General features: G+C 36.8%; 1 protein-coding gene and 1 long non-coding RNA gene across 7 annotated transcripts; both read right to left on the bottom strand.

Annotated features, from left to right (window-relative positions):
- Nucleotides 1-41,773: 41,773 nt before the first annotated feature.
- On the bottom strand, nt 41,774-51,299 carry LOC104903054 (tetraspanin-19). 6 transcript variants are annotated; one of them, XR_002040894.3, is made up of 7 exons: nt 50,982-51,299; nt 48,998-49,097; nt 48,487-48,567; nt 48,296-48,400; nt 43,437-43,624; nt 42,638-42,753; nt 41,774-42,309 (listed from the first exon to the last, which is right to left on the bottom strand). XR_002040894.3 is itself a non-coding variant. In XM_057391745.1 (6 exons), exons 1-5 carry the CDS (start codon nt 51,146-51,148, stop codon nt 43,460-43,462), a joined length of 618 nt encoding a protein of 205 aa, XP_057247728.1. In that variant the 5' UTR covers nt 51,149-51,299; the 3' UTR covers nt 41,774-42,296; nt 43,439-43,459. The 6 variants fall into 6 exon arrangements, 5 of the variants coding, with proteins under 5 accessions (XP_057247728.1, XP_010689328.1, XP_057247729.1 ...); XM_057391745.1 differs by lacking the exon at nt 42,638-42,753 and having other exon boundaries at nt 41,774-42,296; nt 43,439-43,624; XM_010691026.4 differs by lacking the exon at nt 42,638-42,753 and having other exon boundaries at nt 50,982-51,298.
- A 16,460-nt stretch (nt 51,300-67,759) lies between these two features.
- On the bottom strand, nt 67,760-68,745 carry LOC125493361 (uncharacterized). Its single transcript, XR_007269915.2, has 3 exons — nt 68,299-68,745; nt 67,976-68,020; nt 67,760-67,864 (listed from the first exon to the last, which is right to left on the bottom strand). It is a non-coding gene; the product is annotated as an uncharacterized LOC125493361 (long non-coding RNA).
- Between the last annotated feature and the right edge of the window lie 3,344 nt (nt 68,746-72,089).

The raw sequence follows: 72,089 nt of genomic DNA, 5'->3' as shown, positions 1-72,089 counted from the left end.
CTCCTTCTTGGAGATTCTAATTTTTGCTCATCAATGGGTGTTTCTTGATTTTATTTGATTTCTAGCGTTTTGGTAGGAGAAGGGGAGTTTTCCATTTTAGAGGAGTTGGGAGTTTTTGAGGTTGGAAAAGGTGAATTTCGTGAGGTTTTTTCCATGATGTGAAGTAGGATTGGGGTTTTATGGTTTGTGAAGAGGTGTGAGGAGTTTCGTTAATGGCGAAGATGAAGAGTCTAAGGAACACGGTTTCTAGAAAGATGAATTAAAGAGGGAAGGGGATGCATGTAACAGTGATATTGTACACGCGAAAATAAATAAATAAAACAATAAAAAGAAAAAAACGAAAAGAAGATAAATGAGAATCAAGATTTAATTAAATCTGATTCCTATATTTTTGGGATTTTTCGGATTTTTGGAATTTTTATGAGTTTTTAATTTTTGAAAAGAAAATAAATGCTTAGGAACTTGTGCTATAGTAACAACTAATGCTACATATCAATGTTCTTCATATCATGCATGTTTCTTTACCTTAGGAACAGTAAGGGGAGTATTATGTGACATTTGTGAGTTGTTTAATTCTTTGAATTCATGTTTATGTTTTAACATTCCAATTTGCAATGGTCTTAGGCAATTAAACACAATTATTTTTAGCACACAAAGTCACTCAAATTATTCAACATGGGGGAATGAATAGGAACAATCACTTAATTTTTATTAACCTAACTCAAGCCTTAATTTTTCATATCTATCTCTTTGCAAAGGCTTAGTTAGTATATCAGCAATCTGATTCTCAGTTTGACAAAACTCAAGTTTAATCAAACCTTTTTCAACATTTTCTCTTAAAAAGTGATGTCTGATATGTATATGTTTAACTCTAGAATGATGCACTGGATCTTTAGAAATACTAATGCACTGTATTATCACAATAAATAGGAACACAATCAAAGTTTATTCCATAGTCACTAAGTTGTTGTTTTATCCAAAGCATTTGAGAGCAACATGGCAGCTGCTACATATTCTGCTTCAGCAGTGGATAAAGCAACTGTGTTTTGTTTCTTGGTACTCCAAGAAACTAAACTATGACATAAGGAATTGTGCCATACCTGAGGTGCTTTTCCTATTTACAAGGTCTCCAGCATAATCTGCATCTGCATATCCTTTTAGCTCCAATGTATCACTTCTTGGATAGTAGAGTCCAAGATCATCTGTTCCTTTAAGATATCTAAGAATTCTCTTCACAGCAGTAGGTGAGACTCTTTGGATTTGCTTGAAATCTAGCACACAAACCAACACTGAAAGCTATGTCTGGACGACTAGCAGTTAGATACAAAAGTGAACCAATCATTCCTCTATATTTTGTTTGATCAACACTTGTTCCTATGGAGTCTTCATCTAATCTAGTTGAAGTTCCCATAGGAGTGTGATTTATCTTTGAGTTTTCGAGGCCATATTTCTTTAATAGTTCCTTTATGTATTTTTGTTGGTGAACAATTATTCCCTTTTCAGTTTGTTTGATTTGTAGTCCAAGAAAGAAATTTAACTCACCCATCATACTCATTTCAAATTCATTACTCATGAGATTGAGAATTCTTTGCACAATGTTTCATTGTAGCTCCGAATATGATGTCATCAACATATATTTGAACAAGCAAAATGTCAGTTCCTTTAGATTTTAGGAACAAGGTTTTATCAACCTTTCCTCTTTTAAAATTGTTTTCTAAAAGGAACTTTGATAATCTCTCATACCATGATCTAGGTGCTTGTTTTAACCCATAAAGAGCTTTATCAAGCTTGTAGACATGATTTGGGAGATTATTTTTTTCAAAGCCTGGGGGTTGTTCAACATATACATCTTCATTTAGATAGCCATTTAAAAATGCACACTTAACATCCATTTGATATAATTTAAATCCCATGTAAGCAGCAAATGCAATTAAAATTCTAATGGCTTCTAATCTAGCTACAGGAGCAAAGGTTTCTTCATAATCTATTCCTTCTTGTTGATTATAACCTTTTACTACAAGTCTAGCTTTGTTCTACAATGGTTCCATATTCATCTAGTTTGTTTCTAAACACCCATTTTAAGCCAATTACTTTTTGTTGTTTAGATGAGGGAACTAGATGCCATACCTTGTTTCTTTCAAACTCATTTAATTCAGCTTGCATGCAGTAATCCAATCAGAGTCAGTTAAGGCTTCTTCATGATTTCTTGGTTCCATCATTGATAGGAACGCATGAAATGCACAAAATTCCTTAACTGAGATCTAGTTTGCGTACCTTTGGATATGTCGCTGATTATGAGTTCCATGGATGTGACTTTTGTTGTTCCAAGGTTTTGGTTGAAACTCTCTTATAGGAACATGTTGTTCCTCATGAGTTCCTTGAGTAGATGAGGAACTCTGATCAGTTGTTCCTCTGTTAGCCTCGGTGGACTCGTTCCTTCATTTGAGGAACAAGAATCTTTCCTCCTTGAGGAACAGGAACATCATGATGTATTATTCAATTCCTCGTTCCTTTCCTCTTTACTTCTTCTTCTTCTTGAATCTGCATTTTTCTCACTTGGTTGTACCAACCCAATCTCATAGTCATCAACCTGTATGCTTGGATTGTATTTGTCAGATTCATCAAAGATTACGTGAATCTTTCTTCAACACACATAGTTTCTTGTTATATACTCTATAAGCTTTACTATGTGAGAGTATCCTAAAATATTGCTTCATCACTCCTTGCATCAAATTTTCCAAGATTATCTTTTCCATTATTATGCACATAACATTGCACCAAATGTTCTAAAATAGTGATATTTGGTTTCTTTCCAAAATAAAGTTCATAAGGAGTTTTTTAATGATAGGTCTCATCATGGCACGATTAATTATGTGACAAGCAGTATTAACAGCTTCAGCCCAAAAGTTCCTTGGAAGCTCACTAGCAATTAACATGGTTCTAGACATTTCCTCCAAAGTTCTATTTTTCCTTTCTACAACACCATTTTGTTGTGGTGTTCTAGGGGAAGAAAAATTATGATCTAGGCCATTATCTCTGCTTAAGTCATCAAATTTATAATTCTCGAATTCTTTGCCATGATCTGATCTAATGTGCATTATTTTATGACCACTTCAAGTGTTTGAACTCTTTTAGCAAAGACAAGGAACTCATCATAAGTTTCATCTTTACTAGGAGAAAAATAACCCAAGTATACCTAGAGTAGTCATCTACAATAACAATACATACCTCTTTCCACTTCTGCTTTGAATTCTCATGGTCCACATAAGTCCATATGAATTAATTCTAATGGTTTAGTGGTACTTACAATCGTTTTAGATTTGAAAGAGGATCTTACTTGCTTACCTCGTGCACATGCATCACAAACTTGATCAATATGAAATTTTATGGATGGTAATCCTAAAACAAGATCTTTTGATCTAAGTTTCTCAAGTAATGAAAAGCTAGCATGTCCTAGACGCTTGTGCCAAAGAAGTGAATCATCTTCAATAACACTAAGACAAGTTAAATTGATTTGAGGAACAAGGTCAAATCCACAATGTATGTGTTCCCTTTCCTTGTTCCTTCCAAGATAACCTTCTTAGTTTTAATGTTGATGATCAAGCATTTTTTTTAATCAAATTTTACAGTATTTTCCTTGTCACAGAATTGAGAAATACTCAATAGATTATGTTTTAGACCTTCAACTAAAAATACATTTTCAATGGAGTGTAGTGGTGACTTACCAACCTTCCCATGGCAACTATGTTACCTTTCTTATTTCACCAAATGTTACACTTCCACCTTCATAGGTTGTGAGTGAGAGAAACTTAGTTTTGTCTCCTGTCATGTGCTTGGAACAACCACTATCGAGATACCATGTGTTGTTCCCCCTCACTCCAACCTGCAAAAATCAACTAGTGTTAGTTGTAGGAACCCCTTTTCGTGGGTTCCTGTTCTTGACTAGGATTTGTTTTACAACCCATTTTTTTTACTTATTCACATTTTTCCAATCATCTCAGATTTTAGTTGACATTGATTTATGTAATGACCTACCTTTCCACAATACATACAAAATTTTCACTAGGTAGATCAACATATTTCTTTGTCTTGTTCCTTTTCTTGTAGTTTTCAAAACCAAGACCTTCTTTCTTTGGTCTGTGGTTTCTCAATCCACTTAGGAACCCATATTTTGCCTCTGTTCCTTGCGCAACACGTTCCTTTTTAAGATTCAGATCTGTTCCTTTAAAAATTTTTTCTTTATTCAAATTTTCAATCTCAGATCTGTATCCTTTCAAAGGGTTGATCTTATATCAAAGGAACTCAGAACAGGGACAAATTCCTTCAAGTGTGAAATCTCTAAATTAATTAGATAATTTTCATTTTTCACACTTTTATAATATTCTTTGATTTTTAGGTTTTTATCAAATAAATCAAAGAATCTTGTTTCTCATCTGTTCTCATTTTCTTAAGCCATTCTATGTGTTCTTGCAACCTTTAAGGCTTGTTCTTGTGTTCACATTTTTCACGTTCATCTCTACATTCAAGAATTGCATCATAAAGAAGATCATATATTTCAGGCCTAGTTTTACAATCTAAGTCTGACTCAAGACCATGTTGACTTACCTCAACTTTTCTTCATCTTCTTTTTCGTCATGTTTGCCATGAGGCAAAGGTTTGCTGTTTCTTCAGTTGTTGTTCCTCTTCTTCTTCCGTCTCTGAATCTCCCCAAGCAGCTATCATAGCTTTGCGCACTTTGCCTTAGAGAAAGGTGCTTTGATTCTTTGTTCCTTTCAGCAAAGCGTTCCTTGTTCCTTTCTTTGGTTTTGTCATTTTCCCAAAGAGGACATTCCTTGATGAAGTGATCTGTACTACCACATTTATGACAAGCAGCTTTGTTAGAAAATTTCTTAGTTTTACCTTTGAAGTTTCCATTCTTCATGTTCCTATACATCTTTCGAAATTTTCGAACCATGAGGGCTGCTTCTTCTTCTTCTGATCCGAATCATCTTCATCATCTGCTTTGAGAGCAATTGATTTTGATTTGGAGCTTTCACCATATTAGTATCAAGGTGAAGCTCATGAGTCATAAGTGACCCTGCCAGCTGTTCTAAGTTGAACTTAGTGAAGTCTTTTGTTTCTTGAGAGCAGTGACTTTAGCCATCCATCTGTCCTTAGGAAGACTCCTAAGAACCTTTCGAACCTGTTCCTCAGATGAAATAAACTTTCCAAGAGAAGCCAACTCATTAATAATGTTAGTAAAACGAGTAAACATGTCTCGATGCTTTCCTTAGTTTCATGCAGAACAGTTCATATTGATTCATAAGTAAATCAATTTTGATCTTTTAACTTCATTAGTTCCTTCATGGGTTACTTCTAGTAAATCCCATATTTGCTTTGCGGATTTGCATCCCATGATCCTATTATGTTCATGGGGTCCAAGTCCACAATGCAACAGTTTAATAGCCATGGCATTTACTTCCATTTTTTCAAAATCAGATTTGTCATAATCAGATTTGTAGTTGTGACTTCGAAATCACCAACTTCAATGACTCTCCATACCTGATAGTTTTCAGCTTTGATGAATATCTCCATGCGGTTCTTCCAGTAGTTGTAGTACTTCCCATTGAACATAGGAGGCCTTTGAGTGGAATAACCTTCTTCAAGTTTCTCGGTGGTATTCATTGTTCCTTGGATCTTTTTCTCAATAGGGTTTCCTATCTTCGTGAGTTCTAGCTCTGATACCAATTGTTATTTCTCTAGGAACACTACAAGAGGGGGGGTAATTGTATGTGTAGAAATAAATGTAACTTTTTGCGGAAATTTAAAATTAAACGAATAAACAAGCTAGAGGAACACAAGGGATTTTTACGAGGAAAAACTTCTTGGGCCCAACAAGAAGAAACAACCTCGACCACTAGGGATTTTAAACTCAACTCTTTCACTAATTAGGCCAAACAACTTTGTTACAACCTAATTCTAACTCGAGCCACACCTTGAGTTCCTAAACTCAAGTTCCTAGCCACTGTTCCCTTAACAGTAGTTCCTCTCAACTTCACTCGAAGTTTTCTCACTCACTATAAGCTTACTCAAAGCTTTCTCTTACAGAACTTCACTCAAAGTTCCCTTACCCCAAAAACCAAAATACAATTGATCGAAATAAGCTTAGTGGAATTAGAGTAAGAAGCAAAGAACAAATGGCTATTATGAGAGAATGAAGGCACTGACACTTAATTAGTTAAACTCACTTAATTACTTAGTCAGACACACTTTGGAACTTATTTAGACTTCAAATTTATAGTGAAACATAAGAACGTGGGATTAAAATCTGATTCATGTTAATCCATTAACCCATGATGTTCCCTCCCTAAGGAACACGTTCTTACATATCCCATGATCCCATGATCTCTTTTGAACGTGGATATTTTAGCCACTCTCCTAAAGATTAGGAGTTTCTTGAGCTTTATCCGAAAATCAGTTAATTTAAAACGATTTTAAAAATGAATTTTAATCTTTAAGAAAATATTATCTTTTAAATAAAATCTTTCTAAAAACGGATAATTATTTTCTTTCTTTTTCGAAAAACAAAATCTTTTCTTAAAAGATTTTCTATTAAAACTGATTTTCACTTTGATAAAAATGTTCCTATTATTTAGGCATGACTTACTCAATTCATAATGAACCGTTATACTGCTTAAGCCTAAGTCTAGTTCCTTTTATTCAAGTTCCTTTAACAGATTCGTTTAGTGCCACTTAGTTTGTTCCTTAGAAAGGAACAAACTCTCATTCTCAAATAAACTGCCAATGTTCCTTACCATCCTTACTTTTGTTCCTTTACAATGGAACTAGAAAATAAAACGCCTTGCTTTTATTCTTCTTGATCCAATGCTGCTCCAGTATCAACTTTAGAAACTCTTTATTAGCCTTTGAAATCCTCTCTTGACTTCTTCCTTGACTTAGTATTCTCCTAGTTCCTTTCACTGATACCTTAAAAATCATACACTTAAATAACTCATTAGTTCACTACTTAGTTTGCATCTTTGTTTCTTTGTCATCATCGAAACTAGGGTTCAACACTCCACCAAGCGTAGGTAGCGTGCGTAGGCCACACTGTCACGGAGCGCACACTCTGTGTGCTAAGCACACCCCTCTTGTTTTATCTCTCCTGCGATTTTATGAATTGTTTTCCTATAAATAGTCTGATGTTCATGTCGGTTTTTCACACTTTGGTACGCGCTCTCACTCACATATTCTCACATACTCTTAGCAAATACACTCTCAGACACTTTAAGTACTTCATATAAACTTTCAATCTTGCTTATTCTGCGGACTATTACATAAGACCCAAGCGATTAACGTATCATTGTAATCCCCCACAATTTTAAAGAATTTTTATAAATATATTCAAGTATTTATGTAGTTATATTTAAATCCAAATGAGTTTGGAAAATGATTTGACTATTTAAAAAGGGTTGACTATTTTAAAAGTCAAATGAAATTATTTTTCATAGCTTAATAAAATTAGAAATATTTTAATTAAGCATGTTTTAATAAAAGTTTTAAATATAAAAAGTATGTTAAAGAGGAAGTTTAATGGAATCGAAAGTCCAAAAATGGATAAAAAGGGAAAGAGTCATTTGATGACTAAAGTCTTAAATAGCCCATCTTATTAGTCATCAAGTTTCATTAATTATAATCTCTTTTCCCAAAGCCCATAAAGGGAAGCCTTTATATAAATATCCTAAAAACCCAAATTATTTCACCCTACACATTATCTTTCTCTCAATCTCACGTCATTCTCTCTCCTCACTCCTTCGACCTTTCTCTCTCCTCTTTGTTCGTGCGTGATTCTTGAATCCTCTCTCAAAATTCGTTTCTTCTTCTTCAAGTAATGTTTATTGTTCAACAAGAAACGTCACAAATCCCTCTCAAGAACCGAAACAGCTGCCGCCGGTCCCTTGCTGCCGGCACCACTTTCCCTCCATTGTTGTCGGTTGTTTTCTTTCTTCCTTCCTAAGATTCCATTAAAAGACTAGTTTTTATTTTATTTTATTATTATTTATCATATTTGCGAATTAAATTACTGTTTTATTTATGTAAATAATTTAGGCTATCATAGTTTATTATTATAATAAATTCCAGATTTATTATGTTGAGTTTATTTTTAGTTTTAATAATAGAAATAAGAGTTTTTAGGGTTTTTAATTTCTAAAAACTAAAGTTATATATTATAAAGTATGAGATTTATTTAGTACGTAATTTTAAATACGTTTTATATGTTTTGAGGATGGTTATTAAATTTTATAGGTGTTGTAATTTCAAAAAAGATTGATTTATGGAGTTTTTAAGGATTTTTAATTGCTAGAATAGTAATACTATACTAGGAATTAAAAATAACTTAAGTTTGGAACTTAAAAACGATTTTTAAAACGTGTTTTAAGGGGTTTTGATCGTTTTAAAGCTGCTGTAATTTTTGGTTCAAGTTATTAATGTTCGTCATTTTATTTTCTAGGTGGAGATTACATTGTAGGAGACTTTTAACGACTTAAAAGTGGCCTACAGGATAGTGTATACAAGGTACGTACATTATTTACGTGCTATGTGGTTTAGAAACATGTTCTAAGAGTATTTTAATATTAGTATCATGTATAGGAACCTATTTGTTCATATATGTGAATGCTGGAATTTATTTTACATGTTATAGGCCTGTGTGCAACATGTGAACTAGAAGTGATTATGTTATCATATTATAATGTTTGTATGGAATGATTGATGCAAGCATGATAAGTTAGTTTATTTATTAATTCGTGTACGAATTAATATAAGTTAAAGTGAATCATGTATTACATGTATTCTTTGAGTATCATTTATTATCTTATAAGGACTGTGGACCTTATTTGGTAAGTTACAAGTTATACCTATATAAAGGTAAATTTTATTGTTGGCTAGGTTCAACAAGTAAGTTAGTAAAGAATAAACAGGATTAACGGAGTCCTGGATTGTAAGTTGTGATCACTTGTTAATCCAAAGAGAAAAGAAATTCTGTGATGACTGTTTGATTATTAGTTATGTGTTACTTGTCTATTTATGTCAACACAAGTAATAAGATGTAATTAATGTAAAGTGCAACAAGAATAAGTTATAGACTTTAGACTAGTGCACGTCTAGAGTTGGACATTAAGGGTTGGAGTACATGGTGAGCGTGCCATGGGCTCTTCTAGGAATTGATTGATCACCATCCCTCTTTCAGTTCAAAGGTTCCTCGATATCGCAGGTCATTTTTGGAATATGTGGTAGCTCTCGTATTTCATATTTTTAGATAAGTCAACTCGTCCAATAACTATTCCATTTAAAGAAAGAAATAATGTTTGGAGTCTAGTTCAGTAATAGTTGTCTGCAGATTATTATATGCTTATATTATTATTTATCCATGCATGTTATTTTTATAGTATCATGTTTAGGATTATTTATGTCTGATATGTAGTACTCAGCTTTGCTGATTACGTGCTTGTTTGTGTGTGTGATCATGGCTTTGCCTATTGATCCTGTGATGATCCTTCTAGTGAGCAGAGTCAGTATTGCATTGATATTACAGGTTAACAGATGCATCTCATTGGGAATCTGGAATGGAGAGACTATTTATATACCTAGCGTAGTTAAGTTGTTTTCGTAGGAACATGTTATTTCAGATATTAGTTTATTTGAGTTGGTGTGTTTTAGTTTCAGACATTTGTCATTTATTTAATAAGTTTTAATAAAGTTGGTTTTTAGTAAATTATTTTCCGCTGCAAAATTCTGAGTAAGCCGATACGTTATCACACGGGCGATAATGCCTGGGTAATTCTCTAAGGTTTATTATAAAAGTATTTTCTAGAAAGAGAGAATTATCGGGGTGTTACAATCATTTCTTAGGGTCAATTCCAATTTATTTCTTATTATATTAACAATCTACTTTTCATGATGTAAATCTTATAGGAGTTCGTGCTCTTGTATATTCATCTTTATACTTCTCTTTTCTATTCTTATATTTGTATACATTATATTATTCAATCATGCCAATATATTATTCAATCATGCCAATATGTTTGATACTTTTACCACCGCACATGTTTGTTTTGGCTAAAAAAGACCTATGTAAATCTTGAAATTCCTAATCGGACAATACAAACAATCTATTTTGAATCCATGTAATTTTATTGCATAGATAGCATACCACAAAAATATTATTCTTTTGTGATTAATGAACTGAGATAGATTAAGTTTTCGAATGCTACAACATATTGTGTGATAATTTATTTGCGTAAAACTCGAGAACTAATCTTATTAAGTAGAGGCCAACAATGAGATAAACAGATGATCATATTCGCACCCTGACCAAAGAATTCTATCTTTGGTTAATTGCTCAATCATGAAGTCATAACAGAAAAATCAAAATTGGATAAGTTCCTAAATTGTCCCTATGATTTTCCTCTATCCAATTAGGTTTATGAGTTTTCTTTTAAAGACTTGATGGCGACTTCTTTTTCGAAACGTTTTCAAAACTAAAATTCTTTACAATGAGATAGTCAAATCCATGTTCATCCCGCATAGCCAATAAAAATATGCTACACTTCCATCTCCATCAACATAAAAAGATTAGGTCTTTGACCCTAATAAACTTTATCAACATCTAGGTCTCCGACGGTAAAACTATTTTTGACAAATAATATCATCTTAAGTTTTGGTCCAATAAGTAGACTTAGGAGGTTGGCCAGAGAAAATTAGATGGGTGAGTCATGTTGAATGACGGATATCAAGTTGTGGTACTATATAGAGTAGGTATTAGTAACCAAAAACAACTAGGTTTCTAAATGTTATGTTATTGAAAAGATTTTAGTAAAAGGTATCTGAAAATACTTTGGATAAAGGTGAATTTTCACAAAAGATATTTGGATAATTAATAGAATATTATTAATTAAATTGGACTAGAAAATGGATTTTCAAAAATAGCTTTAATGAAACGTTTTAGAAAGTAGGCTTAGAAAAACTATCTATAAGACGGTTTTTGGAATGGGTTATTAAACGGGTGACATATGGATTGGGCTTACAATATTTAATTTTAGATTCATTCTTTATTCTTTCTTCATGTCGGGCCAATTAGACTGAGATATTAATCATGATGTGGTACTCAAATGGGGAGACATGATTATGTGTCTACAAGGACCATTTGGAAAAGAAATTTATTAGACCCTCTAAGATTATAACCAAATCGAGCACTATTTGGAAATTAGTAGAGGTATACACATTTCCTTTCACCTTCTACAACGAATTGGTGTTTTTATGATTTTGAAAATTGTATGATTTTTACAATAAGAGATATATTTTCTATTGAGCTACTTTCACAACTACTATACAAGTTCATAAATTTATTTAAAATTCTTGGATGTTTACAAGTTGGGTTAAATTTATTATTTTGATTGGTTATAAATAATGAGTACAATTAGTTCTTAATTATTATCTCGGGTAAAAACTTGTAAAGTGGAGAACCTAGACAAAGGTGTGAGTGTTGTGAGATTTGGGGAGAATGCTAAGTTTTCAAAGGATGCCATGAGACCTGCAAAACAAGGATTAGACTAACTCGGGAGTGATTTCGGGATCACCTCTCTAATGCTTAAGTCAATCACTCCCAATTACCCATGTTGTGCGGGAGGTGTTTAGGGGATAATAATCCCCATGTACCTCGGGAGGTGTTTGGAGCCTTCTCAAGGTGCTAAGGGGTGATAAGCCCCATGTACCTCTGAGGTGTTTGGACCCTGCTCGAGGTCTTCGGTGGCTAATAATCTCCATGTACCTCGGGAGGTGCTTGGACCCTACTCGAGGTGTTTAGCGGCTAATAAGTACCATGTACTTCGAGAGGTATTTTGGACCCTGATCGAGGTGTTCAGGGAGTGATAAGCCCATGTACCTTGTACTTCAAAAGGTGTTTGGACCTTGCTCGAGATGTTAAGGGGTTAAAATCCCCATGTACCTCGAGAGGAGTTTGGATCCTGCTTTAGGTGTTCAGGGGCTAATAAGCCCAATATACCTCGAGAGGTGTTTGGACACTTCTCGAGGTGTTCAAGGGCTAATAAGCCCCATGTACCTCAAGAGGTATGAATGGCCATGATGAACTTGAGGTGCATTGAGGTGGTAAGAGTACTCGAAATATTATAATCCCCAATAATTTTAAAGGATTTCATAAATATATTTTAGTATATATATATATTTATATTTAAACATAATCTAGTTTTAAAATGATTTGACTATTTAAAAAGGTTGACTATTTTAAAAGTCAAATGAAATTATTTTAAGGATTTAAGAAAGTTAAAAGTATAATTAAGCATGCTTTGATAAAAGTTTTAAATACTAATTTCTATTGGAAAAGAAGTCTAATGGACTTGAGGAACCCAACAAGGAAAAGGAGTCATATTGATAATAAACGTTCTAGTTTGTTTATCTTATTCATCATCAATTTTTATTAAGCCCAATCTCCTTTTCCTAAGCCCAAAAAGGGAAGCCTTTATAAATATCCTAACACCTAATATTTTACCCCACACAAGAATTATTTTCTCTCTCCTCATACCCAATCTCACGACATTCCTCTCTCTTCCTCTCTCTCGGTTTTTATCTCTCTTTCTCTCTTTCAAGTTCTTTCTTTCTTTCTTCTTCATCAAGTAACATTTCTTCTTCAACAAGAAATGTCACAAGCCTTCCAAAACCACCGTAATATGCGTCGCTGTGCTGCTGTCGTGGTCCTCCACTTCCGGCGCCTTCTTGTTCTTCTTCTTAGCTTGTTGGTTGTTTTTTTTCTTCTTCCTCAAGATTCCATTAAAGACTATGTTTTTATGCTTTCTTTTAATGTTAATCATGATTATTGGGTTTAATTTATTGTTTTAATAAATAATCTTGATTCATATATATATTACATTATGAGAATAAAAATTCAGATGTGTTTATTATGGTTAGATTGAAGTTTTAATCATTAAAGCATGGATTTTTTAGGGTTCTAATTACTAGAAAACCATAGTAGCATGCATGTTAGATACTATGAGATGATTTATATTATGATTTTAAACATGTTTATATATGTTTAAAGATGGTTTTATGATTTTTAAAGTTGTTGGAATTTCAGAAAGGATTTTATTTATTTATGGAGTTTTAAGAATTTTGATTACTAGTATGGTAGTACTATGCTAGGAATTAAAAGTAATTGAAGTTTTTATATTAAAATCAGCTTTTGAGTATATTTAAAGGGGGTTTTAAATATTTAGAGTTGCTGTATTTTTATTTAAGAGTATTGATTTTAGTTTATATTGATTTTTAGGCGGAGAATATTTTGTAGGAGACTTTTAAGGAGTTAAAAGTGCCCTGCCGACTAGTTTACACAAGGTACATACATACCTGTGTGCTATGTGATTAGTATCATGATTTAAGGAGAAAAAAATTTTAGTATCATGTATAGGAACTTATTATGTTCATATATGATTTCTAGTATTTGATTGTTACATGTTTTATGCTTGTGTGCAAGCATGTGATTTGAGATTCATTATGAATACTAGATTGTATGTTTGTATGGATTATTTGATGCAAGCATGAAAAGGGAGTTATTATTTATTAATTCGCATGAGGGATTAATATATGTTATTGTTGTATAATATGAGCACTATAAGAGGGGGGGTGAATTATAGTGAGAGAATAAGCACTACTTTTTGCGGAAATTAACAATGGGAACACGAGAGATTTTACGAGGAAAAACTTCCTAGGCCTAGTAGGAAGAAACAACCTCGACCACAAGGGATTTTAAACAACTTTCCACTATAATAGGCCAAAACAACTCTGATTACAACCTATTACTTTTCTCTCGATTCTCAACTTAAGTCACTCAACTCAAGTTCCCAACGACAGTTCCCAACAACTGACGTTTTCTCTCAAACTTCACTCGAAGTTCCTTTCTCTTTCTCTTTCTCTTGCTTCACTCAAAGCTTTCTCACACTTACAAGAGTTCACTCAAACCCTTTTTCTCAAAAATACACTTTGTAAAACAATGGAAGAGTAATAAAACTCGATTAATGTAAGTATGAATTCTCTTAAGGAAAGGCACTGACACTTTAGATAACTTAAGACAAATTAACTAAGTCAGACACAATTTTTCTCAAGTGAATTAGGCGCCTATTTATAGACTTTTAAGACAAGACATGATTTCCACTAACTTAGACCATTATCACATGTTCTCCATGATTTCTAATTAATTAATTAAATTAAATTATTTATTCTAAGTCATGTGCATCATCCACTAACCATTACTTCACTTCATAGAAGCAGTAACAAATACGTGGTTTTGCAAACTTGGAGAATAATTAATCTTATTTAATTTAATTAAATACTTGGAGGATAATTAACTTACCACTAAATCCACTAACTCCATAAACATGAAGCAGTAAATCATTTAGGCGTGTAAGCTAGAATTTAGGAAATAAATAAATAAAAATCCTTTAGCTAGTTTTTAGGAAAAAATCTTTTTCAAAATCTTTTACAAAAACCGGAAAACAGATTTTTATTTCGAAAAATCCGAAACTTTAAAAACCGGAAATAATATTTTTCGAAAACTAAATCTTTTAAATAAAATATAAAAGATAAAATATATATTTTAAAAAGATAAGATTTGAAAATCAGAATTTTAAAATCAGAAAATCTATTTAAAATCTTTTCCTAACAAACTTAAACTAACTTCCTAAAATTATGGATCTTAGTCAAATTATCCCTAAAAACTCTAACAACTATATTGGGCACACAAATACTTAGGCGCACAATATTAGTCACTTAGAGTTCCTAAATTAGTTTTAAAGTCTTGTTCCCTAATTATTAAGTCTTGTTCCTAAGCCTTGTTCCTATAGTGCCAGGTCTGTTCCTTTCATGGGAACAGAACCAAGTTCCTTTGAGAATTCACCACGAACTTAATAAAGCTATTACTCAACCTTAACAAGAAGATTAATAAATACCCTAATGTATTCTAATCTTCATTCCATGCTTGATTCTTCATTTCTCGAACATCTTTACTTCGATCTTGATTAATTCTCCGCTTTAATCTTCAATCAAGTATTCTCTTAGCTCGAGCATGAATTACCTTGCAACAACATAAATAAAATATACTATGTCTTTTGTGGTTAGGTCATCTTCAAAACTCAAGGGTCAACAATTTCCCCCTTTTTGAAGATGGCAACAAAAGGCATATACTAAAATAATATATATAAGTCATATAAAAATAATTTTAACAAAGTATGTAACCAAGTTAAATTAAATATTATAGACTCGTTATTTTATTTTGTAAAGTCGAAATATGAGAACATAATTCATGACAAAAAAAATTTACTCTGATTTGCCTTATCTTTCCCCCTTTGGCATCTTCAAAAACATAGTCCACGATTTCAAAAGATGAATATTATTCACTAAACACATCACACCACCAAACTTGTAAGAAATAAGTTGGTTAGTATAAGCAAATAAAGCATTCAACTCTCAAAAACCGCAATCCAAGAATATTAGCCATTCATTTAGACGCACACATGCAAAAAGATCAAACTTAGAATTAAGCAAACCAAGAAGTTCCATTGTAGCATGATTAAAGGAGAAGGATAGAAAAGACAAAATTAAACAAAGTTCATGTTCCCACACAAAATAAAACAAGCTAAATGAGAAAAGTTTATGGTTTAGGAGAGGGAGGTTGTTCTACTTCTTCCACCACATCATGAAGCTTTGCCATCACTTCTTGATGATTTTCGGCCATTGATCATTTCCCTTGAGCACAATTTCTTCCAACTTCAACAATCTGAGTTCATAGCTTGAATCGAGGAAGAAAGTTCACCAAGCCGAGCCATTATTTCTTGTTGTCCATCCAAGGCTTTGTCAACTTTGCTCATAACCCCTTTTACCAACCCATTTAAATCCTTAGCTTCCGTAGCAAACTCCATCATTGCTTCCGAATGACCCATAACCAAGGAAAACAAAGAATCCAACCTTCTAGCATGAGCTAGAGTATATGTAGAACCAATGGTAGGATTTTGAGAAGTGAGGGAGCTTGAGAAGGCTTGGGTTTGCGGTTTGTTCCTTAGGTTTGGGAACAGCAGGTTGTTCCTCTAGAATGGGAACACCAACTGTTTCCTTAGCTTTAGGAACAGAACAGGAGGGTTTTGAGGTAGAGGGAGGGATAGTATCATCTTGTGGTGCTAGGGTAGAGGGTGAGGCAGATTTTTGTGGAGATGGAGGAAAAGGAGGATTGGTTTCCATGGGAACAGGAGTCGGTTCCCTAGAAGGAGGTAGGTTAGATTCATAATCTTCCCTATCAATCACCTTTACTTCATCTTCCTCACAACTTTCTTCGCATCAAGAAAGGAAAATTAAGCACTTTCATATTTTGAACCCTTTGACTAGCTCTAGTGCTCTTCATAACCGGTTTCACCACCTCATCAACCACCTTCTTCCCTTTCTTTTAGTTTCTTCTTTTTTCTTTTTCAATTTTCTTTTCTTTTTGATTTTTCTTTTCTTTTTCTTTTTCGATTTTCTTCTCTTCAACTTCTTTTTCTTCTCTTCTTCTTCCACTTCATCATCCACATCATCATCATCCTCATCATCATCAAGATTAGCACGGCCCTTAATAACTTCTCCATTCACAACACAAACATTTAAGTTATTCAAGGCACGCACATTCAACATATTTCCCGTGGACACACTTATGGACTGAGTTCCCGAAATTTTCACTTTAAACTTAAGTAGAATTTCGGTTACTAAGGCTCCATAGCCAACAACAAATCCATTTTCAATGCAATGACTCAAATGTTGAATCATTAAGAAGGAAAGTTTATGTGTTTGTGAGAAGCAAGACAATGAATGTAAATTAAATCCAACATGCTAACTTGAGCACGTTTGGAAAGGCGAGGCAATAAAGCTTTCTTGAGGATGTGAAACAAAATTTTGTGATAAGGGGAAAGAAGATTATGGTCAAGAAATGTTTTTTTCCTTTTTGACCTCCATCTTAACAATCAATTGATCAAAGGAAATGTCCGAAAATGGATAGGAACCACGTTGTTTCTTGAAATAACATCTGTTCCTCTCACGGGAACACCAAGCAGTTTACCCAAACTTTTAGCATTAAAATCAATTTGAGTTCCTTTCACCAAGTGGAACAATTTCCTTCTTCATCCATGGAAAAGTTTTCACAAAATTCGTCCATCAATTTAGGAATCAAACTATTTCCATAACATTTCACAAAAAGATTTTCCCAACCTTGAAACTTAATCATATTAAGTAATTGACGAAAGTTTACTCTTTGCACCAAGAAACATCAATAAAAAGTCCATGCACATACCTAGTTGCCGTGGAATTTTTTCGAACAACCCGAGTTGTTCCTCTCTCGGGAACATCTGATTCCCCCTCACTTGTTGCATGAGCTTCTTCAACCTCCATTTCAACCGATTCTTCTTGTTTCTTCCTTTTCCTTAGAATTCTTGATGAAGAATTTGGAGAAATATCCATGGGTGTTGGTGATTCAATTTTAGAGGATGAAGGAGAGGGTTTTTCGGCTTTGTGGGAGGAGAGAGAGTGATGAGTGTTTTTGGTAGTCATATTTTGTGGAGTAATTTTCGGTTTTATGAGAAGGAAGGAAAAAAAATTTGTTTTGATTTAAGGAAAGAATAACATAAAACCGTGTATTTACACGTGTTTAAGAAAAAAAATCTTAAAAAAATATCTTCAACTAACTTGAGAGATATAAGGAAAAATCAGATTTTTTAGGAAATAAAATCTGAACAAATATTTTTGGTTTTTCGAATTTTGAAAAGAAAAAAAATCTAACTCTAATACGCTGGGAATTGGGAACAGCGTTTGGGAACAGTGAATGGGAACAATGAAATTTTGCTACTTTGGAACTCCATTAATTCTTTTAATCCTTTGTTATCACTTAAGGCATAGAATTGTCCTATGAACAATAAGGGGAATATTATTGGACATTGGTGAGCAGTTTTCAGACATTTTTACTTATACATATGAAATAATCATATAAGAATTGTGATGTATTTAAGCAAATAAAACATCAAAAATGCACATCAAGACATAATGCCAAAGAATTAACACAAAGGGGAATAATGTAGCAATCATTTCAATTTGATTAAGCCAAGTTCAAGTCTCAATTTCTCAAACCTATCTCTATTTAAGGGTTTTGTCAAGATATCTGCAATTTGACGTTCAGTCTCACAGAATTCCATTTTAATAAGACCCTTTTCACATTATCTTTCAGAAAGTGATGCCTAATATGGATGTGTTTGACTCTTGAATGGTGTACGGGATCTTTAGAAATACTAATAGCACTAGTATTATCACAATAGATGGGAACACATTCAAAGTAGATTCCATAGTCACGTAGTTGTTGTTTTATCCATAGCATTTGGGAACAACATGCTGCTGCTGCAACATATTCAGCCTCTGCTGTAGATAAAGCAACTGTGTTTTGCTTCTTGGTGCTCCAAGAAACTAAACTATGACTAAGGAACTGAACCATACCTGATGTACTCTTTCTATTGACCAGATCTCCTGCATAGTCAGCATCCGCAAATCCTTTCAATTCAAAGGTATCACTCCTCGAATAGAATAGGCTTAAATCATCTGTTCCCTTGAGGTATCTTAGGATTCTCTTCACAGCTGTGAGATGAGATTCCTTTGGATTGGCTTGAAACCTTGCACATAATCCTACACTGAAAGCAATATCAGGACGACTTGCAGTTAGATATAGTAATGAGCCAATCATACCTCGATATTTGGTTTGATCCACACTTGTTCCTATAGAATCTTCATCCAATCTGGTTGAGATTCCCATAGGTGTATGATTAACTTTGGATGCTTCCAAACCATACTTTTTCAATAGTTCCTTTATGTACTTTTGTTGATGGATGTAGATTCCTTCTTCTGTTTGCTTGATTTGCAACCCCAAGAAGAAGTTGAGCTCACCCATCATACTCATTTCAAATTCTTTACTCATGAGATTAGCAAAGTCCTTGCACAAAGATTCATTAGTAGCACCAAATATAATATCATCAACATATATTTGAACAACTAATAAATGTTTTCCTTTTGATTTTAAAAACAAGGTTCGATCCAATTTTCCTCTTTTAAACTCATTTTCAAGAAGGAACTTAGAAAGTCTTTCATACCATGCTCTTGGAGCTTGCTTTAACCCATAAAGAGCTTTGTCAAGCTTAAAGACATGATTAGGAAATTCTTTATTTTCAAAACCTGGAGGTTGTTCTACAAATACCTCCTCATTAAGATAACCATTTAGAAAAGCACATTTTACATCCATTTGATACAATTTGAAACCCATGAAGGCAGCAAAAGCTATGAAGATTCTAATTGCTTCCAATCTTGCAACTGGAGCAAAAGTTTCTTCATAATCAATGCCTTCCTGTTGATTGTATCCTTTCACAACTAACCTGGCCTTGTTTCTTATGATAGTTCCGAACTCATCTAATTTGTTTCGAAACACCCACTTAAACCAATAACCTTGTTATGTTTAGGCTTAGGTTCAAGGTGCCAAACTTTGTTTCTTTCAAATTGATGAAGTTCATCCTGCATTGCTACGATCCAATCAGCATCAGTGAGAGCTTCTTCATGATTCCTAGGTTCCAACATAGAAAGAAAAGCATGAAAAGCACAAAAGTTTTTCAATTGAGATCTCGTTTGAGTTCCCTTATTTATGTCACTGATTATTAGTTCCACAGGATGGGAACGATGAGTTTTCCAAGGCTTTGGTTGGAAATCCTGGATGGAAACTTGGTTTCCTTGATCATCTTCATTTTCCTGTACTTGGGAACCAGGTTCAACAATAGTGGATTCATTCACTAGTGCATCATCACTTAGTTCCTCTTCTTCCTCATTGGGAACAGGAACAGGATGTTGTTCCCTTGGCTTTGTTCCCATGACTTCGTCTTCCAAAGTCTCATCAATAAGACTTAGGTCTTTTGTCAATCCTATTTCGAAGTCATCTTCAACCTGTGTGCTTGCATCAAATTTATGTTTCATCAAAAATAACATGCACACTTTCTTCTACACACATAGACCTTTTATTATACACTCTATAAGCCTTGCTACTAGAAGTATATCCTAAGAATATGGCTTCTTCACTTCTAGCATCAAATTTTCCAATATTTTGTTTCCCATTATTATGAACAAAACATTTACATCCAAATGTTCTGAAATATGTAATATTGGGCTTTTTACCAAAATACACTCATAGGGCGTTTTATTTAATAAAGGTCTTACCATGGCTCGATTTATAATGTGACAAGCAGTATTCACAGCTTCTGCCCAAAAGTTTTTAGGAAGTCCACTAGCTATCAACATAGTCCTAGCCATCTCTTCTAGTGTTCTATTCTTCCTTTCAACAACACCATTTTGTTGAGGTGTTCTAGGGGCTGAGAAATTGTGATCTAATCCATTGTCTCTGCTAAAGTCATCGAACTTATAATTTTCAAACTCTTTACCATGGTCGGATCTAAGGTGAAGTAATTATGACCACTCAAATTTTGTACTTTCTTTGCAAAGACAAGGAACTCATCATAAGTCTCGTCCTTGCTAGAAAGAAAAATAACCCAAGTAAATCTAGAGAAGTCATCTACAATTACTAGCACATATTTCTTTCCACTTCTACTTTGTATCCTCATAGGTCCACATAAATCCATATGTATTAACTCTAAAGGTCTTGTGGTACTCACCACATTTTTGGACTTGAAAGAGGACCTAACATGCTTGCCTTTTGCGCATGCATCACACACATGATCTAAATGAAACTTAGTAGAGGGTAAACCTAAAACTAGTTCTTTAGAACGCAGTTTGTCAAGCAAGGAAAAGCTAGCATGACCTAGACGCTTGTGCCATAAATATGAATCATCATCAATAACACTAAGGCATGTGAATTTGTTTTTGGGAACAAGGTTGAGATCCACAACATATGTGTTCCCTTTCCTTGTTCCTTCCAAAATGATATCCTTTGTGCTATTGTTGACTATCAAACATTTTTCACTATTAAACTTCACACAGTTCCCTCTATCACAGAATTGGGATATCTTAACAAGTTATGCTTTAATCCATCAACTAGAAACACATTTTCTATGGAATGTGACGATGACTTACCAACTTTGCCCATGGCAACTATGTTACCTTTCTTGTTGTCACCAAAAGTCACACTTCCACCATTGTAGGCTGAGAGTGAGAGAAATCTTGATTTATCTCCAGTCATATGCTTAGAACAACCACTGTCTAGGTACCATGTGTTGTTCCCCCTCACTCCAACCTGCAAGAAAACTAATTGTTAGAGTTAGGAACCCAATCTTTCTTGGGTTCCTTTCCTTCAGGAACAATAGATTTCTTTTTCCAAATTACTTTACTTGTTTCCAAGTTCTCATTGATCGCCAAGTCTTTTAGGACAAGAGTTCCTAAAATGACCAGTGTTCCCACAAAACATACAAACTTTATCACTTGGTAAATCAACTCTCTTTTTAGGTTTTTCAAACTTCTTTTTAGGTTTTTCAAACTTCTTTTTGTGATTAAAACCAAGACCTTCAGTTCGTTTTGTTTGAGGGTTCTTAATCCAGTTTGGAATAGGTAGCATTTTCTTTTCATTTCTCATTTGGTGCAGTTCCCCTTCAAGTTCCTTATTTTCAATTTCCAAAAATGAAACATGATTTTTCAATTCGTTTATTTCAGATTTGAAACTTTGCAAGGGAACTGACTTAATGTCAAATGAACTTACTTCAGGAACAAACTCTTTTAGTTGTGACAACTCAAGGCTCAACAAGTAGTTCTCATTTTTAAGATTTTCGAAATCCTCTTTTAATTTAAGATTTTTGTCAAACAATTCGAAAAATCTTTTCTCAATATCAACTCGAACACTTTTAAGCCAAGAGGTATGTTCCTTTGCTACACTTAAAGCATTTTGACATTGTTTTAGTTTAATGGTTTCATCTTTGCAATCATTTACAGCGTCAACAATAAACTCAAATAATTTTTCTTTACTTAAAGAATTAAGACGAGTTTTGATGGTGTCTAGACTTGCCTCAAGAGATTCAATCTCTTCATCAGATTCGGAATTGTCAAGAGCCATAAGACAGAAGTTTGCAGTCTCCTCATTTGGTTGAGGATCATCTTCTTCCTCAGAGTCAGAGTCTCCCCATGCAGCAACCATAGCTTTCTTCATGTCAGATCGAGTATAGGAGTTTTTGTATTCTTTGTTCCTATCTCTGCTCTGTTCCCTTCCTTTGCCTTTTTCTTGTTCCCATTGGGGACAATCCTTGATGAAGTGCTCAGAACTGCCACACTTATGACAAACAAGTTTGTTAGAATATTTCTTATTCTTACCTTTGTAATCACCTTTCTTCATGTTCCTAAACATTCTTTTGAATTTTCGGACCATGAGAGCAGATTCTTCTTCATCTGTTTCTGAGCCTTCACTTTCATCAGCTTTTAAGGCAATCGACTTTTGCTTGGACATATCTCCATTCTCATTGTCCAATTGCAACTCATGAGTCATGAGGGAACCAGCAAGTTGTTCCAAATTGAACTTAGTAAAGTCCTTAGTTTCCTGAAGGCAGTTACCTTAGCCATCCAACGATCCCTAGGAAGGCTCCTTAGGACCTTTCGTACCTGTTCCTCAGATGTAATCACTTTACCAAGAGATGTTAGCTCATTAATTATATTAGTAAAGCGTGTAAACATTCTTGGATAGACTCTTTTGATTTCATTTGAAAAAGTTCATATTGGTTCATCAAAAGATCTATTTTTGATCTCTTAACTTCACTCGTACCTTCATGAGTGACTTCAAGAAGATCCCAAATTTGTTTTGCGGTTTTACATCCCATGACACGATTGTGTTCATGAGGACCAAGACCACAATGAAGCAATTTTATAGCAAGAGCATTAATTTCCATCTTTTCGAAATCAGCTTTATCAAAATCAGATATAGATTTAGGAATTACCTCATTCTTGTCATTAGTGGTAGTGACTTCAAAATCACCTACCTCTATGACTCTCCATACCTGGTAATTGTCGGCTTTGATAAAGATCTCCATTCTGTTCTTCCAGTAAGTGTAAAACTTACCATTGAACATTGGTGGCCTCTGCGTAGAGTACCCTTCTTCCAGTTTCTCTCTAGTATTCATATTTTTCAAGATCTTGAACTCAACAGGGTTTCCTGAATATTAGAGTTCCCGCTCTGATACCAATTGTTGTATAATATGAGCACTATAAGAGGGGGGGTGAATTATAGTGAGAGAATAAGCACTACTTTTTGCGGAATTAAAAGTAAACTTGGGAACAAACAATGGGAACACGAGAGATTTTACGAGGAAAAACTTCCTAGGCCTAGTAGGAAGAAACAACCTCGACCACAAGGGATTTTAAACAACTTTCCACTATAATAGGCCAAAACAACTCTGATTACAACCTATTACTTTTCTCTCGATTCTCAACTTAAGTCACTCAACTCAAGTTCCCAACGACAGTTCCCAACAACTGACGTTTTCTCTCAAACTTCACTCGAAGTTCCTTTCTCTTTCTCTTTCTCTTTCTCTTGCTTCACTCAAAGCTTTCTCACACTTACAAGAGTTCACTCAAACCCTTTTTCTCAAAAATACACTTTGTAAAACAATGGAAGAGTAATAAAACTCGATTAATGTAAGTATGAATTCTCTTAAGGAAAGGCACTGACACTTTAGATAACTTAAGACAAATTAACTAAGTCAGACACAATTTTTCTCAAGTGAATTAGGCGCCTATTTATAGACTTTTAAGACAAGACATGATTTCCACTAACTTAGACCATTATCACATGTTCTCCATGATTTCTAATTAATTAATTAAATTAAATTATTTATTCTAAGTCATGTGCATCATCCACTAATCCATTACTTCACTTCATAGAAGCAGTAACAAAGTACGTGGTTTTGCAAACTTGGAGAATAATTAATCTTATTTAATTTAATTAAATACTTGGAGGATAATTAACTTAGCCACTAAATCCACTAACTCCATAAACATGAAGCAGTAAATCATTTAGGCGTGTAAGCTAGAATTTAGGAAATAAATAAATAAAAATCCTTTAGCTAGTTTTTAGGAAAAAATCTTTTTCAAAATCTTTTACAAAAACCGGAAAACAGATTTTTTATTTCGAAAAATCCGAAACTTTAAAAACCGGAAATATAATATTTTTCGAAAACTAAATCTTTTAAATAAAATATAAAAGATAAAATATATATTTTAAAAAGATAAGATTTGAAAATCAGAATTTTAAAATCAGAAAATCTATTTAAAATCTTTTCCTAACAAACTTAAACTAACTTCCTAAAATTATGGATCTTAGTCAAATTATCCCTAAAAACTCTAACAACTATATTGGGCACACAATACCTTAGGCGCACAATATTAGTCACTTAGAAGTTCCTAAATTAGTTTTAAAGTCTTGTTCCCTAATTATTAAGTCTTGTTCCTAAGCCTTGTTCCTATAGTGCCAGGTCTGTTCCTTTCATGGGAACAGAACCAAGTTCCTTTGAGAATTCACCACGAACTTAATAAAGCTATTACTCAACCTTAACAAGAAGATTAATAAATACCCTAATGTATTCTAATCTTCATTCCATGCTTGATTCTTCAATTCTCGAACATCTTTACTTCGATCTTGATTAATTCTCCGCTTTAATCTTCAATCAAGTATTCTCTTAGCTCGAGCATGAATTACCTTGCAACAACATAAATAAAATATACTATGTCTTTTGTGGTTAGGTCATCTTCAAAACTCAAGGGTCAACAGTTATAGAAATTGAATCATGTTATTCATGTATTCCCTGTCAAGTCTTATTCTCATTATCTTATGAGGACTGAGAGCCTTATTTGGTAAGTTTGATAAGTTTTGCCTTTTTAAAGGTAAGATTATTGTTGGCTAGGTTCAACAAAATAAGAAGATTGAGATTAAAAAGAAAGTAGTCTTGGATTGTAAGTTGTGATCACTTATTTAATCCTAAGATAAAAGAAGTTCAGTTGTGAATGATTGATTTGTATTTCTGTGATTGCTTGTATGTGTGTCATAACAAGTGATAACATGTAAATAACGTAAAGTGTTACGAGAATAGTTATAGACTTTATACTAGTGCATGTCTAGAGTTGGACATTAGGAGTTGGAGTACATGGTGAGCGAGCCATGGCTTTTTACAGGAGATGCATTGATCACCATCCCTTTTTCAGTTAGCAAAAGTTCCTCGATATCGCAGGTCAATCTGAAATGTGTTGTAGTGCCTAGTAGCACCCGTGTTTCGTCTACGTAGGTGAAGGCATTAGTAGATAAGACAACTCAATTCCAATAACTATTCCATTAAAGTAATAAAAAGATGTTTAGAGTTTAGTTCAGTAAAGTTATCTGCATAATGTTATATGATTATATTGTTATTTATCCCTGCATATTATTTATTAGTATCATGTTAGGAATGCTTATGTTTTAGTATGTAGTACTCAGCTTTGCTGATTACATGCTTTGTTTGTGTGTGTGATCATGGCTTTGCCTTATTGATCCTATGATGACCCATTTTGATTAGCAGATTCAGTATAGCATTGACATTACAGGTTCGCAGATGTGCATCATTGGGAATCTGGAATGGAGAGAATGTGTAACTAGTATATTTTACATTCTGCCTTAATAAGAACATATTTTATTAAGTTGGTTTGAGTAGACTCATTTAGATTGTTTAAGTTCTAAATACTTATTTATTTATTTATAATAAAGTTTAGTTATTTGTTTTCCGCTGCAAAAATTATGAATAAGCCGATACATTATCATACGGGCGATAATACTTTGGTAATTCTCTACAGTTATATTACAATGGTATTTCTGAAAAGGGAGAATTATCGGGGTGTTACAAATATCCTCTGCTCAATTGGGGTATAGTACCTAAGTGTGGGGCTTCTGGAGTTGAGTTGAAGCTAAGTCCACTTTCATGTTTGGGAGACCCATGTGGGCTGACAGGAGTCGCTACCGGGTGCCAAGTGGTCGTCCTCGTGAGGACCAATATTGTCCTTGCTTTTGGATTGAATTGATTAGGGCATGTGATAAGTGCGTTCTTAACGCACTTTATGACTTTCTTTTGGCTTGATTTGGCTTCCTTTTTCCCCTTTTCTTCCCTCTTTCTCCTCATTTTCCCTTCTATTTCATTCACGTGATCATACTTGATCATAGTGACATTTTGCTAGATTTTCGATCTATTTTGATCGAATTTCTAGCACATATGCTTTCACCATGTTTGCTCGTGTTTTTATTGCAGGTATGACCTTTTCGGGGCCGAGTAATGCGAGACATGGCACAAGGGAACGAGCTAGAAGATGAGAGGGAGCATGAGGTGCGGTTGGTATGCCCCGCACACGATGGTGCGCCCGCACACGCTACTGGTGCGCCCGCACACGCTACTGGTGCACCCGCACCATCGGCCATTTTTGGAGCAGAAAACAGACGACATTGGTGCGCCCGCACCAAGCACAAGGAGAGCCTGCACCTGTGTCCGGTGCGCCCGCACCAACTGCTGGTGCACCCGCACCACCTACGGAGCATTTTTACAAAAGACAGAAGACTCAGGTGCGCCCGCACCTAAGCATGGTGCGCCCGCACCTCCTTATGGTGCGCCCGCACCATGCGTTCCGGAATGAAAAAAATTCGATCATTAAACCCTTTTTTCTCTTTTAGTTTTAGACTTACGCTTTCATTCTAGTTTTTACATAATATTTTAGGGTTTTGTATTAGAGAGAAAACACTTTAGTTTCCATTGATAATTGAGATTAGTGATCATGGTTTGTGATTCGATTGACATTCAAGGTACTTTTCATTCAATTCAATTCAAAGTTTTAGTTTTTATTTCATTCTTCCGTCTTTGTTCTTGCTTTTGATTATTCTAGATCTTTATTCTCGTAGTCCCATAATTGCGATTTACATTAGTTTAATCATTACTTAATCATGTTTAGCCTTAGATTAGTCATAGATTTATTGTTTAATTGCTTTAACTCGATGATTAGTGAGTAGTTTCATAATCTAGGTTAAGGTGAAAGTATGAATTAGGGTTTTAACTATGATGTTGATGTGATTGTGATGTATGGAGAAGCTTATGCATTGATCTTGGTGTTTTGAGACCTTAGGATAGATATTGATCACATTTATACTTTGGTATTTTGATTTCAAATGTTCTTAAATCGGATTTTGAACTCTTTATCATCCCCAAGAATCAACTTAATTTCTATACCAAGATATTGGATGGAAATTAAGGGGATCCTTCATTAGGGGTTTTCCAAACTTATTGAATCTCTTAATCAATTAACTAAAGACCATTCGATAGAGGATTTAGTTGATTGATTAAGTGATTACTCTTGAGGACCATTCGAGAGAGGACTCGAGTATTTTAGAGGAGAACTAAACCTTGCATAATCGTCTTTGTTGCTTCAAATCGCATTAACAATCATTATCCGTTCTTATTCATACTAGTAACCTTAACTCTAGTGTCTTTTATCTGATATTTAAACTCGTGTTATTTGCTTGTTCGTGCTATTAGTTAGATTTAATCGATACCAAAACTCTTTCAAACCCCCAAATACCCTTCAATTAGGTAGTCTAGACTTGATAGACTTTAGCCAATCCTTATTTCCCTGTGGATCGACCCTTGACTTGCCCTTACTATTCTCTTAGTAATTGCTTGTTAGGACTTATAAATATTGTTTGGAAAGCGGTTGTTAGTGCCTTAACGACACGCTAAAAACCTCTTATCAGCATGTGAGTAACGAACCTCATGCCTCAGGGGAGGCGTCAAGCGCGCGATGAGGTTTTCGTTGACTGGAGAGCATGAAGTATTCATAAATAAGGGGACCAAGTAATTTATCCCATTTCCTTTTTCTTTTCTTTTCAGAACTCTTCCATTTATCGAAGTGATTATGTCATCGAGGCTTCTATAGACACCCGACGAGGGTTGTTCACGGGTTTGATCCAGAGACTTCGAGGGATTTTAACCAAGCTACCACTTCTTTTGTCTTTTTAACTTCTTAGTTTAAGTAATAAATGGCCCATGGTGGGTCTAAATCTCCCTTCGTAAATAATGGAGGTAATATGTCTGTTTCGGGTACTCTTCCTTCACCCCTTGAGCTGTCGCTCGATAGGGTTATAATAAACTAAGTGCCTATGGTGTTCGTAGCCCATGGATGTCTAGATTCTTTGAGGATACCCGATGCCATACCGTGCTCGAGTTCTGGCGAGTCAGTAATATCTATCGGGGGTGGAAATCAAGAATCCCCCAATAATGTCAATGTGGTCCACCCTCGAGTCTTTAGGAGTTACTTAGACTATCTTCTCGACACCCAGGTAGTCCGTATAATGGGGAGAGATGACGATGATGTGTCTCTCGAGCCAGTTGAAGCAACGATGGCCAGTTAGGCAAGGGGGTCGCTCACTACTACATCCGAGGACTTTTTAGACAGTTCCTCAATGTCTCATTACATGACATCATTGTGTCGTATTGGGTCCCTCGCCCTTATATGTTGTACATTTTTCAGCCCAACGGGTCAGTCTGCATCCCACCGACAGGTTGCATAGCTATCTACAAGGCCTACCTCGAGCTCGGGATTTGATTCCCCATACCATCCATTTTTCATTTTTGTACTTAGGGCCTATGACATCTCCCTTTGCGAGTTGATGCCTAACAATGTAGGCTCGATAGTGGGCTTTCTAGCCATCAGTTACATGATGAATGTGACTCCTTTCCTGAGGTTGTGGAGGAATCTGATGAGGCTAGTAGTGATGTCCCCGACGAATCACGGGGAAGGTTGGTACAACTTCCAGGCACACTTCGATACAGGATAGTCGAGAGCACGCCCTCAAATCAACATATTTTCCGATAAGAGTTCCTATTTGTGTATCGGGCTGAACAGTGGGACTTTCCTGTCGTTCCTCGAGTTGAGGGACCAAACATGGCTTTGAGTAGATTGGTACCTTAGATGTCCAAGAAGGAGGTTGTTGTGGAGGTTTACTGTCAAACAATCACCAAGTTCATGTACGAAGATAATGTGAAGGTTCCCTCCCACTGGCTGCCCAATGCAAAGGCCCTCAATGTTGAGTATTTTCTCTCATCAGTTAGACTAAGTCCAACTTGTAGGATATTAATCGATGGGATCTTTTTGTTCTCTTTTTCCTACTCTGATATTTTATTGTATTCTGTTTTTTTGTTCGTATAATTGCTGCCAGATGAAGTCATGCAGAAGAGAATGATGGCGAATCAACAAGTGCATGAGATGATCCGCCACAAAATCCATAGTGGGGAGGTAAAGTTCCTTCTACCTCCTATGTTTCGTGCGTTACTTATTATTTCTTCTGATGCTTTATTTAAGATTATGCCCCTAACACTGTTGTGACGATTGTAGGATCTTGTGAAGGCCATGCATCCTCGAGCCCTTCAGCAACTGCTACCACGTCTCCCCATGAGAAGGGGGCGAGGGACGTCTGAATTGTTGAAGGATCATCTACGAGACAAGGAAGCGTGTCTTCCAATGGATGCAAGGTCCAGGATTCCCCTATTTGTTTGACAGGTGAGACTCCGATCCCACCAAGAAGAGAACGAGGGTCACCGAGGCATAATCTCTTACCAAACCTTTTACGGAGTTGACTTGCATCAAGAAGGCTGATCGATTTGATAAGGCGGTGAAGCACTTTCTTATCAGAGTGGATATTGACATTTTCCAGGAACTCGATGAGCAAGAGGTGGTTGAAGCTTCACGCCTCCTGGATTATTGTAAGTCTTCCCTCCTTGTGCTTTTTCAGTTCGTGTACTATCTCTTAGTTCATTGTATTTGGTTTTGTATAGTGCTTCATCCGCATGGTCTTCATGAGTCATCGTCATACTATCGGCTCTTGGAAGCTTAGAGAGGAGTTAGCGGTCTACCGGGAGCTGGTCCTATATAGTCTGCTTGAGCTCGAGGGCGTACACAAGTAGTATGCTAAAAAAGAGAAGGCTCTTCTTGAATGGGAGGTTGTTGTTGCTGCCAGCGAGGCTTCATGGGAGCAGAAGATTATTGACGCCCAAAGTTAGAGGAAATCGATCAAGAGGTAGTACGATGCGGCCAAGGCTCAGTTTTCTTCAACCAAGGACCAAATCATTACTGGATGGATGGATGGAGTTCACAGCTAATATGGGACTTCAGGCTGTCGACGTTACCACGGAAGAAACTCTTAGAAGAATGAGAGAGGCCCTTTAGAAGGTTTATCCTACTCTTGACCGGTTTCTATCGAGGTCAATATGCTGTCATTGTTGAGGTTTAGTTAGCGACAGATGCCTCCTCTGAGAACATCGAGCTAGCTGACAAGGGCCCTCGAGGAAGGAACTGCAATTAATCACCTTGAGGACCCTCTTATCCAAGAAGACCTCAAATCCCAACCTAATAATGATGAGGACCAGTATGCGGATGTTGAGGACCAGGGGCTCGATACTAGCTTTGAGGCCTCTAGTGAAGAAAGGACTTTCAGTGGCTCCTCAAGTTATTGTGAAGAGGAGGAGTTCTGAATTATGTAGTAGCTCTGCTTTTTGCCTTATGATATACATATTCTTTTGATGAGTGAACATCTTTTGATCTAGTACTTTATTGTCTTTCAATATTGTCTTTACTCGAGTTGTCGGATTGTATGTTATTATGTTGGTCTTGAAAGTGTTGGGAGAGCCTTGGCTCTCCATGGGACCTCTGATTGGCTTGGGATGCATGTCATGTGCGCGGCCTTTGATATCCCTTAGTCAAGGCTGCCTTTCCGAATGGGCCTTTGTTTCATCGGGGACCATGAGGGGGGTTGGAGTGGCCTCGTGACTTACGCTCCATCCTTTTATTTATAAGTATTGGAGATTTTGTCTTCTTCTCACTGTCATTCAAAAATCTTCATCTCGAGAGATTGAGCAAACATGTCTCAGAGGATAACCCTAGAAGCACTTCGAGCGGCCAAGCGTCGATGGATGGCCAAGACGAGTTTGACTGACGTCCCTACTACTTCGGACATTCTGGACCACTAGATGGCTACATCTGCCGAAGGGGTCACCTCGAAGAGGAGCACGTCTCTCCATTTGGCCCCCAAGACATCTAAGAAGACACTCCCTACTGTGAAACCGGAGAGGGTAGTTAAGATCGTGGAGGTCAAGCCTTAAAATGTGTAAGAGGGCAAAAGTCGATAAGTCTTCTCCTCTAGTTCCTCCAACTTCTTTCATTGTTTTAGCTAGGGGGGACCAGGTGGAGAGGTTTGAAAAAGCCCCTTGCTCGTTGATGAATCCTAACGACGAGAAGGCATGCCGATGGCTAGTGAACTAGGAGCTCGAGGACCTTAAAGCGTCGTGGGTTGAGGTAATCACCGGCTTATGTGTTAGCATGGTCTAAGTTATTTTCTTTCGTCTTCTAATTCCTTGTCATTGTGTGATTCTCTACAGGGTCGCTGCGATGGCCCATCATCCTCTCGGGGATGCTTCGAGTGACGAGGCGCTGAAGAAGCTAGGCTATCGTCATGAGGACGAGAAGCGCCAACTCAATGACTAACATCGAATTACGGAGCTGAAGCTCGAGCAGATTGAGGATGCCATAAAGGAGGACCAGAAGTCCTTCAACGAGAAGTCGATTGATTTCGAGGACACCATCAGGGTCCTTACCAAGTAACAGGACTTGGCCAGCAAGAGGCATCTCGAGGATGTGAATGAGTACAAGGAGGCCACGGCTTAGGCTGAGATGGCCGATAGAGGGCTGAAGAGGCTATCTCGAAAGCCACATCGTGCAAGTACCTCATCATCGAGAACTGGAAGCATCCAGTGAAGAACGGACTTTCAGTAGCTCCCCCAATACTTTAAAGACCAACACAATAACATACAATCCGACAACTCGAGTAAAGACAATATTGAAAGACAATAAAGTACTAGATCAAAAGATGTTCAATCATCAAAAGAATATGTACATCCTAAGGCAAAAGCAGAGCTACTATACAATTCATAAAAGAAAAAAAAAACCTAAGTCTCTTTCTCTTCACAATAACTTGAGGAGCCACTGAAAGTCCTTTCTTCACTGGAAGCCTACAAGGAAGGTAAGATCTTCCTCGAAGATGCTTCTCTCGAGGCTTTTGAGGTTGGTCATGTCGAGGCCCTCAAGAAAGTCTGGGATGTTCTTAAGAAGTGGTCGAGGAGGGTGTGACAAATCTTTCTAAGGTCGAGGCAGCCACGTCTGAGGATGAGGACGAGGGTGTTGCCTCGAAGAAGGATGACCGGATCTCCACCATCAGCAGCCTTGAGGGTTGAGGTTTCTCATTCCTTAACACATATGATGGGAGGACTATCCGGGGGACCAAACTCCCAAGGCTCGAAAAATACAGTTTGGCACTAAGGGCCAATGTTTGCATGGTTTTACTTGTTCAGTTTGCTATATGGGAAGTGGTCTACTAGGGTCAATGGGCTTGTTCGAGGGCTTCTTCTTATGTAATAAGTTGGGTTCTTCTTGTGCTTCGATGGTCTTTAAGTTTTTCCATTTCTTGGCTTGTAATTCTGATTGATTGTAATTGTGCCTTTGATTAATGAAATGAAATTTGATCCAAAACTCGTAGCTTGTCTCTTCTTATTCTTTATCTTTTGTCGTCGAAATTTACTGCTTTCTTTAACTAACCTCTTTAACTAGATAGAGATATGCAAAATTTATGCTTCAATTTGGACTAAAAAGGTTGTTGGGCATATAATTTGCCAACTTACACTATCTGGAACATACATACATGGGCTTGTTTCCCCTAACCACGATGAAAAATTATTCAAACATAAAACTTGTATATGTTGTCAACATTCCATGGGGAGGGGTGGTGCTTGGCCTTCTTGATCAACGAGGCGATATGTGCCTGGTCGAACGACTTTGGTGATCCTGTAGGGCCCTTCCCAGTTGCGTTGTAGCTTGCCAAGTCGGCGTTCTCTTCTTGTTGCCAGGAACTTTCGCAGTACTCAGTCGTTGACTTGTAAGGGTCGATGCCCCACCCTTCTGTTGAAAAGTCTAGTCATCTTGAGCTTCTAGAAAATTGCCTTGAGGAGGGAGTTGCCTCGAGTCTTAGGTAATAGATCGACGTTATCTTATTTTATTTTTTCGTTCTGATTGTGGTCGTAGAAGGTGATTCTCGGTGAGAGGATTCCGACTTCCACGGGTAATACATCTTTGTTTTCATACACCACGTTGAATGGTGTTTTACAAGTTCCCCCTTTCCTTGTTGTCCTCGTGAACCATAAAATCTCTGGTAGGTCATCGATACAGGATCCTTTAGCTCCCTCGACCATGGTCTTTAACCTTTTAGTACAACCTTGTTAGCTGCCTTACCCTGCCTATTAGTTTGTGGTCGACTAACAACAGAAAATCTGGACTCTATGCCAAATAGAGAGCAGTACTCCCTTGTCGGACCATTGATGAATTGTGTACCATTGTTTGAAATAAGAGCTCGAGGGAATATGAACCTTGTGATTAAGTTTCTCCAGATGAACTATTATACTTGCTTCTCGATGATGGAGGCCAGTGGCTCAGCTTCAACTCACTTAATGAAGTAGTCGATGGCCACCAACAGGAATCTGCCCAAAAGCTTGTATGAAGAAGCTTGTGGGAAGGATCTTAACATATCCATCTCCCACATGTCAAAGGGTAACACAACTTGAATTGTTGTGAGAGGACTCATTGCCTTGTGAGGTAGGCTGGCGTGCATTTGGCACTCTTTGCATTTCTAGACCAAGCTCGATGTGTCCTCCTTCAAGGTAGGTTAGTAATATCCTACTCGAAGAGTCTTAGACGTAATGATCCTTTCCCCTTGATGCCTACCACATGCCCCTTGGTGGATTTCTCTCAACACATATTCCCCTTCCTGGAGAAGTGAAGCACCGAAGTAGGGGGTGGGTAAAGTACTTCTTGTACAACAGGTTGTCGTGGTATATGAAGCATCGAGCTTGTTTCCTTATCTTCTCAGCTTCTAGCTCGTTTTGGTTTTATCATCGCTTAGGTAGGCCACTATTCTGTACATCCAAGTGGAACTCCTATCTAGGGTCGATAACCCCCATTTGGTGCTAGGTGCCCTAAGTACCTCCCACATTATGGGTCGAGGGTAATAAGTCCTCGGTCAAGGTAGCTAGCCTCGATAAAGCATCTGCTTGTTGATTTTTCGATGGAGGGATGTGGGTGATGGTGAAGCTTTACCTATATGATATCTCGTCCTTTATTTTTCTGAGCTACATCTTCATATTGTCTTCCTTAACCTCGAACTCTCTCATCGCCTGTCCTGCAATAAACAAGGAGTCCGAGTGTGCTTTGATTCTTCGAGCCTTTGTCGTTTAACACAACTGAAGACCAAGTAGTAGGGCCTCATACTCGGCTTCATTGTTTGATGTTGTAAAGTCAAATTCGGTAGCATATTCAGTGCTACTCCTTTGGGGATCAATGACCAGTAAACCAGCGCCGCATCCAACTTTTGATGATGATCCATCAACAAATAATTTCTAAGAATCTTACTCACTTTGCTCGGGTCTCAAGTTACATTTTGTTATGAAGTCTGCCAGAGCGTTGGCATTGATGGTTTGAGGGGGGCTCGCATTTTATCCTGTAGGCAGATAGTTGGTTGACCCACTTAGTAACTCGACTCAATTGATTTTTCCCTTCGACGATCTTCTGGAGGGGTTGGCTTGTATGAACTTTGATTTGATGGCCTTGGAAAAAGGTTAGAGCTTCCGTTTTGCCATTACTAATGCGAAGATCATTTTCTCGATAGGAGGATATGTCGCCTCTGCACCGGAAAGTATGGCTTAGAAAATAGACTGGGTGTATATTCTTCTCTTACTCAGCGACAAGGATAACATTGGGAGCATTCTCTAACATGCTCAAATAGACAAACAACATCTCCCCTGGCAAGGGGGGACAAGCTTCGAGAGGTTGGCTAGATGCTCCTTTAGTTGATGGAAAGCCTCTTCCTCTGTGTCATCCCAGTTGAAAGTAGATTGCTTCAGTGTTTTGAAGATATGTAAGCTTTTGTCAAAATGTCTCGAGAGGAATCGACCTAAGGCTGCGACACAGCCGGTTATACGTTGTACTTCTTTGACAGTTATAGGGATGTTCATCTTGATGATAGCCCGAACCTTGTCTAGGTTGGCTTCAACGCCCCGCTCATCCACCAAAAGGTCGAGGCACTTTCCTCCTAAGGCCTCGAATTCATACTTCTCCGTGTTAAGCTTCATGTGTAGGTGTGTAAAGTGGATAGGGTATGTCGCAAGTCTGAGGCATGGTCATATTTCTTCTTACTGTTAACAATCACATCGTCAACTTAGACCTCGACGTTCCTTCCAATATGTTGCTCGAACATCTTATTAACAAAGCAATGGTAGGTGGCTCCAGCATTTTTTAAGCTAAATGGCATAACCTTGTAAAAGTATACTCTTGGGCTTCTGGTGAAGGCAGTATGGACTTGGTCTTCCTCAACCATCGAAATTTCATGGTATCGTCCGATAGCATCTATTGGACTTGGTCTTCCTCAGCCATCATAATTTAATGGTACCCAGCCGTTGAGTCCACCAACCTATCGATCTTTTGCAGAGTGAAGTCGTCCTCTGGACAGGCCTTGTTCAAGTCTTTTAAGTCAACGCACATCCTCCAAGTCTTGGATGCCTTTCGAACCAACACTACGTTCGCTAGCCATTCAGTGCATTCACCTTCCTTTATGAATCCTGCCTCGACAACTTTTTTACTTCCTCTTCAGTGGTTTTACTTATCTCGACTTCTTGATGTCGCAGTTTCTGCTTCAATGAGCGATGACCATCTTGGATGTTGAGATGGTGTACCATGATGTGGGGGTCAATGCCAGGCATCTCGTCAACAATATAAGCAAATACATATCGAAACTCCTTGATAGTGGAGATGATTTAAGAAATTATATCATCGGGCACTTGTTTTCCGATGTGTATCGTGCTGCTTTCTCTTCACCGGTACAAAAAATCTAGAGCCTGTAGAGGGAACTAGGGTGGCCGGTCAAAGGGGAGTAATAGGAGGGATTTCTTAACCTAATTATTCCTATAATTAGTCAATTAATCCGAAACTAAAGACAGATTGTATCTCTCACTATTTTCTCTTTTCTCTCTCTCTCTTTCAAAAGCCACGTAATATATACTCCAAGAAAAGAACAGTCATTCTTCTTTCCAACTAGCATTGGTGGAGTGTTGATCCAGATTGGTGGACCAAGTAGAGGAATCACATCTGAGGTTCTTTCTCCGAGATCTTGATGAGCTTTTGTGGAATTCACACATCACAGGTTATTTCTAAACTATTATGTGATCCTTAATTATTTGTGCATGAGATCATTTTTGAAGTGCTTATGAATTAGATTCATAGAATTCGGCTTATAGTACTTATAATCCTACAATGGTATCAGTTTTAGACCCTTGCATAGAGTTTTTTTTGTCATTATAATATGATTTATTTTGATGTGTTCATGACCAATTTTAAGTTGATTAAAAAAAGGAATTGAATTATTGATTAAATTATTTAATTGGAATTAGTTAAATAGAGATTTAATTTTCTTTATTTCTCAATAAGTGGCCGAAATTTTATACATAAATTCGACCTATTTTTTTTTTTTTGAAATTCAAAAATAAGGAAATGAATGGCCGAAAATTATAGATGCGGCCTAATTTTTTGAAAATAAGATAATGAATGGCTGAAAATTTGAAAATTCAAACCCTAATTGTCAAAATTAAAATTTTAATTTTAGGTCTCTAATTTTGGAATATTTTGAAATTATATTCATATTATTAATCTAATTTTCATAGTTAAATTGTTTATTTACGAAAATTAATTCATGTGGAAAGAGTTTTATATGAATTATAAATTAATTTATGTGAATAACCCAAAAATTAATTAAAATGGAAATTTATATTGATTTCAAAATTTATATTCATATAATAAATCGGATTTTTCATATTTAAAAATTATTTATATATGAAAAATCAAAGTCAGGTCAAGCTGTTGGCCCCCGTGTTTTCAAAATGATGGGTTTTTTTGAGAGCATGGAACGACTTGGGTTCCTTTATAGGGAAGAGTTGGATACTGATATATTCTCCATTCAGTTCTTGACAACTTCAATTAGTTCAGGATGACTTTCAACGTGAATGAATCTGAAAAGACTCTATAAGAGCTGCACGGGTTGCTAGTCAATAATGTGCGTAACATTCCCTAAGAACCAAAGAAAGAAGTTTTGATGGTTCAAAAGGGATAGGGCTTCAAGAAGAAATGGGCAGGCAAGAAGGACAAAGACAAGCAAGTTGTCATTGTTTCTAAAAAACCTATGCCAACAACCAAGCAAAAAGTAGCCGCGAAAAGTAAGTGCTTTTTACTGTCATAAGATAGGACACTAGAAGAGGAACTACCCTCAATACTTGGAGGGAAAGAAGTCATGTGCTTCCATTTCTGGTATAAATGTTATAGAAATCAATTTGACTTCTACTTCTTTATGGGTATTGGGTATTGGATATTGGTTGTGGTTCTCACATAGTAATGATGTGCAGGGACTAAGAAGAAGTAGAAGACTAGCAAAGTGCGAGGTAGAGCTTCACGTTGGAAATGAAGCAAGAGTTGATGCGCTTGCCGTAGGAAGTTACAGTCTATATTTGTCGTTTGGATTAATTCTAGAACTAATTAATTGTTATTTTGTTCCTTCAATTACTAAGAACATTATTTCGGTTTTCTATTTGGATGAGGAAGGTTTTTGTTTTGAAATAAAGAACAAGCGTTGTTTCATTTCCTATAATAACATGTTCTCTGCTAGTGCAAAAAATTGATTAATGGCTTATATGTGCTTGATAGGCTAGTGCAATTTTATAACATAGATAGCAAGAAACTAAAGTTGAATGATTCAAACCTAACCTACATTTGTCATTGTCGAATGGGTCATATAAACCAAAAGCGCATCCAAAAGTTACAACAAGATTAAATCCTTCCATCACTTGATTTCGAATTGTTTGATTTATGTGAATCATGCTTGATAGGGAAAATGACAAAATCACCATTTACTGGAAAGGTTGAAAAGGCCAGTAACCTCTTGGGCCTCATACATATAGATTTTTGTGGACCTATGAGCACAAAGGCAAAAGGTGGGTTTAGTTACTTCATTACCTCCACGGTTGATTTAAGTAGATATGGGTATGTTTACCTGATGAAACATAAGTCGGAATCTTTTGACAAATTCAAAGAGTTCCAAAATGAGATACAAGATCAACTTGGTAAGACAATAAAAGTATTGTGATCCGATCGTGGTGGCGAGTATGTGAGCCAAGAATTCGGTGATCATTCGAAGGATTGTGGAATACTTTCACAATTGACTCCACCATGAACTCCATAGTTACATGGTGTGTCTGAAAGGAGAAATCGGACCTTATTGGATATGCTTCGATCAATGATGAGTCTCGCTGATCTTTCGATTTCTTTTTGGGGATATGCTCTTGAAACGGCTTCACACACACTAAATAGGAGCCTGTCAAATGCTGTAGAAAAGACTCCATTTGAGACGTGGAATGGAAAGATTCCAAACTTGTCTTTCTTAAAATCTAAGGATGTGAGGTCTTTGTAAAGCGTTTACTATCAGACTAACTTGCACCCAAATCAGATAAATATCTCTTTGTGGGATAACCAAAGGAGACAAGGGGTTACTACTTCTATAATCGTCAAGAGAACAGTGTATTTATTGCTCGTGATGGTGTCTTTCTCGAAAAGGATTTTGTTTCCATAAAGACAAGTGGGAGTAAAATAATTCTCGAAGAAATTCGAGATGAGCAACAATTGAACGTGGTTCAGACCATGTCAGAGCGGCCCGACGAGATGAAAGTCAAGTTCATGAGATGACATAGTTCAACACGTGAACCTCCTACCGTACCACATGAATCTAGTTCAAGCGGAAATCTTCAAGATGTTGAAGAGAACATTTCTACTGATGCTCAAGCCCCTGAACTATGTAACCTTTTTTGAGTGACAGAGTAACCAATAAATACAGTAGGCTAAGCTCTTGGTGCATATTTAGTTTTGAGAACCTTGGGTGTAGATATGTAGCACAAACCCTCAAAAGTTCTAAGATGGTCTAGAACAACAGCAATATTGTAAAGCTTCTCAAAAGGTGAGATGTTGTTGAGGTTGGAGAGTGGCATTATGTTGATAAGATAGGCTGAACACATAATGTTATGACCCCAAAAAAGAGTCAGGAACCTTTGACTGCAAAAATAAACCTCTTGCAGTCTCTAGAAGATGCATGTGTTTGCGTTCCACCACACCATTCCGTTGTGGTGTGTTGGCACAACTAGTCTGGTGATGAATGCCTTTAGTGAGAAGAAGTTGCTGCATAGGACCTTCAACAAGTTCCTTAGCATTATCATATCTAATACCCAAAACATGTGCATCAAATTATGTATGAATATATGCAAATAAATGATCAAATATAGTAACCACATATGTCTTGTATTTCAACAAGTGAATCCATGTAAACCTGGTGCAATCATCAACTATAGTGAGGAATTGATTACATACTAAGAGTGTTTTAACTCTATAGGGTCCCCACATATCAATGTGGAGGAGCTTAAAAGGCTTACATGTCTTGATAGAACTTATTGGAAAGGATTTTCTGGTTTGTCTAGCAGGATGACAAATCTTACAGATAATGCCTTGAGAATAGTGCTTTACATTTGACTCGGGAAAAATAAGCTTCAATTGATCAAATGGTAAATGACCAAATCTAAGATGTCATAATCTGACATCATCCACAACATCAAAACAGGACTTTGGAGTAGCAGAAGGTACTTGTGAGCAAGCTACAACAACATTGTGTAAACCAGCTTGGATTTTACCGAGAAGAAGCATAGGTTGACCTTTATGAGAAGGGTCCTGAATAAAACATGCATCATGAGTAAAAGAAACATGACAATTTAAATCCTTGCACAGCTTGTGAATGGAAATAAGGTTGAACTGAAAATAAGGTACATGTAAGACATTGTGAAGAGTTATGTATGGACTTAACATAATTGAATAACTGTGTTGTATAGGTACTGTAGTGTCATACGGAATAGTAATAGTATGTTGTGAGCCAGTTACAACAGTATAGGTACGAAACCAGGAGAGATCATTGCACGTGATCTGAAGCTCAACTATCTAACAACCACTTTGTATTTAAACAAGAGAGAGCACAGATTACCTGAATTGATAGTAGCTGAATTGATAGTAGCTGGTAACTTGTTGAGAAGATTCATTAATTGATTATATTGTTCAACTGAAATAGTATAGAGTTTTGCATCACTTATTGAATCAAAGTGAGCATATAAGTTTTATAAAGCATTAGCTGCAAATCTTTTCTCTTTTGGCTTATATCTAGGTGGGAAACCATGAATTTTGAAGCATCTTTCAAAGTTATGTCCAGACACCTTACAATGTGTGCAGTAATAGTGAGATTATGTCCTTTTATTGCTAGAAGTAGATGGTCCATTATTGTTATTGTTGTAAGAATTCTGAGATGGAGGCCTATATTTGTTACTTTTGTCAGCTACAAAAGCCAAAGACTCTGAGTTAACAGGGATTTGAGTAAGCTCTTTATGCCTCTCTTCTTGTGCAAAGATCATTAGGATATTTCCTCTGACAGTTGCAAAAACATCATTCAGTTTCATCATAAACTGAATCAATCTGAGTTCCTGCTCTCTGGTGAGAATTCTTTGTGTCAAATTACAAGTACACTTAGTACAATTGCAATATGGAATTGGATTAGCATCATGCATCTCATCCCATAGTGTCTTGATTGTGGTGTAAATTTGAAATACACTCATAGAACCTTGTGTGAGATTTGCTAGCTTCTGCTCAAGTGAAAACACACGAGTCATTAATGACTGGCCAAAACGCTCATCAAGATTCTTCCATACTTCAAATGCGGTATTGAAATAAATGATGATTTTCTTGATAGTGCTATAAAGATTAGCATGAATCCAAGACAAAACAAGATTACTACAACGGCATTGAATCCAGTTCCATTGAATTTTACAGTAACAATTTAATTTACGTTTGTATCTAAAGGATGAATGTAATAGATGCTAGTAGAATCATGGTTAAGAGGCAGAGTTGCAGAAGTTGTTTCAGGCATTTTGAGAAGAAGTTTTGTGAAGTTATCAGAAGAATTTTTCGGAAAAATTAGAAGAGTTTCAGTTTAGCACATGTAGAATCATACAATTTATTCATAAATTGTATGAAGAAATAGTAGAATATTCAATTGTAGAACAAAAAAGATTAGAATAGAAGAGAAAAGGATGAAGAATTCAGATTCAAATGAATTATTGTAGTAAAAAAAACAAGCCATTTCAGATGATTTCAGATTTAAGCTAAAATCATAATCATAAGCAAAAAAACTTATCTCAAATAGCAAAGAGCGGAATAATTTTGACGAGAATTGTTCAACGAAAACATAATTAGAAACTTGTATTTAATCACTTGATTCCAGAGAAATCAAACCAGATATTGGCTTTCCTTTTGCAACAATTACACAAAAACTTTTCAGAGAAAAAATTGAGTCGGAAAAAACGATTTCCTGCTCTAATACCATGATAAGCTTTGCTAAGCTTAGAGAGAGAAAGTAATATATTTGAGAGAATCTAAGAGATTGAACTCATTGATTGATTGTAAGAATTAAAGGTGAGAGAATCTAAGAGATTGAAATCATTGATTGATTGTAAGGATTGAATACAATCTAGAGAGATACAAAGTATCTATTTATGTTACAGATCTATGTAAAAGAATTAATTAAAGGTAATAATAAATTATCTAACCAACTCATTACAACCTCTAACTAACATAACAAACTTAGAATAAAGCTTGTTGAGGAAGTTAGACTAAGCTGGTGGATGCGGTGATGAACCCGTAGCTCCAATATTAGCTGAGGTTGAGTATCAAGCTAGGTGGCTCTCGGTATTGTTGCAAATCCGATGGATTGTCACTTTGATCAATTGATAATCACATTAGTACTGAAACAAGGAACTCAAAGGAACTTTTACAAGCCTATGGAAGACTGAGGATGAACACATTACATATACACAAAATTTACATTCATTAAACACAAAAACAGTATCTCCTGGATGAATTAATAATCTTCATAAACGAAAATCAGCCATCCACAAGCTGTCACACCCTTTCCATGGAATCTTGGTAGTGAAGATTCAATCATCCAATATTCTAGAAAAAAGAAGACACTTGGTCATCAAGGGACAAGATGGGTAAAGAAACTGTATTTTTCAAAAACAGATATTAGAAGATATAATAAACTTTAAGTTTCTTGGCAACGTCCATCTTCACCTCCTGCCCCTACCCCTTGCCCCTGCCCTATATAAGCTAAATTTTTGATAAATTTATAAGAGAAAATTAACATGTTGCCACCTTTGAGGTAGCCACTTCAATTTACTAATGGCAGAAGCAAATGCTCTCCGCAACGGCCTCCAATTGGCAATATGATAATTGCTATAATGCAGATGAAGGTGCACATCTGGAAGATTCAGTTACTCACCGAAGATATTAGATGCCTGATCCAAATTTGTGACATCAACAACATCCGACATGTATCCCGGGAAGCAAATCAAATAAATTGTGGAGTATGTTGCATCCCTTGGCCATTTTTGTAGGCTTTACCACCATGTAGATTAGATAAACTAGGTTATTGTCATGACATAAGGCAGTTCAAAAAAGTGGTGGTTTTCTTGTCTATCGGAAAAAAGTCAAAAGTGTATATACAAAAGAAAGTGGCTCTGGTGCATGTGGAAAATGCAAGTCACCAACAAAATCACTAATTTTGGGGCGGTGGCAGGAGGTAAGGGAAGGGTACAGGGAGGAGGGAGGCAAAGACAAGTCAGTTCATTTATTAGGGAAGGAAGATGTAATCGTTAAAAAGAAAGCTAGATACATTATACTACCTCCGTTTCTTTTTAATTGTTACACTTTGACATTTTTCACTATTCACGAATTGCACTTTGACTCTCCTTTGTGATTTATATGTGAACAAAAACAGTCATGTGGGATCTTACTAGATTCGTCTTAGTATGTATTTAATTAATACGTACATTTTATAATTTTTACAAATATAAAACTAAAGATATATTTCCTCGAAGTTTTGTATTGGCATGCGTGAAAAGTGTAAGTGTAACTTATAAAAAGAAACAAAGGGAGTAATTAATTGATACATATTAAAAAAAACAAAAATGATATTAATGAGATTAATTCTCCTGCAAAGAGAAGAGCGAAGCAAGAACTAGCAAACTTGAAGACTGTTTGCTTTCATGCAAATAACTATTAACTACTATAAGACTTACCACATGAAGCCCATATGTTGTGGTCACTTATTAGGCATATAGAGAGGGTCAACAGCAACATGAGGCGGATTAGCAGAGTTTCTCAAAAGAGGATGCCTTGTAGAGGCATACTCCTCATCACTGTCATAGTATCTTTCTCTATGCGGGCCCATAGCTTTCAGCACCATAGCCAGCAGAAATGACAGTCCCTGAAACAAGTGTTCAATGTTGGTAATTGACAGGCAAAGAACAGCATATGATGCTAGCAACTAACTTCGCTTAGGACATATTGGAAAGGAAATATTGAAAAAAAGTGAAGAAAAGACGTTCTATTGATGAATACCAGACTACAGTAAAATAACAATGATAAAGGATTCAAGCTTTCGAGCGGCTTGATTCTCTCCCAATCAACTCTTATAAGTTAAACCAAACAGTCCACAATATCAACGTCTCTCTCTAATTTGCTCTATATGTAGAGAATTTCCCCTAAGAAACTACCTAGCTTATTCACCAAGCAACTAACAAATTAATTATGAGTTTACTACCTAAAGTGACTGTCTAAAAACATTTTTTAGACTTAGTAGGGGGGAGGGTGTCAATGGAATGAATAAGAAATAAGTAATAGGGAAATAACACTATTTATTTTCGCTCAATATATTGAAAATAAATAAGACCTCACGAATTTTTTTCACGCAGTCACAAGGAGGACAAAGGTTCATTTCTTGAAACGTATAAGGAACACTTTTTTGCATTAGCATTTAAACAACTTAAGAACAGCTAACAAAGTCTAAAGATACAAATTATTCATTCAGTCTCAAAACAACTTAGACAGAACTTTCTCTTCCTGTGTTTTGGATTCTTTACATTAGCCTGAGCACATTGGGCGGAACTCACGATTTCATATCTTTCCCTCTCCATTCTTTTCATTTCCTACCAAAAGTAAATCGGTCGAAATCCAACATTTCTTGTCATCCCCACCACTTACTTCTAGACCATAGAAAAGAGTCAAGCTTAACTTTACCTCAAAAAGAAAAGAAAAGAAAAGGAAACCATTTGTATTTGAAGGATTAGTAGGTTAAGGAAGCTCTCCTCCATTCTTGTTTAAGTAAGGAAAAAAATTTATAAGTGAATAATCTTACCTATGATTATTATAAAAAGTGTGGGCAATGGACGCAATGCCATGTATCCCTTCTTAAGCGATGACATCATACCATATCATCCTTTCTTTCATGTAAAAGCCTCATTCCAGATTTCCAGTTCAGCCACTCATTTAACGAAAATTGATCATTACAATCTTGAGCAGAAAACTTATGGTTTGAAATATAAGAGTTTTAAGTATCAAACCATAACACTGGATAGAAATAAAGAATAGGAATCTGAAGGTCGGATCATATTTGCGAACTTCATATCACCCAAGTTCCAACCTCAAACCCATCTTAATGTAGCATTTATATTAAGTAGGTAACATCGCAGCTTGAACAATATGTTCTTCAAGAAAAGAGAAAGTAAATCATTGATATGGATGCAAAGAAGAGATTAGAAGCATTCAACAAGACTTGTGAACAAGTGAAGGCAAGGATTGAGAAGATGAACATCCAATACAAGAAAAGAGCTAACAAGGGGCGCAAACAACATAGGTTTAAGGTTGGTGATCTTGTATGGATACATTTGAGGAAGGAAAGGTTTCCTAGCAAAAGGAAGAACAAGCTTATGCCTCGAGCTGATGGTCCATTTGAGGTAATTGGAGTCATTGGAGATAGTGCTTACCAAATAGACTTGCCAGATGAGTTTGGGAATGTAAGTGCTACTTTCAATGTGGGTGATCTATCTCCTTACTATGATGATGAGAATTTGAGGGCAAATTCTTTTGTGGAGGGGGAGAATGATATGGATGCAAAGGCACTTGTTAACCATGAGCCTATTGACTTGACCATGGACACCTTAGGGTTCCAAATCAAGAACAAGAACAAGTCTTGGCTTGTGTGATAACATGGGACTTAGAAGGAGGCGTGGAAAGGAGTGAAGAGGAGTCCTAGTTCTGTTAGGATTACTCCTTGCTTGATACATAGAATCCTAGTTCTGTTAGGATTGCTATGTTTATGTTTTACAAGATAAACATGTGACTTGTACATGTTATCTTTAGGCGTGTGTTTTACTAATTAGGAGTAGGATAAGTTTATGTTTTCCTAGTAGAATTAGTATAAGTTTATGTTTTCATAGTTGGATTAGCCTAAGTTGTACCCTGTATAAAGGGACCGATTTCTTTCAATAATACTTAGAGTGATTTTGAGTTATATACATCTTCTTGATTGTTTGCTTGCTAGCTTAACAATTGAAACCATTAATTATTCTTCAGGAGTGTTGAATACTTAGTGTTAAACATCTTCATTCAGGAGTGTTTTAAGAGTGTTTAGAGTTTTTATTCAAGTTTCAGGAGTGATCTTGAATAAATTCATATCCCTTTGTTCGACTTTATTGCTTGTTGTTCGAAATTCTTGGAGTCTTTTCTTCAAGATTTACATTCATACTTGATTATTAGACTTCTTGGTTTAGTAATCATATCAATCATATAATTCCCAATGAAGTAGAATGAGTTCCAATAGAATGAGTTGATATGAACCCAGCGAGTCAATTCCTCAAGGTAGTATTTGGAAACTTGCATTTCATTTCAAATATTCAAATTCAAATCTAGAATTTAAAATGTGAGAATTCAATTCCAAATGTAGTATTTGGTAAACACTAAAAATTTAAATACCAGAATTTGTAGATTTAAGTACAAGAATGCATCCTTCATCTTCATCTAGGCTTGCAACTACTCGCTTCTCTCTCCTCCACCACCACCATAATTGTCGTCGCCGCCTATCGCCACCTTCACGACCTACTCACCCATCACTTCACAACTATCTTCATTTTGAGGTTAAATAAATAGTGGCCTTGAAAAAGATGGTGGTGTAGAGAGAAAAGAGCATTTGGAGGAGGAGAGTGTGTATTTGTGTATTTGTGAGGTTGATGGCATGGAGCACGACATAAATCTGTAGCTAGGTAGCACGGATAAGGATACGGGGACGGTCATGTATCCGTGATACGCAGACAGAAAACGCCAAAACTAAAATTTTCGAAAATGGGTACGGCTTGAATTCAGTAAATATATTATTTTTAAAAGTTTCAGTTGCCCCTAAGAAATATTTTTGATTGTAATTAATAGTAAAATATTAAATAATAGTATTTCGTAATTAAAAAGTAATGCAATAACAAAAACTCTTATTATTATAAGGGTCGAAAAGTCAAAGATTAGATTAAGAAAAAAGAGTCAAGAAAAGCTAACAAGTGAGCACATGAGTTTAGCCTAAAAAAAAGAATTTGTGAGAAAAAGGAGAATAGTACAGCTGTGCAGCACCTAAATAATTTAAAATAAAAGGAAAAGGGAGGTATCAGACCATAAAACCCATCAATTTTTACAACAAGAGAGGAGTTCCTTTCATGGGAAACATCTCCAACGGCTGCGACGAAGGAGGAGCTGCAACGAAGGAGGAGCCGGGACGAAGGAGGAGCTGCCGGAGGTGGCAGCCGACGACAGTGGGCGATTTAGCTTCTTAGTTCAAGTGAGAGAGTACGAAATTTTTGAGTAAACCCTAGATCTGATTTTTGCCCTTCCATAATTCGTCCCCACACATAACCCACGTACCCACCCATCTCGATTCGTTTCGGGGACGAATCTGAGGCGAATTCGCCCTATCCCCATCCCCTGTACGGGATTCGATGAGGAGTACTCGTGCTTCATTGGTCATTAGAGTATCAAGAATAGAAATTTAAAATGACCACTCTTTAGGTTGCATTTCAAAATTCTAATTTTGGCCACTGCTGGTACTCGTACATCTCTTTTCCCTGCAATAGCATCCAAAACAGTACCAGTTCTCTAGAAAATCATTGCTTCAATTGATCCGTGACTTGTACATTTTCTTGTCGATAATCCATATCCCTAAGGAGCGCTCTTTATATCTACTATTATTGATTAGATTGGAGATAAAAGAGAGCTTCCCACTGTTAGCGAAGGATATCCTAATCTAGATAGACTCTCGAAGAGTTTTCTCCACTCCCGTCCAAGCAGAATGTGGCACCAAGAGGTGTTCAGACAGAGAGAGAGAAAGAAACAGAGCCACAGATTAAATGATAGGTTGGAAGAAACCACAATTAATTGATAAAAATTAAATAACATGTTTCTGCTTCCACCTGTGTCCCCATGCCCTTCTCTTCACCACAGTTCATGTCACTCAATTCTTTCTTTATTCTTCCTTCACTTTTGGAAATAAGGCATATGTCCAATAGAGCGTAAAACAGAACAATATTAGGTAAGACCCGCCCCAAATCTATACTATATAGAGGCATGTGATTCATCATTACAAGCAAGACTGCAAGAGTAATGACTGCAATCTAAATTCAGACTTGTTTTTGTAAAAAGATACATATATTATAGAGGTGTCACATAAAATGCAGAAGGCTGGACCTACTTCAAGATGTTATCAATAACATGATCTGTTCTAAGGCTCTGAAAAGTATTTCAATACAAATATACAATCAACAAGGTACTAGAAAGTTCAAGCAATTTTTTATAGCAGATAGCAGAAGATTCCTGAATCAAGCCACTAAGAGCATCTGAAATCTTAATTAGTACTTTTGGATGTTGAATGGTCAAATTCCGCAACAATCTTCTATGTGCATTTCAGTTTGCAAATGCTTGCCAATATTTTTTGCGCAGCATATATACATACACATGAAAAGGAGGAGCCTAGATGCATACATAGGTACGCCAGCAATGACAAAGAGAGAATTTTGTGATATAGACACATTAACAGAGACATAAAGATGAAGGGAGGAGAAACCTGTGCTGCCAGAATTGACAAGCCAATCCATTTGCAGAAATCAAAATTTTCACCTACAAAAACTTTCAACTCATGCAGATTCCCTGAAACATCTTTTGGGAAGTCCTGTACATAGAAAAATTATAAGTGTGTTTAGAATGCAATAATTTTGTCGAACCATCAGAGTTATAGGATGTATTTGGGACAAACACCTGCTCCCAGTGATGGTTCAGGAAAACATCTGCTGTTACAACACCTTCTAGCACGAGCAGTAAGAACACAATCATCATGTACTTGGGCATTTTAAGGCAAACAATGACCCATGGTATAGAATATATTATTTTCTTCAATGGAGCTCATAATAAGCAATGCAAGGAATTCCACAGCATTGCACATCACCAACAAGCATTCTATAGATTCATCATAAACAAGAAACCAAAGGTACAAATAATGTTCCTTCGTAAATGTAAGAAATTTTAGCTAATTTGATTCAGTGCAAAAAATCTTGTAGAACGGAAAGCAACACACACCCCAACTTCGAGAAATTAAATAAAATATATTCCTCATCCACAAGACTGAAGCTAAATAAAATAAAATGAATGCCAAATTTCAGATATTAAAATTCAAGCAATTTACAGGGACTATTTTACACTGGAAACAAAAAGTTGGAAGCTGAATGCCTCTACTCATGCTCTTAAATCAACCAACTAAAATAGAGGATACTAGATATAAACAGCATCCATTCAAAGTTTCTGCAGCAATATGACCTGAGCATGTAATCACACAAAAGATAACACCAAGTCCTAAAAAGGTATAGATGAACCTGCATGAAGTATGGAAAATGAAAGGGTTAGAAAAACCATAAGATTTCGGAATTACGAATGAAAGCACGCGCAATTCCTAGTACGAACAAACAAGCGATAAATCTGTCAAAACTCCAGACCCACCAGAAAAGAGATACACTCTCAAAATATTATTATTAGAAGAAAACTTGCCTTCTAATGACGACTCAAAACATTTAAATAGTCTTAGCAAAACCATAATACGAAAATTAACTAAAAACAAAACACTTGCACTCGTTGGCCAGAATCCCTTCCCGAAAAGGTATTTCATTAAGCATTACGACATTAGAGGTCTGACTAGTAGAAATCATTCAAGGCTTTTTCGACGATGGGCTTCTTCGTCGAACTGTGCATTTAACCTCCCTACGTCAATGTTGCAAGAGACAAACGCAAGGCTAAAAAGGCATATCTAATAATCAGGTTTAGCTCTCCATGTTTTCGCCAATAGTTAGAACTGAACAAGTAGAGATCAAATTGATATATAAATAGGATAGATATCCTTTGGTTGCTTCAAAAGCATTGTCTTTAGAGCAATGACATCTTATAAGATTTAGGTACTAAAGCAACTTCAACAACTTATATAGCCATGTTCCCACAGACCATTATAAGTGCTCTTTTGGTTGCAATGGGAATTAAATTCCCATAGGAATTTACAATTTGTGGGAAATTATTCCCTTATAAAATTCCTAGGAATTAGTCTAAATTGTTTGGTATCGAGAAGGAAAGTTGTAATTCATAGGAATTTATGTAAATATTGTGAGTGGCCAAGGGGAGGATAGGTAAATAAATTCCTACAATTTGTGGGAATTTCAAATTCCCATGAATTTTCATTGCCCTCATTTTCCACACATCCTGTTAACCAAAAAACTACCCAAATCTAAAAATCATGGGAATTTCTAATGCCTACATAATTTCCTATATACCAAACAATCACTAAGTCTATGTTGTATTAGGTCTCGTTTGGTTGCACTTGGGAAGTTGATCTTTTCTTGATTTTTCACTTCCCATGAAATTTCACTTCCTAGAAAGTAAGCAAAATTATTTGATAGGCTATGGGAAGATGGAATTCTCATGGGAAGTGGCACTTACCTAGGGGGAACTAGGTAAGCAACTTCCCCCATTGTGTGGGAACTATGCTCTAGTTAAACAAACATCTACTTATACTTGAACTTCCTTGGAACTTGCAATTCCTAGGCAATTGGATGTCAACCAAACAAGGCCTTATAGTACAATTTTTCCTCATCAAAACAAAGCCAAACCAGAACCAACAAAAAAATGCAAGGAAGAAACGCACTCCATCCCTAAGAATTCCACTTCCAACTTCTTTCAAAGAACATGAATTTGGAAAAGAAAAAGCTTTCTCTAAGCTAACAAAATATTTAAGCTTAAGATAATAAATAAATGCACAAAAAAAATTGACTAATTGACTAATCTAGAGATACCCAAGTATTATGCAGCATAATACACCAAATTGACTAATCTAAGCAGCTAATCACCAAATTGGTTTACGTTACCGTTTGTTCACCCAAAAAAAATTCACCAAATTGACTAATTTAGAGATACCCAAGTATTATACAGCATAATACACGAAAATCAAGGATTTATGAGTTCACAATGCATGAGAAATGTTTACGCTTTTTCATTTTGTTTTTTTGAGGGAAAAATGTTTGCGCTCTTTCTAAGTTGACGAACAAGTTTAAGCTTAAAAGAAGTAAAGTGCACCCGAAAAAAATTAATAACACCAAAAACACTAGTCCAGAGATACTCACTTCAATTTATACACAATAATTACATGGGTATGGCTCAAAATTAAGGATTTAGATGTTTTTTTCGCAAAATTCATGAAATTTTAAGAAGAGAGAGACCATGGAACTGGGTAGTCCGAATCATCGAAGGGAGATTGACCCGTTTGCTTCTGCCAAACCCGGATCATCCATAGACCGTAGATCACCATTGCAATCCCAGCCATTCCAACAATTGCATTGAACATTTTCATCACAGATTGGAAAAAACTCCTGATTAAACTCCCCATACTTTTTGTACAAAATCTGAAAACCCTTTTTATCCACAATTAATGTATGAAAATTATGAGCAGGTTTTTATATTGATGCCTAAATTTGAGTTTTGTTGAAAATGTGAACCCTAATCTGTTGTGAATAAGGCTAATAAGCCCAGAAAAGGAAAAAGAAACAGGTTTATAGAAAGGTTCACGGTTGTCATTATTTTTTGGGTTTTTCTACGTTATACCCTTGTGTTTCTTCAATTTCTACGTTTTACCCCAACTTTTTAAAAATTCCACACGGTACCCTCAAGCTTACCTTTTTTAATGCACGATGTCCAAACCGCTTATGAAATGTCATTAATTTCATTAATTTTTTTTAATTTATTGGAACTAATTTGACTTATATATAGTTTTAACCCTTAGAAGGTTATTCACTAATTAGATTCGTTCCACCGGAATATCAAAAATAGACGAAATTAATGATGTATAATCCGCGGTAGGGGCATTGTCCGTTGAAAAAGATAAGTTTAAGGGTACTGTGGGGAATTTTGAAAAGCTTAGGGTACAACGTAGAAATTGAAAAAATACAAGGATATAACGTAGAAAAACCCTTACTTTTTTTTTTTGATTTTTTTTAGGGGGGGGGGGGTTGTCATTACATAAAAAATTAAGTTTCAGGTTCAATAAGTTCTGATAAGTTCAGATAAGTTGCAATAAGGTTAAATAAGGGCAATAAGTTACAATAAGGTCCAATAAGTTTCAATCAGGTGCAATAAGCTCCAATCAGGTGCAATAAGCTCCAATAAGGTCTAATAAGGTCCAATAAATTCCAATAAGGGGTGCGTTCTATTCAACTTATTGGCCCTAAACTTATTGGACCTTATCTAAACTGAACTTATTGGAACTTATTAAACCTGATTGGACCTTATTCAACTTATTGGACCTTATTGAACCTGATTGGAACTTATTGGACCTTATTGGAACTTATTGACCTTATTCAAACTTATTAGACCTTATTGGCCCTGATTGAAACTTATTAGACCTTATTGGATCTGATTGAAACTTATTAGACCTTATTAGACCTGATTGAAACTTATTTGACCTTATTAGACAAAAATATTGACCATGAATAACATAAATATTACCACTAACGTAAATACTACCCCTCAAAAATTTTTATGGAGTAATAATTATTATAATTCGTCCTTTAAAAAATAATGATTATTAATTATCTCTTATGATAATTAATTTAACAAAAAAATTTACTATTTATATATTTGCCTATACATAACTTTCATCACTAATATATCTAATAGTCTTGTTTTAATTTTATAAAACACTAGTAGAAAATCAAAAATTGATTAACATTATTGCTAACAAGTTAAAATTGGCACATATGAAAAATTCTCACTTCACTTTCATTAATGTGAAGGTAAGTAGATAGCATTAACTCCTTCCTTCATTTCTTCACCTTTCTTCTCCTTTCATTAATGTGAAGGTAAGTAGATACTCTAGTGATGATAATGAAGCAATCAATTGATAGCATTTATATCTTTCATTGTTATTAGTAACGAAAACATGTTATCTCTAGTTATTTAAAGACGAATTGCAAAATATTGTAATTATAATTTATTATTATTATTGTTAACCTTAATTATTTGACCATGATTATAATATTATTTAATAATAATATAATCACCTAATAGTAATATGAATAATCAAATAATAGACAATAATACAAGTATAATACTATACATTGTGGTACTTTAATAAAAAATTCTAATAATAACATAATCAACTAGACATAATACAAATAAATAATAAAATAATAGACATAATACAAATAATTAATAAAATAATAGACACTAATACAAGTATAATACTATATAATCATTATGGTACTTTAATTAAAATTCTAATAATAACATAATCAGTTAATAATTATAGTGATATGAAATTATGAATAACAAAATAATGGACAATAATAAAAATGTTTATTAAACATTGACTATTTGGACCTTATTGGACCTTATTAGACCTGATTGAAACTTATTGGACCTTATTAGACCTGATTGGAACCTATTGCACCAGATTGGAACTTATTGCACCTGATTGGAACTTATTGGACCTTATTGGAACTTATTGCCCTTATTAGACCTTATTGCAACTTATCTGAACTTATCTGAACTTACCTGAACTTATTGGACCTGAAACTTAATTTTTTAAGTTGAACAGAACGCACCCAAAGTCTAATAAGGTCCAATAAGGTCCAAAAAGTCAATGTTCAATAAACATTTGTATTATTGTCCATTATGTTATTATTAGAATTTTAATTAAAGTGTCACAATGATTATATAGTATTATACTTGTATTAGTGTCTATTATTTTATTAAATATTTGTATTATTGGCTATTATTTTGTTATTCATATTACTATAAGCTGATTATGTTATTATTAGAATTTTTTGTTAAAGTACCACAATGTATAATATTATACTTGTATTATTGTTTATTAGTTGATTTTATTATTATTAAATAATATTATAATCATGGTCAAATAATTAAGGTTAACAATAATAATCATTATAATTACAATATTTTGCAATTCGTCTTTGAATAACTAGAGATAACATGTTTTCGTTACTATTTCGGGTAAAAACTTGTATTATGCAGGATTGATCGAGATTAAGGTTGATGAGGGCCGGATGCTCGAAGATCACTGGGAGACCTGCACAGGACGAGAGTTAGACTATCCCGGGGTGGATCCGGGATCGCCCCTCCGACGATCAAGTCAGTTGATGTGTATTAATTGGGATCTGTGAAGTGGATTGTCTAGAATTTCTTACCTCAATAAATGGGGATCTTCCCATTATTTATAGGTGTTGAAATGTGTGAAGAATGTCCCTACCATGTTGCCACAGAATTTAAGGCTGGTGGGTCCCACTAGAGGACTTCCATGCTGGCTGGTGGGTCCCACTGGGAGGACTTCCACGCTGGCAACGAGCCCTGGGGCCTTGGGGCAGGTAGTGGCCCATTAGGTCATATTGGGCCCAAACATTAGCCCCACGCGAAATATGGTGGAGGGACCACCGTCAATGCCGCGTGTTTTGCGGAAATCGTTCGGATGCTCTTCAGGGACCTCGCTCGAGGTTGCCCAGGGGCCAATGACCCTAGGTAACTCGAGGAAGTCAAGAGACTTCGCTCGAGGTTACCCAGGGGCCAATGAGCCCCAGGCAACTCGAGGAAGTCAAGAGACCTCGCTCGAGGTTGCCTAGGGACCAATGAGCCCCAGGTAACTCGAGGGAGTCAAGAGACCTCGCTCGAGGTTACCCAGGGGCCAATAAGCCCCAGGTAACTCGAGGAAGTCAAGAGACCTCGCTCGAGGTTACCCAGGGGCCAATGAGCCCTAGGAAACTCGAGGGAGTCAAGAGACCTCGCTCGAGGTTACCCAGGGGCCAATGAGCCCCAGGTAACTCGGGGAAGTAAAGAGACCTCGCTCGAGGTTACCCAGGGGCCAATGAGCCCCAGGCAACTCGAGGAAGTCAAGAGACCTCGCTCGAGGTTACCGAGGGGCCAATGAGCCCAGGCAACTCGAGGAAGTTAAGAGACCTCGCTCGAGGTTATCCAGGGGCCAATGAGCCCCAAGTAACTCGAGGAAGCTAGGGGACCTCGCTCGGGGTTACCCAGGGACCAATGAGCCCCAGGTAACTTGAGGAAATTCAGAGGACTTACTCGAGGCTACCCAGGGGCTGATCAGCCTTGGGTAACTCGAGGAGGCTCTGAGACCTCGCCAGTTGTCACTTGGGAGCCAATGAGTCCCAGGCGTCTTGTGGAGGCGACCTCACTCGAATTTACCCAGGGCCCCCTGGTTTACTCGAGGGGTATGACACCTTAGCGCTTGACGGGTGTCGATCTTGACGGCGGCGATGGCCAAGATATCCCCCACTCGATCTGGGTGAGGTGCCTAGGAAATCTTCTCCACTTACGCTCCAACGTCTTGATTTGTGCTCTTCAATGGCTGAATTTATGCCTCATTACTCTCTTTCCTTATTTAGCTGGACCGTTACCACTTAATGCTCTGCTCCAATCTCGCGTCCTTCGCTGTGTCTTCAAGTCATAATTACTTCGTCATCATGTCAGACGGCATCATGGCATCGAGTCGTCGCGTCGTTGCGTCAGCATCATCCTGTCAAAAAATTCACCCATAACAGTTTGCCCCCAATTGTTGAATCGGGGTGACACAAAACCCATGAGACAATAAGAATAATCAATAAATCAGATGAAATTCTATCTAAGTCATTAAGATATCAAAAATCACAAGAAAAATCTCGCTTTTGTCAATTATAGAAAAAATTCCCAAGGAGACACAAGGAAGGAAAGGAGATCCGTTTGAGCAGTTTATTTTTGGTAGTTCAAGGGTCTCAAAATACAAAAGGTAGTTTTCTTTTTAAATAGCCGTTTTAATTATAACCGTTGGCACGATTGTCATGATTACTCATTGTTGGCATAAATAACTTGGGCGGTTTAAAGATCCCAACTTTAACTCCAACTTCATCAAATCTTTCTCTTTCTTCAAGTAAGGCAATTTCTTTACTTTCATTATTCTCTCACCAAGAATATCGACGCTGACACCAGGTAATTTCCACTCTTCCGCTCGTTATTCCCTTTAATTCGTTCTACTTTCTCTTCTTCTACTGTTCTCATGGCATCTAGCAGACATATCATTAGGACTTTTGTAAAAAATCAAGAAAAATCGAAAGGGAAAGAGAAAGCTGTAGAACTAAGGGTAGAAAATGAGGATGAACTGTCAACGATATCAAAAGAGGATCTTTTAAAGTTCTTAGACTTAGGGAATTTGCCCAAAAGTACTATCATTAGGAACGCTGAGTCTGACGAACCACCAGAGTCGTGTCCCCAAAAATGGGTAGTGCTCTACGAATACACTTTCAAAATAGGCCTTAGACTTCCCTTCACCCCCCTGGCAAGGGATCTGATGCAAATTTACCAAATCAGCCCCGGGCAAATTATGCCCCAAGTCTGGAGGATTCTAAGTGTTATCGACAGGGTGACGACGTCGTGGGAAGAAGCCTTCACCCTTCACGACTTACTGTTACACTATGAGATTAGGGTCAAAGCAAAAAATAGGATAGCCCTACATGCAAAGGCGAGGTTAGAGCCTCTGGTCGGGGGAATACAGTCGAATGACAGAGGTTGGAAAAACAGGTTTGTGTTTGTGAAGAGGTCGTCGTTAGGGGAAGCTGGGACGTCTCTGGCTGGCGGCTGGAATACCGAAGGTGTGTTTGTTTTCAGTCTTTTTAAGTTCGTGTCATGTCATTAACACCACTCTTACATCGTTTCTACTGCAGGTCTTAACCCAAAACTGCTGTCGACAGTGCGACGAATCTCAGAGTCTCTGTGACAAATTTCTAAAGGTGCCAGAGGAAGATAGGCAATTCAGAAGGATTTTATTTGCTTCTCAAGACAGTTCTTCATCTATGGCATCTGGTTAGTCTATCTATTCTTTCTGACTTTTTATTTTTGAGTAGGACTTTCCAAGGAAGGGTTTCGTGTTATTGACTCAGACACTCTTGGATAGGTTCATCGCAATCGCGTCCTAAGGGGAGTTTGGACGGTCAAGCGTTAGCTGAGATGCTGCGCAAACGCAAGAAGGAGTCCTCTAACGACGCTGCGTCTCTGTCGTCAGCGTCAACGAAGAAAGACACAGCAGTTGTCGTCCATTTGGACGACGAGCATGACGTTGCGTCTAAGACGCGCAAAACTGACTTCCTGGCCCCTCCAGACAAGAGTGGGCCTTCTTATACTGTGACCGTCCCTAACGACTTTATGTCGTTGGAGAGGTCCATATGGCCTGAAGCTGATAGGTTCCTCTTTCCCAGCGCAATGGAAAGGATCAAGGACCACACTCTCCCCCGCATGATGTCAGACGTGCTAGAGCTCCTATTCCAGGTATAGACACTTGTTGTCCCCTTTGACACACTATGCTATAATGACTTACGACTTCTAACAGATATCCTATCTTTTCTTGTGCAGTCTTCTCAACATCTCCTAATGCTAAGAGGGAATCTCGTCTCTGCTGAACGGTCACCTGTCCATGAAGCAGAGAATGGAGAAGCTGAATTGGACGCGAAGTCCAAAGCCGCTAAATTAGTCTTACAAGAAGGCTATGGAGGACATGGGGAGCTTTAAGAAAAACGGAGAGAGCTGGAAGAGATTAGGCAGAGGGCGACTAAGCTGAAGACTCTTCGCTCAGGAGATCAAGAATCTCCAAGCGAGTATTGACGCACAGAAGAATGAGCTGGACCTTCTTGAGGCTGAAGTGACAACTCGGGTCAGGGCTAAATTCATGTATCAGTTCCTGATGAAGAAGACGACATCGTGGATGCCACAAAAGGATATTGACCTGTACCTTCAATTCATGGGGTCAATGAAGGATCTGATGGACGAAGAAAACTTGGTTGCGACGGCGGACTCTTCATCAAAAGTTAATGAAAACCCCCGTCTTGTTCCGGTTCATAGCGTGATGTACCCCCTGACCCCGAAACTGAGAAGGAGGCTCCACCACTGTCTTACCAGCTGAAGCGTCCGAGGAGAAGGAAGCTGAGGAGGTCCCTGTTGCTTGATTTCTAGGCATTTTATATCATCCCCCCTTTTACTTAAACTTTAATCAAACTTTTGTTATAGGTCGCTCGAAGGAGTGACTGTTTGTAATGTACTTTTGGTTCACCCATGGGGGTGATCATAACTTTTTATCGTTTAAACTTTTTGGGTCACCTACGGGGTGACCATTACGTTTGATGCTTGGATTTTAGCAAAGTTGATCTTATGTCCTTGCTTTATGTCTCATGTATGTGTCTCAGTCGTTATTCTGACGCTTCTAGAGGATGTCACGCTCAGTAAGCCATCTTTGGTCGTTCAGACGTAATGTTTGGACTTAATAAAAGCCATCTTTGGTCGTTCAGACGTAACGTTTGGGCTAAACGACTTTAGAACTCATATAGGAAATATATAGAAACTTACGTGTGTTTGTCAGAGAGATAGATGAAATGTCGTCAACAGTTATAGCTTTAAAATGACCGTGCCCCTGTCATAACGTCAGTTGAGGCAATAGTGACCAAAAACTTTATATGGTAGCAAAATGCAAATCTGCCTGATGTCGTGTGAAGAATCGTCGGAACGTTAACAAGATGGACGGGAATAACTTCCCTGAAATTCAACAATACCTAGTGAGAGAACACTATGGTCGCTAGCAGCTAGCGACACAGATATAATAGCATTACCATCTATCTATATCTTTCTTTTTTTTATTATTTTTTTTTTACGATTGGGAAAACAAAGCTTACTACTCAGCTTAAAAGAAGTATCGTTTGAGGTGTGTGGCATTCCAGCTACGTGACACGGATCTTTTGTCACGTCGGACCAATTGGTAGGCTCCGTTGCCTACCACGTTACTAATTTGGTATGGTCCTTCCCACTTCTGTCCTAGCTTACCTGCGTTAGTGTAATAGCCCTGTTTTTAAGAACCTTTATTTAAAAGCTTGTGGATAAGTATCATCATTCTTAATGGTTAAGAAAGCTTACGGATAAGCATCATCATTCTTAGTGGTTAAGAAAGCTTGTGGATAAGCATCATCATTCTTAATGGTTAAGAAAGCTTATGGATAAGCATCATCACTCTTAATGGTTAAGAAAGCTTGTGGATAAGCATCATCATTCTTAGTGGTTAAAAACTTGTGGATAAGCATCATCATTCTTAATGTTAAGAAAGCTTGTGGATAAGCATCATCATTCTTAATGGTTAAGAAAGCTTGTGGATAAGCACATCATTCTTAATGGTTAAGAAAGCTTTGGATAAGCATCATCATTCTTAATGGTTAAGAAAGCTTGTGATAAGATCATCATTCTTAATGGTTAAGAAAGCTTGTGGATAAGTCATCATTCTTAATGGTTAAGAAAGCTTGTGGATAAGCATCATCATTCTTAATGGTTAAGAAAGGTCAAAGAGGATAAGAACCATCATTCTTATTGGCTAATAAGGCTTTGGAAACCAATAGATAATGAGAAAGTCCTTGAGAGCCTTAAACATTAAGATTATGAAAATCTTTGGAGATTGTTTTATCGGGTAGCGATGAACTTCCAGTTAAAGAGCCATTTGGGATTGAATCCGAGCTCAGAACCTAACCAAACTTATATATGACATGCTTGGGATGTCTTAAGGTTAAAATGGTCATTTATGCCCAAGAATTACGTGGCTCAATAAGGTAAATTGCTTACAAGTAAAACCTGGCCAGCTGAAATTACAGCTCAGACCTATCCTCAAAGAAAGCTGCTTAGCAGCTACTTAAGTGTCGATCTCTCAAAGACTTTTTATGCATGAAAGCCAACACCTTAGGCTAACACCTCAAGCAAGAATCACCCAAAAACTCCAAGAAACCGACCTTGCCCAGAAGAGGTTTCCCCCCCTGGGGTACCGCCAGAACAGACTATAAAAGCCTGTTCTGGATTTTCTCTCTTTTCTCTTATTTCTTCCTCTTGGACACCCACTTTTCTTACATAAACTCTTCTAACATCCATACAAAGTATTTTAAGCTTTGGTTCCAACCTTTAGACCTTAAACTCATATAGAAAACCTTGCTGAAAGATCACATAAGTTGCTGTAAGTTCAACATTTACACCTCTTGTATTTAAGCTTAGTTTTTCATATCTATAAGCTTGTTGAAACTAATCTTTAGCATTTTATACATTCAGGGGAAGCTGTAGGAGTAGTTAACCAAGTGGATTAAGGAATTTCGTGGCTTTAAGCATCCTTAGTTAAGGTACACACTTAGTTTGGTTTTACCCTAGAGATTTCCATACCTATAGTTAGGTGATTGTTTCTTTCTAGTGTAAAGCATGTATGAATTTACTTATGGTGTGTTTTCTATTATGTGTATATTGAGTATATTACATGAGTATAACATGCTAAGGTTCATTAGAGATGTTTCATTTGACCTAAACAACACTTATACACTAAGTCATTACGATTATGATTCTTAATGGAATGTGTTTAGTACATGGACTTGTGGAGTAATTATGATGATTAAGGTGGATTGTTATGTTATTGTTGTTGTGATTGTTGTGGTGGTTGTGGTGAAGTTGTTGTGGATTGTATTGTTGTTGTTGCTAGTAGTGTTGTTGGGTTATTGTTGTTCTGTCATTGTGGTTGTGGTGGAGTTGCTGTGAAGCTGTTGCCTATTGTTTGTTGTATATTGTTCTTATTGGATAGTCGTTGTTGATGATGCGAGGGAAGTCCTAATCTTAGAATTGGGAAACTGTTATAATTATTGTAGTTGGAGTTGATATGTATGAAGTCGAGTTATGAGTTATGGGAATGACTTCATTAATTTCTATTTGCGGGATTCAGTTTTATTAGCATAATGGTTGCGTTAGAAGAAGATAATTAGAATAGTTAAGATTGGTTGTTGTTATTGTTATTGTTATGAGGTGATTATTGGAGGATGATTTTGGAATGGAGTATCATTCGGAATTATGAAGGAGATTATAATGTTGGAATTGATATATTGGTTAAGGATTTGAGTGCAACATAGAAATCAGTTTATTGAGGTTTATTTACGAGTCGAGCTAGCTTTATATTCTCAATATAATTGTTGGTAGCACAATTAGGTGCTTGATTTAGGTACAGTTGTGAGTTATGTTTAGTTTGTTTAGTTATATAATTTGGAATTATGATTATGAATTGGGATGCAAGTCGATGTAGCTAATATCATCGAAGTTATAGAATTAATTAAGGATTAAGGAAATTAGAATGCTAAAGGTTGATAATTTGTGAATTGGGAATTAGTTTAAGTTTGGTTATTGATTATTGATGTTATCTGAGATGGTTGTTGGAGAATGGCTATGTAGACGTATATAATTCAAGATGATATGGGAAATCAAGTTATGATGCTTGGAGGTTTCGTATTATAGAGTTGAGGTAACCTTTGGGTTCAGCAAAATATATTTAAATGCTCCCGTGGGCGTTAATATGAATTTTGGATATCATATATCGTTTTGGTAATGGCCATGATTATAGATACATCTCTGAGTTAGTTGTGAATTGCTATTGGATTATTATAAAAGTATCATTTTGTTCAATTATCGAAATCGTTCGAAAATACTATATTTCTCAAAATACGATTTGGTATGATAATGAGGAAATGGTTCGGATATGAGTTTAGACCAGATAAGGTCGAATATGGTGTTATGTTATGAGTATTGAGGATTCAAGTATGGATCATTAAATATCTTATTTTATAAACATGAAAGTGAGGCATGAATAGGCACCCCGAGTAGGGCGGTAGAGTCCCTAGCTGTTGCCTTCCAGGAAGGGCGAACTCCTGATTATAGGACATGTCCGGGTAAGTCTTGCAAGCATAACAATAAAAGGCTGGGTGACAACCCTCAATAGTTTGGAGACAGCTGGTATGCGTGGTACCCCTCTCCACTCCGTTCATGCCAAACGAATTGATTTTGTGAAACTATAATAACTGAGTCGAATGTGATTATCTGTTATTATAATTATGTGTTAGTTTCCAAAATACACCTAAACTTGTATTTTCTATTACACAGTGTGTACTCAGCTTTGCTGATAGTGTTGTCATTTCTGTGGCCTGTCACTTGGTAGGTGGCAGAGTGAAATATTGTTGCAGGTTTGGTGTTGTGAGCTCAGGATTCTGAAGTAAAGCAAGATAAAGATGTCGTTGTAGCTTATGGATTGAGTTTGTATCTAGATAGTGTATTTGAGATTAGATATTTATATTTCTTGTATACAATATTTAAGAATATTAGTCGAGATATCGATGTAATTGAAGTCTTATATAAAGGATTTTGTTTTGTGGGCTAATAACCCACAGGTCCAGGATCGTTTTCTAGGTTATGTTCCGCTGCTAAATATATTATTCGAGGCTTATTAAGCATTGATTGTGATTAGTGAATCTTAAGTGTGCTTACCTAGCAGCTCGGGAAAACGGGATGTTGCAGTTAGCCTCTTGTGTGTTCTGAAATACTTTCCTTAGAACCCAATCACCTTCGACGAAGGATTTGGCTTGGACGTTTTTATTAAAGCTCCTCGCTACTATTTGTTGCTGGGGCGCCATGCGTACCAATGCTACGTCGCGCAACTCTTCAATGGTATCTAGGTCGTTTATCAGTTCATCGTGGTTTTGTCGCTCCGTCGCTAGGCTACATCTCGCAGTCAGGACACTCACCTCTGAAGGTAGGACAGCCTCACAACCATAGACTAGTGAGAACGGTGTTTGTCCAGTCGCAGTGCGCGGTGTCGTGCGATTAGCCCATAAGATGGAAGGCAACGCCTCCTCCCATATACCCTTCTTGGCTCTGAGTCGCTTCTTCAAAGAGTCAATGATCGTCTTGTTACTGGACTCAGCCTGTCCATTGGCTTGCGGGTATCTTGGTGTTGACGTTAACAACGTTATGCTCCATTCATCGCAAAAACGTCTTGTCTCATTGCTAATGAACTGCGACCCATTGTCGCATACTATCTCGGACGGAACACCAAACCTGCAAATAATGTTAGTGTATATAAAAGAAATCACTTCCTTATCGCGTACCTGTTGAAAAGAACCTGCTTCAATCCACTTAAAAAGTAGTTAGTTAGTGCCAACATAAAGACCTTCTGACCTGGGGTTGGAGGTAATTTGCCAAATATGTCCATGCCCCATTTCATGAAAGGCCAAGGTGTTAGAGTAGGATGCAAAGTTCACAAGGTTTCTGCGTCATACCTGCATGTCATTGACAACTATCGCATTTGGCGACATAATTTATTGCGCCTTTCTTCATTGTTGGCCAATAGTATCCCATGCGCAACACTCGGTTGGATAAACTGCGTCTCCTGAGTGATTTCCACAAGTGCCTTCATGCATGTCCTTCAGGACTTGCCCCACTGATCCTTTTCCAAACAACGCAGGTAGGGGCCTGCGGCAGATTTTTTGAACAGTACTCCTTGAATGAGTATGTATCGCGACGCCTTGAACCGAATTCTGCGTACTTCCGCCTTATCTGTTGGGAGTACGTTGTTAGCAAGGAAATCATGAAGCGGTTTTGTCCAACTGATACTTACCTCCTTGGCGTCAGGGTCGCTCTCAGATTCGGGATTACCGATGTTATTGACGACCTCATAGTTGCTTTGAAGCTGTTCGACCGTCGTCGTGACAACGTCCCCAACGCTCCTAGCGATAGCAGGATTCGCCAAATGAACTATAGCTAGGGACGGACGTAAATGAAATGTCCCTTAAAGAAGATCCGAGATTGGCCAATGCATCCGCTTGCGTATTCTGGTCCCTAGGTATCTGCAAAATGTCAAATGAATTAAACACTTTACTTTTACGCTGAGCTATTTCTAAATACATGGCCATTTTAGAGTCCTTTGCCGCGAATTCGCCCTTGACTTGGCTGACTATCAGCAGTGAATCACTGAAGACTTTCAATGCTTTTGCTCCCATGTCTTCTGCTAACGACATTCCTGCTATGAGCGCCTCGTACTTGACTTCGTTATTCGTCGCTCTAAATTCACAGCAAATGGCTCGTACTATCTTGCCCCCTTGTGGCGACTTTAGCACGATGCCCAGACCTGCACCACGAAAGTTAGAAGACCCATCAACAAACAATATCCAAGAATCGTCGTTTACTTCATTAATCTTTGCGACTTCGTCGTCCGCAAGCTTTTCTAGCTCGGGGCTAAAGTCTGCCACAAAATCAGCCAAAGCTTGTGACTTGATAGCTGTTCTTGGATGAAACTGGATGTCGTATGCACTGAGTGTTATTGCCCACTTGCTCATGCTTCCTGTCAATTCTGGGTGTCGCAAGACAGACTTTATAGGATAGTTAGCCATAACGATAACAGTATGTGTTTCAAAATAGTGCCTAAGCTTTTTAACAGCTACGAGTATTGCTAAAATGAGCTTTTCTAATGAAGAATACCTGGTCTCCGCGTCTAGTAGAGACTTACTGACATAATAGATTGGTAGCTGCTGGCTTTCCGCTTCCTGCGTCAGGACGGCACTGACGGACACATTGCTTACCGCAAGATAGAGCTGCAACGTCTCTCCGATGTTTGGCTTCGACAGCAGTGGCGGTGACGCTAAGTAGCTTTTAAGTTTCTGCAGCGCGTCTTCGTGTTGTTGCGACCAGTCGAAGCCCTTATTCTTTCTTAGGACGTCATAAAATAGATGGCATTTTTCAGACGACCAGGATATGAAACGATTCAGCGCGGCTACACGACCGGTCAACTTTTGCACCTCCTTGACGCTTCATGGAGATTGAATGTTGATGATGGCCTTTATTTGATCCGGGCTGGCTTCAATTCCTCGTTGCGTAACGACGTACCCTAAGAACTTCCCTGCAGACACTCCAAATGTGCACTTAGTGGGATTTTATTTCATGCCATACCTTCGCAGGACGTCAAAAGCCTCCGACAGATGCTGGATGTGATTGTCTGCTCGCTTGGATTTGACGAGCATATCGTCTATGAATACTTCCATAGTGTCGCCCAGCTGATCTTTAAACATTTGGTTGACCAATCGCTGATATGTGGCACCTGCATTTTTCAAACCAATAGGCATAACCTATATAACAATATATACCTTTAGCAATAACAAACGCGGTCTTTCCCTGGTCGTCCGGATGCATCAATATTTGGTTGTACCCGGAATACGCGTCCATGAACGTTAAAAGCTCGTGACCTGCCGTCGCGTCAACTATTGCATCTATATGAGGGAGAGGGAATGGATCCTTGGGACATGCTTTGTTCAAATCTGTGAAGTCGATGCAGACTCTCCACTTCCCGTTCTTTTTGCTGACCACCACGACATTGGCTAACCAATCTGGATACTTTACCTCACGGATCTTTCCGGTATCGATCAGCTTTTGAACCTCGTCATTGATGACTTGATTTACAGGCTAACACGGTCTTTTGAACCTCGTCTTTTCTGTTTTACAGGCTTGTGAGCAGGGTCGACGTTGAGCTTATGCGTAATGACGTCAGGACTGATTCCTGTCATATCCTCATGGGACCAAGCAGAACAATCTTGGTTAGTTTTCACAAAATCAACTAACTGACCTCGTATTTCTTGCGACAACGTCGCTCCGATTCGAACGACATGATCAGGGACGGATGGATCGAGCATCACTTCATCCACGTCCTGCTTGCTGGGCGCTTCAGGCGCTGATCCATCCGTTAATTGCTAGATGGACACTTTTGGGGTTTTGAGCGACGAATTATAGCATTCTCTTGCAGATTTCTGCTCGCCCTTTATTTCTTGGACCCCCCACTTTGTTGGAAACTTCAGCGACTGATGATAAGTTGAGGGGACGACCTTCATCTTGTGTATCCATGGAGTGCCGAGAATGATGTTATACGCGGACGGGCAATCCACAACGTTGAATCTGGTTGGCAGGTTGACGCCTTTGGCTAGCGTTGGCAATGTGATCTCTCCGACAGTGTGTTGAGCCTCTCCACTGAACCCTACTAAAACAGTAGATTTTTTAGTAATATCTTTATCGCACAAACCCATACCTTCGAGGGCGCTTTTGACACTACAAAAAATACTACATATAGAGGCAAGCCAAAATTGCATCTAAATATATATTTGTAGCCTCTAATGGTGTTTAGAAGCAATTTTCTTGTTGCCTCTAATTAGTCCATCGCTAATTATAGGTTGCCCCTAATGCCACCTTTTAGAGACAGATATGTTATGGTGGTGCTAAAGACACTTATGTTTAGATGCAACCATATGCTTGTCGCTAATTGTTGGTTGCCTCTAATGCCACCTTTTAGAGACAGACAAGTTATGGTGTTGCTAAAGACACTTATGTTTAGAGGCAACCATATGCTTGTCGCTAATTGTTGGTTACCCCTAATGCCACCTTTTTCAGGCACAAAACTTGAAGTGTTGCTAAAGCCACTTACATTTAGAGGCGTCCATCAGTCAGTCGCTAATTATAGGTTGCCCCTAATCACTATACTACAAGAAAAACTGCTATTTACGACCAAATTTCTGGTCGCAAATAACTGAAATCTGGTCGTAAAAAGCCTTTTACGGCCAGAAACGCATGTGGTCGCGAGTGGTCGTAAAAGGCTTCGTCGCAAATAATATTTAAAAAAACTAGTCGTAAAAACCTTTTGCGACCAGATTTAGATCCGATCGCAATTGCTAGTCATCTACGACCATAAATCTGGTCACAAATGTGATTAAAAAAAAAAAAAGAAATATACAACTAAACATAATTGCTAATTTCTTTTTTTTACAATCTAATGTTAATAAACTACATTGTCATTAAAAAAAATAAACAATAATAAATTAAAAAACTATATTTTTATTAATAATTTTTATTATCTCATACAACTTAAAACAAATACAACTTAAAAGTAGTTTCTACAACTTTAAACTAAAAAATACAATTCAATCAAAATAAATTTTACAAATAAATCAATAAATGCCAAAAATTCTAGTTTTGTAATTCCTGGAATTTGAACCCAGAAATTGAACAACCTATACCCACTCCGTGTTGGTCCCAGCCTGACCACCACCGCCGCCAGTCTTCCCTACCACCGTCGCCGCCGCCGCCTTTATTTACACCTGCAACGCCAAAAAAATCAGAAAAAAGGCCTAAATTTAAAATCAAAATTTAAAACGAAAAAAAGGAAAAACAAAAATGGCATGAAAAAATAGAAAAAAAAAACGAGAAACAAAAAAGAATGAAGACCACAGCTTCCCACCGCCGCCACCGCCACCGCCCAGAAAAATCCTGGTAACAGAAAATCAATAAACTTTGAGCCAAAAAATAGACAACAATAGCTCGATTCATAATATTAATACAGAACAAAGTCACAACTTGCAAGCGATTCGACAACAATGATAATAATCAGCCCCAAACACTGAATCAAATTCAGGCACATGGAGTCATTTGGCATGCATCATATGTTCATCCTTGCTCATTAAAAATCATTGCAGGTCTGTCACTTATGCCTTTGTTAGACTACAGAAGTCAAATATATCAACCAATGGCAAAAGTGACCAAAGACTCGTCCTCACCAGTAGCCTTTATTACAAAATTCATTAAAATAATTGCAACATCTACTGTAGGAGAGTGCCTTAATTGACAAAAGAAAATGGTCTAATTTTGATCTTATAAGTGTGCGTAATAGTTTAGAGGAATCTGAAACATATATTTAGAAACCTTAGTACAACATCATCATTACATATTACATTGAAGAATATATCAACAAAAATCAAATGATCTGATTTATTAGAGATTTATCAAGGGTCGTTATTAGAGAAATTCAGAAGAAAAAAACACATAAAAATGAAATAAGAATCAACAGCAACACCATTACACTAGCAATAGCTACACAAAAGAGCAACAATGCAAATTTGCAAGCATTTTTCTTCACAGTGTAGAATTTCAATCTTCCTATCAAAGTAAACTTAACTAACCCTTAAGGACTAATCATCCACCCCAGATTCTCATAATCACATCTCCCAGTTACTCAGATAAATTTGAAAATCTACCCACTACATTCCTTAAAGACCCATAATTCGAAAACATTATTTTCAAAATGATTTAAGAGTTCACCAGAATTTAGACTTTGCAAGAACATCATTTGTATGCACAAAGCTTCATTAGGTAGATCTTAAGATGCTCATCAGATTGAATAGGAAGAGCCCTGAAACTGTTGCAGATAAAAATCTTAAAAAATAAATACCAATTACGCAAACCTTCATGATTTAAATGATCAGACCAAAGTTGGATGGAAATAAAGGAAAAGTGATGAAGAACTGACCCATTTCTGACGAGCAATATCCCTCTATCTCTCTCTTCTCGCTCTCTGAAAGATTTAAGCAACAGATTTGAAGAAGAAAGAAATTAGGATTTTTGATGGCTTACATACCCAATAAATCAAAAGAAAATTAATCAAAGATGAGGCAGGATCACCAGAATACGATTACATTCTAATTAGGAACTCAGTCAACTATTTTCTAGGAACACAATCGCTTAAAAAACAATTCACACGAATCGAAATCTGTTTGTTTTTTATTCTTGCAAATCACATTAATCATGAAAATTATAAGAAAAAAAACAACAAACTATAAATTAGATACATACCAATGAGAAGCGAATATAATTTGAGCAAAGGGATGGCTGAGAATTTTGAGGGTTTCAGTTTTGAAGGTATGAGAGTGGTGAGGCAGAGCTGCAGTAGTAGTGGTTTCAGTTTTTTCTCGCTCAAAAATTTCGGATTCGCGGCTAGGTGTGGGATAGTATTTGCCACGTGCTTCGTTTTCTATCTTAACACGATTCCGCGTCGATAAAACACGCGAAGTAAGAGTTGGCTCAACGCTCGCAGGGAGGCGTCGAGGAGAATGCGTCCAGAGAATAGCCTTTTTCTAGTAGTGAGCCCAGCACCAACCCCAACCACTTAACCCCGAAACCCTAACCGCCGCCACCTAAAAACAAACCAAACCCTAACTTCAAACCCCCCACCCCTCAACCCCTCGAGCCCACCCCACCCCCCTCTTCGAACCAACCCCGACTTATCCCCCCTTCGAACCCACCCCCTCAACTCCCCCAACACACCCCCTCAACCCCACATCAAACCCTAAATCAAGAACAGAAAGGCCCAAAAAAGGAAAAAAAATTCTTCATTTACAAAAAATCAGACGAAAAAAACCAAACCCCAAAAAATTGAAACCCTCAAATTTCAAAAAAATCAAGCGAAAAACCCATAAATTTCGCACCCTATTTCGAAAATAAACCCTTAAATAATCTAGATCTGTGCAAATTAGACAAAATAACAAATACTAACCTCTTCACTGAAATTTTCAAGATCTTCAAATTTGCTACAAAATTTGAAGAGAAAAACGAGATTGACGAGAGAGGAATTGAAGATGAACAAGAAGAGAGGAGAGAGAAAGAGAGGGGGTGTATGGACGTATAGTATGGAATGTGAGGAGAGAGATGAGTGTATGTGTCGGTGATGAGGTGGGTGGGTTACAATATAAGGTTTAAATTTCAACAAATGTTAACCGGGAATAAATCCCGCTCTAATTTTGGCCAAAATTTTAGATCTTGATATCTACGACAAGATTTCTATCTCGTCGCAAAAAATTCTTATATTTACGACCAGTTTAATAAAACTGGTCGTAAATGCTCGTTATTTACGACAAGAATTCATCTCGTCGTAGATAATTTCTTCTATTTACGACCAATTAGCATATCTGGTCGTAAAGTAGAATGACTCTTCATATGTTTTAATATTATATATTATAACCAGCTACAATAATAACGAGTAGACGATCAATTCCAAACTTTTATATAAATGATTTATTATTATAAGCATTATGATTGATATGTAAGTTTGTAAATAGCTATGATGGTAATGAGAATAATAATACTAATAACATAAAGCGGCAACGATAATAGGTAAAAATACAAATAATAACAGTAATAGTAGCAATAGTAATACAAATAAGAACATGAATACTAACAATAACAATAACAATAACAATATAAATACTAATATGTTGAATCATTTTAATATAAAATTGATATCAAAATAATTGTAAAACCAATCTAATATTCTATTGATTATAATTTTTCTTATTATTTTATCATTGTCTTCCATAAGAAATAAGTTATCTATCGGACATGCCCCTTTTTGTGGATGACCTTCATCGTCATGTAAAAGTAAATAAAACCACCTCCTTCGGCTCTATCCATACTCCTAGTGCTGCTACAATTACAAAACCTCCCATTCCAATTCAAGTGCTTCCCCCGCCTGATCCCAAGAGAACTATGTCCTTGGTGCTTTCTACTAACTTATGTAATTTTAAGGACAACACTACTTCCATTAAGCCTACCCTTGGTCAAATTCTTTTCTTTGTTGATGAATCATACCTACATGGATAAGATCAGATCAGACGTCCTATCATAGAACTTCATAGGTTGAACAATACATACACTTATTTGGAATCTCCATTAGTGCAATATGATCTGCAAAGGCTGAGTCGGTATAACTACATGGAGCTACCTTCTCCAAAGTTGATGGTACCTCTAGAATTTTAGAAATCATTAAAAAAAGGCTTAGAAGCATAATTATAGTATGGATTACTTACATGGTCTTCATCCTGCACATGGTTAGTTGTTAGCATGCCATGGAATGTGTTTGCTCCTCTTATCAAGGAGTTCACGACATTGGTCGCCACAGTTGACAAGAGTCACGAATTGACAAGGAACTCAAACGATGGGACTAGTGCTGATACGAGAGAATGACTCCTTGGGAGCACAAACTTTGTCCCTAGTTGGTTGTGCGCTGGCTAAAACGACATTAAGACTGGGGTCACCGACCAGCTAGCCCTCATCCAAGGCAGCATGCTTAACCATACAGTAGACGAAATTATGTTGTACCCATATCAAGTTGTGTTTTGCTAAGATGAATAATCAACTGCGTAAAACCACTCTAATGAGTAAAAAAAAGTAGAACGACTCTTCATATGTTTTAATATTATATATTATAACCAACTACAATAATAACGAGTAGACGATCAATTCCAAACTTTATATAAATGATTTATTATTATAAGCATTATGATTGATATATAAGTTTGTAAATAGCTATGATGGTAATGAGAATAATAATACTAATAAACATAAAGCGACAACGATAATAGGTAAAAATACAAAAAATAACAGTAATAGTAGCAATAGTAATACAAATAAGAACAGGAATACTAACAATAACAATAACAATTATAAATACTAATATGTTGAATCATTTTAATATATATATAAAATTGATATCAAAATAATTGTAAAACCAATCTAATATTCTATTGATTATAAATTAGTATAGCGACAGTACGATATAATAATATTGGAACCATTCTAGCTAATACGTGAATGATTATTAATGAGCATCGACTCTTCATATGCTAAAATAGTATAACTAACGATAATAATAACGACTATTATATATTAACTACCAGTATACGATCAATTACTGATTTATATAAAATTTTAATGACTCGATTATGGTAAGCATTATGATTCGAAATAATAATAATAAAATAACATGATAACAATAACAATTATAATATAAATGATGATGATGATGATAATAATAATAATAATAATAATAATAATAATAATAATAATAATAATAATAATAATAATAATAATAATAATAATAATAATAATAATCTTATTGATCTAATGGTCCAAAATAATCCAATTTCTCCTTCTTTTTCAGAAATTCTCATCTCTCCTTTCTTTCTATCCTGACCATTAGATCTAATCCAACAGTTGAAACAACCCCACATCAACCCCCCTATAAAAACAAACTCTAAAATGAAACACTAAATTTCTATCATCTCTCTCATACTAAACCCAAAACCGGCTACCTCGACCCTCTCTCCACCACCAACGACCATCTCTTTCGCTCCATTCTCCACCACCACCCACTTTGACAACCACCACACCACCTTACTTAAGCACCCCCAAAATTCCAGATCTGGGTTCGAATTAGTGGGTTAGCACCACCATCCTTCTATCTCTTTTCATTATCTTCATCAAATATTTCTTCAAATTATTAAGAAACGTTTTTCTCTCTCCTCGAATTAGGGCTTTGCAGTTCGAATTTGAGTTTTGGTGGTTTGTTTTGTTAGGTTAAGGCGGTGTCGGCGGTGTCTATGGTGGTCGGGTTCATGGTGGTGAGGGCGGTTCTGTGGTGGTGGTGGTGGTAGAAGTGTTGGTGGTTAGTGTTTTACGCGGTTCTGTGGTGTCGATCTTCGCTCGTCGCTCGTCGATTTCCCTATAATCGGAGCCTTGTCGGTGCTGCTGTTGCTGGTTGTTCCGTATCCCATTTCCTCTCTCTTGCGGTTTCGTCTACCTCCAACATT

This window comes from Beta vulgaris, chromosome 9, assembly GCF_026745355.1.
Source record: "Beta vulgaris subsp. vulgaris cultivar EL10 chromosome 9, EL10.2, whole genome shotgun sequence".
Classification (NCBI taxonomy): Eukaryota; Viridiplantae; Streptophyta; class Magnoliopsida; order Caryophyllales; family Amaranthaceae; genus Beta; species Beta vulgaris.
The sequence above is the reverse complement of the archived record's forward strand: the minus strand, read 5'-3'. Positions and strand labels throughout refer to the sequence as shown.

Bases quoted from the DNA above. Each gene is read 5' to 3' on its own strand.
- LOC104903054 (XM_057391745.1), bottom strand. From the start codon at position 51,148: ATGGGGAGTTTAATCAGGAGTTTTTTCCAATCTGTGATGAAAATGTTC. The intron at 49,098-50,981 runs GTCTCTCTCTTC...TACTTCATGCAG, and splicing joins TCGGACTACCCAGTTCCATG to GTTCATCTATACCTTTTTAG. The intron at 48,401-48,486 runs GTGTTTGTCCCA...TTCTATGTACAG, and splicing joins TGAACCATCACTGGGAGCAG to GACTTCCCAAAAGATGTTTC.